Genomic DNA, 70,195 nt, shown 5'->3' on the forward strand with positions numbered 1-70,195 from the left:
GGGCCCCTGACCCAAGCAAGCTACCCAGGGGTCCACCTCTCTCCCTGGACTTGCAGTATACAACCCAGGTTGCCCCCTGGACCTCCAACTAGGGGCCCCTGACCCCAGCAAGCTACCCAGGGGTCCACTTCTCTTCCTGGACTTGCAGTATAGCACAAAGGGTGCCCCTGGCCCTCCACCAAGGGGCCCCAGATCCCAACAAGCTACCCAGGGATCCACCTCCCTCCCTGGACTTGCAGTATAGGCCCCAGGGTGCCCCCTGGCCCTCCATCTATGGGCCTCTGACCCCAGCAAGCTACCCAGGGGTCCACCGATGTCGCTGGACTTGCAGTGTAGGCCCCAGGGTGCCCCTTTGCCCTCCACATAGGGGCCTCTGACCCCAGCAAGCTACCCAGGGGTCCACTGATGTCCCTGGACTTGCAGTATAGGCCCCAGGGTGCCCCTTGACCCTCCATCTATGGGCCTCTGACCCCAGCAAGCTACCCAGGGGTCCACCGATGTCCCTGGACTTGCAGTGTAGGCCCCAGGGTGCCCCTTTGCCCTCCACATAGGGGCCTCTGACCCAGCAAGCTACCCAGGGGTCCACCTATCTCCCTGGACTTGTAGTGTAGGCCCCAGGTTGAACTCTGGCCCTCCACCTAGGAGCCTATGACCCCAGCAAGCTACCCAGGAGTCCACCTCTCTCCCTAGACTTGCAGTATAGGCCACAGGGTGCCCCCTTGCCCTCAACCTAGGGCCTTCTGACCCCAGCAAGCTACCCAGTGGTCCACCTCTCTCACTGGACTTGCAGTATAGGCCCCAGGGGATCCCCTGGCACTCCACCTAGATGCCTCTGACTCCAGCAAGCTACCCAGGGGTCCACCGATCTCCCTGGACTTGCAGTATAGGACCCAGGGTGCCCCCTGTTCTTCACCTAGGGGCCACTGAACCAAGCAAGCTACCAAGGGGTCCATCTCCCTCCTTGGACTTGCAGTTTAGGCCCCAGGGTGCCCCCTTGCCCTCCTCCTAGGGGTCTCTGACCCCAACAAGCTAGCAAGGGGTCCAGCTCTCTCCCTGGACTTGCAGTGTAGGCCCCAGGGTGCCCCCTGGCCCTCCACCTAGGGGTCTCTGACCCCAGCAAACTACCAAGGGGTCCACCGATGTCCCTGGACTCACAGTATAGGCCCCAGGGTGCCCCCTGGCCCTCCACCTAGGGGCTTCTGATCCCAGCAAGCTACCCAGGAGTCCACCTCACTCCCTGGACTTGCAGTATAGGCCCCAGGGGAACCCCTGGCCCTCCACCTAGGGGCCTCTGACCCCAGCAAGCTACCCAGAGGTCCACCGATGTCCCTGGACTTGCAGTATAGGCCCCAGGGTGCCCCTTGGCCCTCCACCTAGGGGCCTCTGATCCCAGCAAGCTACCCAGGGGTCCACCTCTCTTCCTGGACTTGCAATATAGGCCCCAGGGGAACCCCTGGCCCTCCACCTAGGGGCCTCTGACTCCAGCAAGCTACCCAGGGGTCCACCGATCTCCCTGGACTTGCAGTATAGGCCCCAGGGTGCCCCCTGGCCATTCACCTAGGGGCCTCTGACCCCAGCAAGCTACCCAGGGGTCCACCTCTCTTCCTGGACTTGCAGTATAGGCCCCAGTGTGCCCCTTGGCCCTCCACCTAGGGGCTCCTGACTTCAGCAAGCTACCCAGGGGTCAACCTCTCTTCCTGGACTTGCAGTATAGCAACAGGCTGCCACCTGGCCCTCCACCTAGGGGCCCCTGAAGCCAGCAAGCTACCCAGGGGTCCACCTCTCTAACTGGACTTGCAGTATAGGCCCCAGGGTGCCCCCTGGCCCTCCACCTAAGGGCCCCTGACCCCAGCAAGCTACACAGTGGTCCACCGATGTCCTTGGACTTGCAGTATAGGCCCCAGGGTGCCCCCTGGCCCTCCACCTAGGGGCCTCTGACCCCAACAAGCTACCCAGAAGTCCACCTCACTCCCTGGACTTGCAGTATAGGCCCCAGGGGACCTTCTGGCCCTCCACATAGGGGTCTCTGACCTCAGCAAGCTACCCAGGGGTCCACTGATCTCCCTGGACTTGCAGTATAGGCCTCAGGGTGCCCCCTGGCCCTCCACCTAAGGCCCCTGACCCAAGCAAGCTACCCAGTTTTCCACCGATGTCCCTGGACTTGCAGTATAGGCCCCAGGGTGCCCCCTGGTCCTCCACCTAGGGGCCCCTGACCCCAGCAAGCTACCCAGGGGTCCACATCTCTCCCTGGACTTGCAGTATAGGCCCCAGGGTGCCCCCTGGCCCTCCATCTAGGGGCCTCTGACCCCAGCAAGCTACCCAGGGGTCCACCGATGTCCCTGGACTTGCAGTATAGGCCCCAGGATGCCCCTTGGCCCTCCACCTAGGGGCCTCTGACCTCAGCAAGCTAACCAGGGGTCCATCTCCCTCCCTGGACATGCAGTGTTGGCCCCAGGGTGCCCCCTTTGCCCTCCACCTAGGCGCCTCTGACCCCAGCAAGCTACCCAGGGGTCAACCTCTCTCCTTGGACTTGCAGTATAGGCCCCAGGGTGCCCCCTGGCCATCCACCTGGGGGCGTCTGACCCAAGCAAGCTATCCTTGGGTCCACCTCACTCCCTTTACTTGCAGTGTAGGCCCCAGGGTGCCCCCTGGCCCTCCACCTTTGAGCCTATGACCCCAGCAAGCTACCCAGGAGTCCACATTACTCCCTGGACTTGCAGTATAGGCCCAAGGGTGCCCCCTGGCCCTCCCCCTAGGGGCCTCTGACCCAAGCAAGCTACCCAGGGGTCCACCTTTCTCCCTGGACTTGCAGTAGAGAACCCAGGTGTCCCCCTGGACCTCCAACTAGGGGCCCCTGACCCCAGCAAGCTACCCAGGGGTCCACTTCTCTTCCTGAACTTGCAGTATAGCCCAAAGGGTGCCCCTGGCCCTCCACCAAGGGGCCCCAGATCCCAACAAGCTACCCAGGGATCCACCTCCCTCCCTGGACTTGCAGTATAGGCCCCAGGGTGCCCCCTGGCCCTCCATCTTTGGGCCTCTGACCCCAGCAAGCTACCCAGGGGTCCACCGATGTCCCTGGACTTGCAGTGTAGGCCCCAGGGTGCCCCTTTGCCCTCCACATAGGGGCCTCTGACCCCAGCAAGCTACCCAGGGGTCCACCGATGTCCCTGGACTTGCAGTATAGGCCCCAGGGTGCCCCCTGGCCCTCCCCCTAGGGGCCCCTGACCCAAGCAAGCTACCCAGGGGTCCACCTCTCTCCCTGGACTTGCAGTATACAACCCAGGTTGCCCCCTGGACCTCCAACTAGGGGCCCCTGACCCCAGCAAGCTACCCAGGGGTCCACTTCTCTTCCTGGACTTGCAGTATAGCACAAAGGGTGCCCCTGGCCCTCCACCAAGGGGCCACAGATCCCAACAAGCTACCCAGGGATCCACCTCCCTCCCTGGACTTGCAGTATAGGCCCCAGGGTGCCCCCTGGCCCTCCATCTATGGGCCTCTGACCCCAGCAAGCTACCCAGGGGTCCACCGATGTCGCTGGACTTGCAGTGTAGGCCCCAGGGTGCCCCTTTGCCCTCCACATAGGGGCCTCTGACCCCAGCAAGCTACCCAGGGGTCCACTGATGTCCCTGGACTTGCAGTATAGGCCCCAGGGTGCCCCTTGACCCTCCATCTATGGGCCTCTGACCCCAGCAAGCTACCCAGGGGTCCACCGATGTCCCTGGACTTGCAGTGTAGGCCCCAGGGTGCCCCTTTGCCCTCCACATAGGGGCCTCTGACCCAGCAAGCTACCCAGGGGTCCACCTATCTCCCTTGACTTGTAGTGTAGGCCCCAGGTTGAACTCTGGCCCTCCACCTAGGAGCCTATGACCCCAGCAAGCTACCCAGGAGTCCACCTCTCTCCCTAGACTTGCAGTATAGGCCACAGGGTGCCCCCTTGCCCTCAACCTAGGGCCTTCTGACCCCAGCAAGCTACCCAGTGGTCCACCTCTCTCACTGGACTTGCAGTATAGGCCCCAGGGGATCCCCTGGCACTCCACCTAGATGCCTCTGACTCCAGCAAGCCACCCAGGGGTCCACCGATCTCCCTGGACTTGCAGTATAGGACCCAGGGTGCCCCCTGTTCTTCACCTAGGGGCCACTGAACCAAGCAAGCTACCAAGGGGTCCATCTCCCTCCTTGGACTTGCAGTTTAGGCCCCAGGGTGCCCCCTTGCCCTCCTCCTAGGGGTCTCTGACCCCAACAAGCTAGCAAGGGGTCCAGCTCTCTCCCTGGACTTGCAGTGTAGGCCCCAGGGTGCCCCCTGGCCCTCCACCTAGGGGTCTCTGACCCCAGCAAGCTACCTAGGGGTCCACCTCTCTCCCTGGACTTGCAGTGTAGGCCCCTGGGTGCCCCCTGGTCCTCCACCTATGAGCCTATGACCCCAGCAAGCTACCCAGGAGTCCACCTCTCTTCCTGGACTTGCAGTATAGGCCCCAAGGTGCCCCCTGGCCCTCCACCTAAGGGCCTCTGACCCAAGCAAGCCACCCAGGGGTCCACCTATGTCCCTGGACTTGCAGTGCAGGCCCCAGGGTGCCCCTGGCCATCCACCTAGATGCCCCTGACCCCAACAAGCTACCCAGGGGTCCAACTCTCTCCCTGGACTTGCAGTGTAGGCCCCAGGGTGCCCCCTGGGCCTCCATCTAGGGGCCTCTGACCCCAGCAAGCTACCTAGGGGTCCACCTCTCTCCCTGGACTTGCAGTGTAGGCCCCAGGTTGCCCCCTGGACCTCCAACTACGGGCCCCTGACCCCAGCAAGCTACCCAGGGGTCCACTTCTCTTCCTGGACTTGCAGTATAGCCCAAAGGGTGCCCCTGGCCCTCCACCAAGGGGCCGCAGATCCCAAAAAGCTACCCAGGGATCCACCTCCCTCCCTGGACTTGCAGTATAGGCCCCAGGGTGCCCCCTGGCCCTCCATCTATGGGCCTCTGACCCCAGCAAGCTACCCAGGGGTCCACCGATGTCCCTGGACTTGCAGTGTAGGCCCCAGGGTGCCCCTTTGCCCTCCACATAGGGGCCTCTGACCCCAGCAAGCTACCCAGGGGTCCACCGATGTCCCTGGACTTGCAGTATAGGCCCCAGGGTGCCCCTTGACCCTCCATCTATGGGCCTCTGACCCCAGCAAGCTACCCAGGGGTCCACCGATGTCCCTGGACTTGCAGTGTAGGCCCCAGGGTGCCCCCTGGCCCTCCACCTAGGAGCCTATGACACCAGCAAGCTACCCAGGGGTCCACCTCTCTTCCTGTACTTGCAGTATAGCTCACAGGGTGCCCCCTGGCCCTCCACCTAGGGGACCCTGACCCCAGCAAGCTACCCAGTTCTCCACCTCCCTCCCTGGGCTTGCAGTATAGGGTGCCCCCTGGCCCTTCACATAGGGGCCTCTGACCCCAGCAAGCTACCCAGGGGTCCACCTCTGTTCCTGGACTTGCAGTATAGGCCCCAGTGTGCCCCCTGGCCCTCCACCTAGGGGCTCCTGACTTCAGCAAGCTACCCAGGGGTCAACCTCTCTTCCTGGACTTGCAGTATAGCCCACAGGCTGCCACCTGGCCCTCCACCTAGGGGCCCCTGACCCCAGCAAGCTACCCAGGGGTCCACCTCTCTTCCTGGACTTGTAGTATAGGCCCCAGGGTTCCCCCTGGACCTCCACCTAGGAGCCCCTGACCCCAGCAAGCTACAGAGGGGTGCACCTCTCTTCCTGGACTTGCAGTATAGCCCACAGGGTGCCCCCTGGCCCTCCACCTAGGGGACCCTGACCCCAGCAAGCTACTCAGGGGTCCACCTCCCTCCCTGGGCTTGCAGTGTAGGCCTCAGGGTGCCCCCTGGCCTTTCACCTAGGGGCGCCTGACCCCAGCAAGCTACCCAGGGGTCCACCTCTCTTACTGGACTTGCAATATAGGCCCCAGGGTGCCCCCTGGCCACCCACCTAGGGGCCCCTGACCCCACCAAGCTACCCAGGGGTCCACCTCTATTCCTGGACTTGCAGTATAGCCCACAGGGTGACTCCTGGCCCTCCACCTAGGGGACAATGACCCCAGCAAGCTACCCAGGGGTCCACCTCCCTCCCTGGGCTTGCAGTATAGGCCCCAGGGTGCCCCCTGGCCCTCCACTTAGGGGCCTATGACCCCTGCAAGCTACCCAGGGGTCCATCTCTCTCCCTGGACTTGCAGTGTAGGCCCTAGGGTGCCCCTTGGAGCTCCACCTAGGAGCCTATGAGCCCAGCAAGCTACCCAGGAGTCCACCTCACTCACTGGACTTGCAGTATAGGCCCCAGGGAACCTTCTGGCCCTCCACATAGGGGTCTCTGACCCCAGCAAGCTACCCAGCGGTCCACCGATCTCCTTGGACTTGCAGTATAGGCCCCAGGGTGCCCACTGGCCCTTCACCTAGGGGCCTCTGACCCCAGCAAGCTACCCAGGGGTCCACCTCTCTTCCTGGACTTGCAGTATAGGCCCCAGTGTGCCCCCTGGCCCTCCACCTAGGGGCTCCTGACTTCAGCAAGCTACCCAGGGGTCAACCTCTCTTCCTGGACTTGCAGTATAGGCCCCAGTGTGCCCCCTCTCCCTCCACCTATGGGACCCTGACCACAGCAAGCTACCCAGGGGTCCACTTCTCTTCCTGGACTTGCAGTATAGGCCCCAGGGTGCCCCCTGGCCCTCCACCTAAGGGCCCCTGACCCCAGCAAGCTACCCAGTGGTCCACCGATGTCCCTGGACTTGCAGTATAGGCCCCAGGGTGCCCCCTGGCCCTCCACCTAGGGGCCTCTGACCCCAGCAAGCTACCCAGGGGTCCACCGATGTCCCTGGACTTGCAGTATAGGCCCGAGGGTGCCCCCTGGCCCTCCACCTAGGGGCCTCTGACCCCAGCAAGCTACCCAGGAGTCCACCTCACTCCCTGGACTTGCAGTATAGGCCCCAGGGTGCCCCCTGGCCCTCCACCTAAGGGCCCCTGACCCCAGCAAGCTACCCAGGGGTCAACCGATGTCCCTGGACTTGCAGTATAGGCCCCAGGGTGCCCCCTGGCCCTCCACCTAGGGGCCTCTGACCCCAGCAAGCTACCCAGGGGTCCACCTACCTCCCTGGACTTGCAGTATAAGCCCCAGGGTGCCCCCTGGCCTTCCACCTAGGGGCCTCTGACCCCAGCAAGCTACCCAGGGGTCCACCTCTCTCCCTGGACTTGCAGTGTAGGCCCCAGGGTGCCCCCTGGCCCTCCACCTAGGAGCCTATGACCCCAGCAAGTTACCCAGGGGTCCACCTCTCTTCCTGGACTTGCAGTATGGCCCACAGGGTGCCCCCTGGCCCTCCACCTAGGGGACTCTGACCCCAGCAAGCTACCCAGGGGTCCACCTCCGTCCCTGGGCTTGCAGTACAGGCCTCAGGGTGCCCCCTGGCCCTCCACCCAGGGGCCTCTGACCCCAGCAAGCTACCCAGGGGTAAACCGATGTCCCTGGACTTGCAGTATAGGCCCCAGGGTGCCCCCTGGCCCTCCACCTAAGGGCCCCTGACCCCAGCAAGCTACCCAGTGGTCCACTGATGTCCCTGGACTTGCAGTATAGGCCCAAGGGTGCCCCCTGGCCCTCCACCTAGGGGCCTCTGACCCCAGCAAGCTACCCAGGGGTCCACCGATGTCCCTGGACTTGCAGTATAGGCCCCAGGGTGCCCCCTGGCCCTCCACCAGGGGCCTCTGACCCCAGCAAGCTACCCAGGGGTCCACCTCTCTTCCTGGACTTGCAGTATAGGCCCCAGTGTGCGCCCTGGCCTTCCACCTAGGGGCTCCTGACTTCAGCAAGCTACCCAGGGGTCAACCTCTCTTCCTGGACTTGCAGTATAGCCCACAGGCAGCCACCTGGCCCTCCACCTAGGCGCCCTTGACACCAGCAAGCTACCCAGGGGTCCACCTCTCTTCCTGGACTTGCATTATAGGCCCCAGGGTGCCCCCTGGCCCTCCACCTAAGGGCCCCTGACCCCAGCAAGCTACACAGTGGTCCACCGATGTCCCTGGACTTGCAGTATAGGCCCCAGGGTGCCCCCTGGCCCTCCACCTAGAATCCTCTGACCCCAGCAAGCTACCCAGGGGTCCACCGATGTCCCTGGACTTGCAGTATAGGCCTCAGGGTGCCCCCTGGCCCTCCACCTAGGGGCCTCTGACCCCAGCAAGCTACCCCGGAGTCTACCTCACTCCCTGGACTTGCAGTATAGGCCCCAGGGGACCTTCTGGCCCTCCACATAGGGGTCTCTGTCCTCAGCAAGCTACCCAGGGGTCCACTGCTCTCCCTGGACTTGCAGTATAGGCCTCAGGGTGCCCCCTGGCCCTCCACCTAAGGGCCCCTGACCCCAGCAAGATACCCAGGGCTCCACCGATGTCCCTGGACTTGCAGTTTAGGCCCCAGGGTGCCCCCTGGACCTCCACCTAGGGGCCCCTGACCCCAGCAAGCTACCCAGGGGTCCACCTCCTTTCCTGGACTTGCAGTATAGCCCACAGGGTGTCCCCTGGCCCTCCACCTAGGGGACCCTGACCCCAGCAAGCTACCCAGGGGTCCACCTCCCTCCCTGGGCTTGCAGTATAGGCCTCAGGGTGCCCCTGGACTTTCACCTAGGGGCGCCTGACCCCAGCAAGCTACCCAGGGGTCCACCTCTCTTACTGGACTTGCAATATAGGCCCCAGGGTGCCCCCTGGCCATCCACCTAGGGGCCCCTGACCCCACCAAGCTACCCAGGGGTCCACCTCTATTCCTGGACTTGCAGTATAGCCCACAGGGTGACCCCTGGCCCTCCACCTAGTTGACCCTGACCCCAGCAAGCTACCCAGGGGTCCACCTCCCTCCCTGGGCTTGCAGTATAGGCCCCAGGGTGCCCCCTGGCCCTCCACTTAGGGGTCTCTGACCCCCACAAGCTACCCAGGGGTCCTCCTCTCTCCCTGGACTTGCAGTGTAGGCCCCAGGGTGCCCCTTGGCCCTCCACCTAGGAGCCTATGAGCCCAGCAAGCTACCCAGGAGTCCACCTCACTCCCTGGACTTGCAATATAGGCCCCAGGGAACCTTCTGGCCCTCCACATAGGGGTCTCTGACCCCAGCAAGCTACCCAGCGGTCCACCGATCTCCTTGGACTTGCAGTATAGGCCCCAGGGTGCCCCCTGGCCCTTCACTTAGGGGCCTCTGACCCCAGCAAGCTACCCAGGGGACCACCTCTCTTCCTGGTCTTGCAGTATAGGCCCCAGTGTGCCCCCTGGCCCTCCACCTAGGGGCTCCTGACTTCAGCAAGCTACCCAGGGGTCAACCTCTCTTCCTGGACTTGCAGTATAGCCAACAGGCTGCCACCTGGCCCTCCACCTAGGGGCCCCTGACCCCAGCAAGCTACCCAGGGGTCCACCTCTCTTCCTGGACTTGCAGTATAGGCCCCAGGCTGCCCACTGGCTCTCCACCTAGGGGCTCCAGACACCAGCAAGCTACCCAGGGGTCCACCGATGTCCCTGGACTTGCAGTATAGGCCCCAGGGTTCCCTCTGGCCTTCCACCTAGGGGCCTCTGACCTCAGCAAGCTACCCAGGGTACCACCTCTCTCTCTGGACTTGCAGTGTAGGCCCCAGGGTGCCCCCTGGCCCTCCACCTAGGAGCCTGTGACCCCAGCAAGCTACCCAGGGGTCCACCTCTCTTCCTGGACTTGCAGTATAGCCCACAGGGTGCCCCCTGGCCCTCCACCTAGGGGACCCTGACCCCAGCAAGCTACCCAGGGGTAAACCTCCCTCCCTGGACTTGCAGTATAGGCCTCAGGGTGCCCCCTGGCCTTTCACCTAGGGGCGCCTGACCCCAGCAAGCTACCCAGGGGTCCATCTCTCTTCCTGGACTTGCAAAATAGGCCTCAGGGTGCCCCCTGGCCATCCACCTAGGGGCCCCTGACCCCACCAAGCTACCCAGGGGTTCACCTCTCTTCCTGGACTTGCAGTATAGCCCACAGGGTGACCCCTGGCCCTCCACCTAGGGGACCCTGACCCCAGCAAGCTACCCAGGGGTCCACCTCCCTACTGGGCTTCCAGTATAGGCCCCAGGGTGCCCCCTGGCCCTCCACTTAGGGGCCTCTGACCCCCGCAAGCTACCCAGCGGTCCACCGATGTCCTTGGACTTGCAGTATAGGCCCCAGGGTGCCCCCTGGCCCTTCACCTAGGGGCCTCTGTCCCCAGCAAGCTACCCAGTGGTCAACCTCTCTTCCTGGACTTGCAGTATAGGCCCCAGGGTGCCCGCTGGCCCTCCACCTAAGGGCCCCTGACCCCAGCAAGCTACCCAGGGGTCCACCGATGTTCCTGTACTTGCAGTGTAGGCCCCAGGGTACCCCCTGGCCCTCCACCTAGGGGCCTCTGACCCCAGCAAGCTACCCAGGGGTCCACCGATGTCCCTGGACTTGCAGTATAGGCCCCAGGGTGCCCCCTGGCCCTCCACCTAGGGGCCTATTACCCCAGCAAGCTACCCAGGAGTCCACCTCACTCCCTGGACTTGCAGTATAGGCCCAAGGGTGCCCCCTGGCCCTCCACCTAAGGGCCCCTGACCCCAGCAAGCTACCCAGGGGTCCACCGATGTCCCTGGACTTGCAATATAGGCCCCAGGGTGCCCCAGGGTGCCCCCTGGCCCTCCACCTAGGAGCCTACGACCCCAGCAAGCTACCCAGAAGTCCACCTCACTCCCTGGACTTGCAGTATAGCCCACAGGGTGCCCCCTGGCCCTCCACCTAGGGGCCTCTGACCCCAGCAAGCTACCCAGGGGTCCACCGATGTCCCTGGACTTGCAGTATAGGCCCCAGGGTGCCCTTTATCCCTCCACCAAGGGGCCTTTGACTCCAGCAAGCTACCCAGGGGTCCACCTACCTCCCTGGACTTGCAGTATAGGCACCAGGGTGCCCCCTGGCCTTCCACCTAGGGGCCTCTGACCTCAGCAAGCTACCCAGGGGTCCACCTCTCTCCCTGGACTTGCAGTGTAGGCCCCAGGGTGCCCCCTGGCCCTCCACCTAGGAGCCTATGACCCCAGCAAGCTACCCAGGGGTCCACATCTCTTCCTGGACTTGCAGTATAGCCCACAGGGTGCCGCCTGGCCCTCCACTTAGGGGACCCTGTCCCCAGCAAGCTACCCAGGGGTCCACCTCCCTCCCTGGGCATGCAGTATAGGCCTCAAGGTGCCCCCTGGCCTTTCGCCTAGTTGCGCCTGACCCCAGCAAGCTACCCAGGGGTCCACCTCTCTCCCTGGGCTTGCAGTGTAGGCCCCAGGGTGCCCCCTGGCCCTCCACCTAGGAGCCTATGACACCAGCAAGCTACCCAGGGGTCCACCTCTCTTCCTGTACTTGCAGTATAGCTCACAGGGTGCCCCCTGGCCCTCCACCTAGGGGACCCTGACCCCAGCAAGCTACCCAGTTCTCCACCTCCCTCCCTGGGCTTGCAGTATAGGGTGCCCCCTGGCCCTTCACATAGGGGCCTCTGACCCCAGCAAGCTACCCAGGGGTCCACCTCTGTTCCTGGACTTGCAGTATAGGCCCCAGTGTGCCCCCTGGCCCTCCACCTAGGGGCTCCTGACTTCAGCAAGCTACCCAGGGGTCAACCTCTCTTCCTGGACTTGCAGTATAGCCCACAGGCTGCCACCTGGCCCTCCACCTAGGGGCCCCTGACCCCAGCAAGCTACCCAGGGGTCCACCTCTCTTCCTGGACTTGCAGTATAGGCCCCAGTGTGCGCCCTGGCCTTCCACCTAGGGGCTCCTGACTTCAGCAAGCTACCCAGGGGTCAACCTCTCTTCCTGGACTTGCAGTATAGCCCACAGGCAGCAACCTGGCCCTCCACCTAGGCGCCCCTGACGCCAGCAAGCTACCCAGGGGTCCACCTCTCTTCCTGGACTTGCAGTATAGGCCCCAGGGTGCCCCCTGGCCCTCCACCTAAGGGCCACTGACCCCAGCAACTACACAGTGGTCCACCGATGTCCCTGGACTTGCAGTATAGGCCCCAGGGTGCCCCCTGGCCCTCCACCTAGAATCCTCTGACCCCAGCAAGCTACCCAGGGGTTCACCGATGTCCCTGGACTTGCAGTATAGGCCTCAGGGGACCTTCTGGCCCTCCACATAGGGGTCTCTGACCTCAGCAAGCTACCCAGGGGTCCACTGCTCTCCCTGGACTTGCAGTATAGGCCTCAGGGTGCCCCCTGGCCCTCCACCTAAGGGCCCCTGACCCCAGCAAGCTACCCAGGGGTCCACCTCTCTTACTGGACTTGCAATATAGGCCCCAGGGTGCCCCCTGGCCATCCAACTAGGGGCCCCTGACCCCACCAAGCTACCCAGGGGTCCACCTCTATTCCTGGACTTGCAGTATAGCCCACAGGGTGACCCTTGGCCCTCCACCTAGGGGACCCTGACCCCAGCAAGCTACCCAGGGGTCCACCTCCCTCCCTGGGCTTGCAGTATAGGCCCCAGGGTGCCCCCTGGCCCTCCACTTAGGGGTCTCTGACCGCCACAAGCTACCCTGGGGTCCACCTCTCTCCCTGGACTTGCAGTGTAGGCCCCAGGGTGCCCCTTGGCCCTCCACCTAGGAGCCTATGAGCCCAGCAAGCTACCCAGGAGTCCACCTCACTCCCTGGACTTGCAATATAGGCCCCAGGGAACCTTCTGGCCCTCCACATAGGGGTCTCTGACCCTAGCAAGCTACCCAGCGGTGCACCGATCTCCTTGGACTTGCAGTATAGGCCCCAAGGTGCCCCCTGGCCCTTCACTTAGGGGCCTCTGACCCCAGCAAGCTACCCAGGGGACCACCTCTCTTCCTGGTCTTGCAGTATAGGCCCCAGTGTGCCCCCTGGCCCTCCACATAGGGGCTCCTGACTTCAGCAAGCTACCCAGGGGTCAACCTCTCTTCCTGGACTTGCAGTATAGCCAACAGGCTGCCACCTGGCCCTCCACCTAGGGGCCCCTGACCCCAGCAAACTACCCAGGGGTCCACCTCTCTTCCTGGACTTGCAGTATAGGCCCCAGGGTGCCCACTGGCTCTCCACCTAGGGGCTCCAGACACCAGCAAGCTACCCAGGGGTCCACCGATGTCCCTGGACTTGCAGTATAGGCCCCAGGGTGCCCCCTGGCCTTCCACCTAGGGGCCTCTGACCTCAGCAAGCTACCCAGGGTTCCACCTCTCTCCCTGGACTTGCAGTGTAGGCCCCAGGGTGCCCCCTGGCCCTTCACCTAGGAGCCTGTGACCCCAGCAAGCTACCCAGGGGTCCACCTCTCTTCCTGGACTTGCAGTATAGCCCACAGGGTGCCCCCTGGCCCTCCACCTAGGGGACCCTGACCTAAGCAAGCTACCCAGGGGTAAACCTCCCTCCCTGGACTTGCAGTATAGGCCTCAGGGTGCCCCCTGGCCTTTCACCTAGGGGCGCCTGACCCCAGCAAGCTACCCAGGGGTCCATCTCTCTTCCTGGACTTGCAAAATAGGCCCCAGGGTGCCCCCTGGCCATCCACCTAGGGGCCCCTGACCCCACCAAGCTACCCAGGGGTTCACCTCTCTTCCTGGACTTGCAGTATAGCCCACAGGGTGACCCCTGGCCCTCCACCCAGGGGACCCTGACCCCAGCAAGCTACCCAGGGGTCCACCTCCCTACTGGGCTTCCAGTATAGGCCCCAGGGTTCCCCCTGGGCCTCCACTTAGGGGCCTCTGACCCCCGCAAGCTACCCAGCGGTCCACCGATGTCCTTGGACTTGCAGTATAGGCCCCAGGGTGCCCCCTGGCCCTTCACCTAGGGGCCTCTGTCCCCAGCAAGCTACCCAGGGGTCCACCTCTCTTCCTGGACTTGCAGTAAAGGCCCCAGTGTGCCCCCTGGCCCTCCACCTAGGGGCTCCAGACTTCAGCAAGCTACCCAGTGGTCAACCTCTCTTCCTGGACTTGCAGTATAGGCCCCAGGGTGCCCCCTTGCCCTCCACCTAAGGGCCCCTGACCCCAGCAAGCTACCCAGTGGTCCACCGATGTTCCTGGACTTGCAGTATAGGCCCCAGGGTACCCCCTGGCCCTCCACCTAGGGGCCTCTGACCCCAGCAAGCTACCCAGGGGTCCACCGATGTCCCTGGACTTGCAGTATAGGCCCCAGGGTGCCCCCTGGCCCTCCACCTAGGAGCCTATTACCCCAGCAAGCTACCCAGGAGTCCACCTCACTCCCTGGACTTGCAGTATAGGCCCAAGGGTGCCCCCTGGCCCTCCACCTAAGGGCCCCTGACCCCAGCAAGCTACCCAGGGGTCCACCGATGTCCCTGGACTTGCAATATAGGCCCCAGGGTGCCCCCTGGCCCTCCACCTAGGAGCCTACGACCCCAGCAAGCTACCCAGAAGTCCACCTCACTCCCTGGATTTGCAGTATAGGCTCCAGGGGAACCCCTGGCCCTCCACCTAGGGGCCTCTGACCCCAGCAAGCTACCCAGGGGTCCACCGATGTCCCTGGACTTGCAGTATAGGCCCCAGGGTGCCCCCTGGCCCTCCACCAAGGGGCCTTTGACTTCAGCAAGCTACCCAGGGGTCCACCTACCTCCCTGGACTTGCAGTATAGGCACCAGGGTGCCCCCTGGCCCTCCATCTAGGGGACCCTGACCCCAGCAAGCTACCCAGGGGTAAACCTCCCTCCCTGGACTTGCAGTATAGGCCTCAGGGTGCCCCCTGGCCTTTCACCTAGGGGCGCCTGACCCCAGCAAGCTACCCAGGGGTCCATCTCTCTTCCTGGACTTGCAAAATAGGCCCCAGGGTGCCCCCTGGCCATCCACCTAGGGGCCCCTGACCCCACCAAGCTACCCAGGGGTTCACCTCTCTTCCTGGACTTGCAGTATAGCCCACAGGGTGACCCCTGGCCCTCCACCTAGGGGACCCTGACCCCAGCAAGCTACCCAGGGGTCCACCTCCCTACTGGGCTTTCAGTATAGGCCCCAGGGTGCCCCCTGGGCCTCCACTTAGGGGCCTCTGACCCCCGCAAGCTACCCAGCGGTCCACCGATGTCCTTGGACTTGCAGTATAGGCCCCAGGGTGCCCCCTGGCCCTTCACCTAGGGGCCTCTGTCCCCAGCAAGCTACCCAGGGGTCCACATCTCTTCCTGGACTTGCAGTATAGGCCCCAGTGTGCCCCCTGGCCCTCCACCTAGGGGCTCCAGACTTCAGCAAGCTACCCAGTGGTCAACCTCTCTTGTTGGACTTGCAGTATAGGCCCCAGGGTGCCCCCTGGCCCTCCACCTAAGGGCCCCTGACCCCAGCAAGCTACCCAGTGGTCCACCGATGTTCCTGGACTTGCAGTATAGGCCCCAGGGTACCCACTGGCCCTCCACCTAGGGGCCTCTGACCCCAGCAAGCTACCCAGGGGTCCACCGATGTCCCTGGACTTGCAGTATAGGCCCCAGGGTGCCCCCTGGCCCTCCACCTAGGGGCCTATTACCCCAGCAAGCTACCCAGAAGTCCACCTCACTCCCTGGACTTGCAGTATAGGCCCAAGTGTGCCCCCTGGCCCTCCACCTAAGGGCCCCTGACCCCAGCAAGCTACCCAGGGGTCCACCGATGTCCCTGGACTTGCAATATAGGCCCCAGGGTGCCCCCTGGCCCTCCACCTAGGAGCCTACGACCCCAGCAAGCTACCCAGAAGTCCACCTCACTCCCTGGACTTGCAGTATAGGCTCCAGGGGAACCCCTGGCCCTCCACCTAGGGGCCTCTGAACCCAGCAAGCTACCCAGGGGTCCACCGATGTCCCTGGACTTGCAGTATAGGCCCCAGGGTGCCCCTTGGCCCTCCACCAAGAGGCCTTTGACTCCAGCAAGCTACCCAGGGGTCCACCTACCTCCCTGGACTTGCAGTATAGGCACCAGGGTGCCCCCTGGCCTTCAACCTAGGGGCCTCTGACCTCAGCAAGCTACCCAGGGGTCCACCTCTCTCCCTGGACTTGCAGTGTAGGCCCCAGGGTGCCCCCTGGCCCTCCACCTAGGAGCCTATGACCCCAGCAAGCTACCCAGGGGTCCACCTCTCTTCCTGGACTTGCAGTATAGCCCACAGGGTGCCGCCCGGCCCTCCACCTAGGGGACCCTAACCCCAGCAAGCTACCCAGGGGTCCACCTCCCTCCTTGGGCATGCAGTATAGGCCTCAGGGTGCCCCCTGGCCTTTCGCCTAGTTGCGCCTGACCCCAGCAAGCTACCCAGGGGTCCACCTCTCTCCCTGGACTTGCATTGTAGGCCCCAGGGTGCCCCCTAGGAGCCTATGACACCAGCAAGCTACCCAGGGGTCCACCTCTCTTCCTGTACTTGCAGTATAGCTCACAGGGTGCCCCCTGGCCCTCCACCTAGGGGACCCTGACCCCAGCAAGCTACCCAGTTCTCCACCTCCCTCCCTGGGCTTGCAGTATAGGGTGCCCCCTGGCCCTTCACATAGGGGCCTCTGACCCCAGCAAGCTACCCAGGGGTCCACCTCTGTTCCTGGACTTGCAGTATAGGCCCCAGTGTGCCCCCTGGCCCTCCACCTAGGGGCTCCTGACTTCAGCAAGCTACCCAGGGGTCAACCTCTCTTCCTGGACTTGCAGTATAGCCCACAGGCTGCCACCTGGCCCTCCACCTAGGGGCCCCTGACCCCAGCAAGCTACCCAGGGGTCCACCTCTCTTCCTGGACTTGCAGTATAGGCCCCAGTGTGCCCCCTCTCCCTCCACCTAGGGGACCCTGACCCCAACAAGCTACCCAGGGGTCCACTTCTCTTCCTGGACTTACAGTACAGGCCCCAGAGTGCCCCCTGGCCCTCCACCTAAGGGCCCTTGACCCCAGCAAGCTACCCAGTTGTCCACCGATGTGCCTGGACTTGCAGTATAGGCCCCAGGGTGCCACCTGGCCCTCCACCTAGGGGCCTCTAACCCCAGCAAGCTACCCAGGAGTCCACCTCACTCCCTGGACTTGCAGTATAGGCCCCAGGGTGCCCCCTGGCCCTCCACCTAAGGGCCCCTGACCCCAGCAAGCTACCCAGGGGTCCACCGATGTCCCTGGACTTGCAGTAAAGGCCCCAGGGTGCCCCCTGGACCTCAAACTAGGGGCCCCAGACCCCAGCAAGCTACCCAGGGGTCCACATCTCTCCCTGGACTTGCAGTGTAGGCCCCAGGGTGAACCCCTGGCCCTCCACCTAGGAGCCTATGACCCCAGCAAGCTACCCAGAAGTCCACCTCACTCCCTGGACTTGGAGTATAGGCCCCAGGGAAACCCCTGGCCGTCCACCTAGGGGCCTCTGACCCCAGCAAGCTACCCAGGGGTCCACCGATGTCCCTGGACTTGCAATATAGGCCCCAGGGTGCCCCTTGGCCCTCCACCTAGGGGCCTCTGACCCCAGCAAGCTACCCCGGGGTCCACCTCTCTTTCTGGACTTGCAGTATAGCCCACAGGGTGCCCCCTGGCCATCCACCTAGGGGACCCTGACCCCACCAAGCTACCCAGGGGTCCACCTCCCCTCCTGGGCTTGCAGTATAGGCCTCAGGGTGCCCCCTGGCCCTTCACCTAGGGAAGCCTGACCCCAGCAAGCTACCCAGGGGTCCACCGATCTCCCTGGACTTGCAGTATAGGCCCCAGGGTGCCCCCTGGCCCTTCACCTAGGGGCCTCTGACCCCAGCAAGCTACCCAGGGGTCCACCTCTCTTCCTAGACTTGCAGTATAGGCCCCAGGGTGCCCCCTGGCTCTCCACCTAGTGGTTTCTGACTTCAGCAAGCTACCCAGGGGTCAACCTCTCTTCCTGGACTTGCAGTATAGCCCACAGGCTGCCACCTGGCCCTCCACCTAGGTGCCCCTAACCCCAGCAAGCTACCCAGGGGTCCACCTCTCTTCCTGGACTTGCAGTATAGGCCCCAGTGTGCCCCCTGGCCCTCCACCTAGGGGCTCCAGACTTCAGCAAGCTACCCAGTGGTCAACCTCTCTTCCTGGACTTGCAGTATAGGCCCCAGGGTGCCCCCTGGCCCTCCATCTAAGGGCCCCTGACCCCAGCAAGCTACCCAGTGGTCCATTGATGTTCCTGGACTTGCAGTATAGGCCCCAGGGTGCCCCCTGGCCCTTCACCTAGGGAAGCCTGACCCCAGCAAGCTACCCAGGGGTCCACCGATGTCCCTGGACATGCAGTTTAGGCCCCAGGGTGCCCCCTGGCCTTCCACCTAGGGGCCTCTGACCTCAGCAAGCTACCCAGGGTTCCACCTCTCTCCCTTGACTTGCAGTGTAGGCCCCAGGGTGCCCCCTGGCCCTCCACCTAGGAGCCTGTGACCCCAGCAAGCTACCCAGGGGTCCACCTCTCTTCCTGGACTTGCAGTATAGCCCACAGGGTGCCCCCTGGCCCTCCACCTAGGGGACCCTGACCCCAGCAAGCTACCCAGGGGTAAACCTCCCTCCCTGGACTTGCAGTATAGGCCTCAGGGTGCCCCCTGGCCTTTCAACTAGGGGCGCCTGACCCCAGCAAGCTACCCAGGGGTCCATCTCTCTTCCTGGACTTGCAAAATTGGCCCCAGGGTGCCCCCTGGCCATCCACCTAGGGGCCCCTGACGCCACCAAGCTACCCAGGGGTTCACCTCTCTTCCTGGACTTGCAGTATAGCCCACAGGGTGACCCCTGGCCCTCCACCTAAGGGACCCTTACCCCAGCAAGCTACCCAGGGGTCCACCTCCATCCCTGATCTTCCAGTATAGGCCCCAGGGTGCCCCCTGGCCCTCCACTTAGGGGCCTCTGACCCCCGCAAGCTACCCAGTGGTCCACCGATGTCCCTGGACTTGCAGTATAGGCCCCAGGGTGCCCCCTGGCCCTTCACCTAGGGGCCTCTGTCCCCAGCAAGCTACCCAGGGGTCAACCTCTCTTCCTGGACTTGCAGTATAGGCCCCAGTGTGCCCCCTGGCCCTCCACTTAGGGGCTCCAGACTTCAGCAAGCTACCCAGGGGTCAACCTCTCTTCCTGGACTTGCAGTATAGGCCCCAGGGTGCCCCCTGGCCCTCAGCCTAAGGGCCCCTGACACCAGCAAGCTACCCAGTGGTCCACCGATGTTCCTGGACTTGCAGTATAGGCCCCAGGGTACCCCCTGGCCCTCCACCTAGTGTTCTCTGACCCCAGCAAGCTACCCAGGGGTCCACCGATGTCCCTGGACTTGCAGTATAGGCCCCAGGGTGCCCCCTGGCCCTCAACCTAGGGGCCTATTACCCCAGCAAGCTACCCAGGAGTCCACCTCACTCCCTGGACTTGCAGTATAGGCCCAAGGGTGCCCCCTGGCCCTCCACCTAAGGGCCCCTGACCCCAGCAAGCTACCCAGGGGTCCACCGATGTCCCTGGACTTGCAGTATAGGCCCCAGGGTGCCCCCTGGCCCTCCACCTAGGAGCCTATGACCCCAGCAAGCTACCCAGAGGTCCACCTCACTCCCTGGACTTGCAGTATAGGCTCCAGGGGAACCCCTGGCCCTCCACCTAGGGGCCTCTGACCCCAGCAAGCTACCCAGGGGTCCACCGATGTCCCTGGACTTGCAGTATAGGCCCCAGGGTGCCCCTTGGCCCTCCACCAAGGGGCCTTTGACCCCAGCAAGCTACCCAGGGGTCCACCTACCTCCCTGGACTTGCAGTATAGCCCACAGGGTGCCGCCTGGCCCTCCACCTAGGGGACCCTGACCCCAGCAAGCCACCCAGGGGTCCACCTCCCTCCCTGGGCATGCAGTATAGGCCTCAGGGTGCCCCTTGGCCTTTCGCCTAGGGGCGCCTGATCCCAGCAAGCTACCCAGGGGTCCACCTCTCTCCCTGGACTTGCAGTGTAGGCCCCAGGGTGCCCCCTGGCCCTCCACCTAGGAGCCTATGACCCCAGCAAGCTACCCAGGGGTCCACCTCTCTTCCTGTACTTGCAGTGTAGCCCACAGGGTTCCCCCTGGCCCTCCACCTAGGGGACCCTGACCCCAGCAAGCTACCCAGTTGTCCACCTCCCTCCCTGGGCTTGCAGTATAGGGTGCCCCCTGGCCCTTCACATAGGGGCCTCTGACCCCAGCAAGCTACCCAGGGGTCCACCTCTGTTCCTGGACTTGCAGTACAGGCCCCAGGGTGCCCCCTGTCCCTCCACCTAATGGCCCCTGACCCCAGCAAGCTACCCAGTGGTCCACCAATGTCCCTGGACTTGCAGTATAGGCCCCAGGGTGCCCCCTTGCCCTCCTTCTAGGGGCCTCTGACCCGAGCAAGCTACCCAGAGGTCCACCGATGTCCCTGGACTTGCAGTATAGGCCCCAGGGTGCCCCCTGGCCCTCCACCTAGGTGCCTCTGACCCCAGCAAGCTACCCAGGAGTCCACCACACTCCCTGGACTTGCAATATAGGCCCCAGGGTGCCCCCTGGCCCTCAAACTAGGGGCCCCTGACCCCAGCAAGCTACCCAGGGGTCCACATCTCTCCCTGGACTTGCAGTATTGGCCCCAGGGTGCCCCCTGGCCCTCCACTTAGGGGCCTCTGACCCCCGCAAGCCACCCAGCGTTCCACCGATGTCATTGGACTTGCAGTATAGGCTCCAGGGTGCCCCCTGGCCCTTCACCTAGGGGCCTCTGACCCCAGCAAGCTACCCAGGGGTCCACCTCTCTTCCTGGACTTGCAGTATAGGCCCCAGTGTGCCCCCTGGCCCTCCACCAAGGGGCTCCAGACTTCAGCAAGCTACCCAGGGGTCAACCTCTCTTCCTGGACTTGCAGTATAGGCCCCAGGGTGCCCCCTGGCCCTCCACCTAAGGGCCCCTGACCCCAGCAAGCTACCCATTGGTCCATCGATGTCCCTGGACTTGCAGTATAGGCCCCAGGGTGCCCCCTGGCCCTCCACCTAGGGGCCTCTGACCCCAGCAAGCTACCCAGGGGTCCACCGATGTCCCTGGACTTGCAGTAGAGGCGCCAGGGTGCCCCCTGGCCCTCCACCTAGGTTCCTCTGACCCCAGCAAGCTACCCAGGGGTCCACCGATGTCCCTGGACTTGCAGTATAGGCCCCAAGGTGCCCCCTGGCCCTCCTTCTAGGGGCCTCTGACCCGAGCAAGCTACCCAGAGGTCCACCGATGTCCCTGGACTTGCAGTATAGGCCCCAGGGTGCCCCCTGGCCCTCCACCTAGGTGCCTCTGACCCCAGCAAGCTACCCAGGAGTCCACCTCACTCCCTGGACTTGCAATATAGGCCCCAGGGTGCCCCCTGGCCCTCAAACTAGGGGCCCCTGACCCCAGCAAGCTACCCAGGGGTCCACATCTCTCCCTGGACTTGCAGTATTGGCCCCAGGGTGCCCCCTGGCCCTCCACTTAGGGGCCTCTGACCCCCGCAAGCCACCCAGCGTTCCACCGATGTCATTGGACTTGCAGTATAGGCTCCAGGGTGCCCCCTGGCCCTTCACCTAGGGGCCTCTGACCCCAGCAAGCTACCCAGGGGTCCACCTCTCTTCCTGGACTTGCAGTATAGGCCCCAGTGTGCCCCCTGGCCCTCCACCAAGGGGCTCCAGACTTCAGCAAGCTACCCAGGGGTCCACCTCTCTTCCTGGACTTGCAGTATAGGCCCCAGTGTGCCCCCTGGCCCTCCACCAAGGGGCTCCAGACTTCAGCAAGCTACCCAGGGGTCAACCTCTCTTCCTGGACTTGCAGTATAGGCCCCAGGGTGCCCCCTGGCCCTCCACCTAGGGGCCTCTGACCCCAGCAAGCTACCCAGGGGTCCACCGATGTCCCTGGACTTGCAGTAGAGGCCCCAGGGTGCCCCCTGGCCCTCCACCTAGGTTCCTCTGACCCCAGCAAGCTACCCAGGGGTCCACCGATGTCCCTGGACTTGCAGTATAGGCCCCATGGTGCCCCCTGGCCCTCCACCTAGGGGCCTCTGACCCCAGCAAGCTACCCAGGGGTCCACTTCTCTTCCTGGACTTGCAGTATAGGCCCCAGTGTGCCCCCTGGCCCTCCACCTAGGGGACCCTGGCCCCAGCAAGCTACCCTGGGGTCCACCTCCCTCCCTGGGCTTGCAGTATAGGCCTCAGGGTGCTCCCTGGCCCTTCACCTATGGGCGCCTGACCCCAGCAAGCTACCCAGGGGTCCACCTCTCTTCCTGGACTTGCAGTATAGGCCCCAGGTTGCTCCCTGGCCCTCCACCTAAGGGCCCCTGACCCCAGCAAGCTACACAGTGGTCCACCGATGTCCCTGGACTTGTAGTATAGGCCCCAGAGTGCCCCCTGGCCCTCCACCCAGGGGCCTCTGACCCCAGCAAGCTACCCAGGGGACCACCGATGTCCCAGGACTTGCAGTATAGGCCCCAGGGTGCCCCCTGGCCCTCCACCTAGGGGCCTCTGACCCCAGCAAGCTACCCAGGAGTAAACCTCACTTCCTGGACTTGCAGTATAGGCCCTAGGGGACCTTCTGGTCCTCCACATAGGGGTCTCTGACCTCAGCAAGCTACCCAGGGGTCCACTGATCTCCCTGGACTTGCAGTTTAGGCATCAGGGTGCCCCCTGGCCCTCCACCTAAGGGCCCCTGACACCAGCAAGCTCCCCAGTTGTCCACCGATGTCCCTGGACTTGCAGTATAGGCCCCAGGGTGCCCCCTGGCCCTCCACCTAGGGGAAACTGACCCCAGCAAGCTACTCAGGGGTCCACCTCTCTTACTGGACTTGCAATATAGGCCCCAGGGTGCCCCCTGGCCATCCACCTAGGGGCCCCTGACCCCACCAAGCTACCCAGGGGTCCACCTCTATTCCTGGACTTGCAGTATAGCCCACAGGGTGACCCCTGGCCCTCCACCTAGGGGACAATGACCCCAGCAAGCTACCCAGGGGTCCACCTCCCTCCCTGGGCTTGCAGTATAGGCCCCAGGGTGCCCCCTGGCCCTCCACTTAGGGACCTATGATCCCTGCAAGCTACCCAGGGGTCCATCTCTCTCCCTGGACTTGCAGTGTAGGCCCCAGGGTGCCCCTTGGAGCTCCACCTAGGAGCCTATGAGCCCAGCAAGCTACCCAGGGGACCACCGATGTCCCAGGACTTGCAGTATAGGCCCTAGGGAACCTTCTGGCCCTCCATATAGGGGTCTCTGACCCCAGCAAGCTACCCAGCGGTCCACCGATCTCCTTGGACTTGCAGTATAGGCCCCAGGGTGCCCACTGGCCCTTCACCTAGGGGCCTCTGACCCCAGCAAGCTACCCAGGGGTCCACCTCTCTTCCTGGACTTGCAGTATAGGCCCCAGTGTGCCCCCTGGCCCTCCACCTAGGGGCTCCTGACTTCAGCAAGCTACCCAGGGGTCAACCTCTCTTCCTGGACTTGCAGTATAGGCCCCAGTGTGCCCCCTTTCCCTCCACCTATGGGACCCTGACCCCAGCAAGCTACCCAGGGGTCCACTTCTCTTCCTGGACTTGCAGTATACGCCCCAGGGGACCTTCTGGCCCTCCACATAGGGTTCTCTGACCTCAGCAAGCTACCCAGGGGTCCACTGCTCTCCCTGGACTTGAAGTATAGGCCTCAGGGTGCCCCATGGCCCTCCACCTAAGGGCCTCTGACCCCAGCAAGCTACCCAGGGGTCCACCGATGTCCCTGGACTTGCAGTATAGGCCCCAGGGTGCCCCCTGGACCTCCACCTAGGGGCGCCTGACCCCAGCAAGCTACCCAGGGGTCCACCTCTCTTACTGGACTTGCAATATAGGCCCCAGGGTGCCCCGTGGCCATCCACCTAGGGGCCCCTGACCCCACCAAGCTACCCAGGGGTCCACCTCTATTCCTGGACTTGCAGTATAGCCCACAGGGTGACCCCTGGCCCTCCACCTAGGGGACCCTGACCCCAGCAAGCTACCCAGGGGTCCACCTCTCTCCCTGGGCTTGCAGTATAGGCCCCAGGGTGCCCCCTGGCCCTCCACTTAGGGGTCTCTGACCCCCACAAGCTACCCAGGGGTCCACCTCTCTCCCTGGACTTGCAGTGTAGGCCCCAGGGTGCCCCTTGGCCCTCCACCTAGGAGCATAAGAGCCCAGCAAGCTACCCAGGAGTCCACCTCACTCCCTGGACTTGCAATATATTCCCCAGGGAACCTTCGGGCCCTCCAAATAGGGGTCTCTGACCCCAGCAAGCTACCCAGCGGTCCACCGATCTCCTTGGACTTGCAGTATAGGCCCCAGGGTGCCCCCTATTCCTTCATTTAGGGGCCTCTGACCCCAGCAAGCTACCCAGGGGACCACCTCTCTTCCTGGTCTTGCAGTATAGGCTCCAGTGTGCCCCCTGGCCCTCCACCTAGGGGCTCCTGACTTCAGCAAGCTACCCAGGGGTCAACCTCTCTTCCTGGACTTGTAGTATAGCCAACAGGCTGCCACCTGGCCCTCCACCTAGGGGCCCCTGACCCCAGCAAGCTACCCAGGGGTCCACCTCACTCCCTGGACTTGCAGTATAGGCCCCAGGGTGCCCCCTGGCCCTCCACCTAAGGGCCCCTGACCCCAGCAAGCTACCCAGGGGTCCACCGATGTCCCTGGACTTGCAGTATAGGCCCCAGGGTGCCCCCTGGCCCTCCACCTAGGGGCCTATTACCCCAGCAAGCTACCCAGGAGTCCACCTCACTCCCTGGACTTGCAGTATAGGCCCAAGGGTGCCCCCTGGCCCTCCACCTAAGGGCCCCTGACCCCAGCAAGCTACCCAGGGGTCCACCGATGTCCCTGGACTTGCAATATAGGCCCCAGGGTGCCCCCTGGCCCTCCACCTAGGAGCCTATGACCCCAGCAAGCTACCCAGAAGTCCACCTCACTCCCTGGACTTGCAGTATAGGCTCCAGGGGAACCCCTGGCCCTCCACCTAGGGGCCTCTGACCCCAGCAAGCTACCCAGGGGTCCACCGATGTCCCTGGACTTGCAGTATAGGCCCCAGGGTGCCCCTTGGCCCTCCACCAAGGGGCCTTTGACTCCAGCAAGCTACCCAGGGGTCCACCTACCTCCCTGGACTTGCAGTATAGGCACCAGGGTGCCCCCTGGCCTTCCACCTAGGGGCCTCTGACCTCAGCAAGCTACCCAGGGGTCCACCGATTTCCCTGGACTTGCAGTGTGGGCCCCAGGGTGCCCCCTGGCCCTCCACCTAGGAGCCTATGACCCCAGCAAGCTACCCAGGGGTCCACCTCTCTTCCTGGACTTGCAGTATAGCCCACAGGGTGCCGCCTGGCCCTCCACCTAGGGGACCCTGACCCCAGCAAGCTACCCAGGGGTCCACCTCCCTCCCTGGGCATGCAGTATAGGCCTCAGGGTGCCCCCTGGCCTTTCGCCTAGGGGCGCCTTACCCCAGCAAGCTACCCAGGGGTCCACCTCTCTCCCTGGACTTGCAGTGTAGGCCCCAGGGTGCCCCCTGGCCCTCCACCTAGGAGCCTATGACACCAGCAAGCTACCCAGGGGTCCACCTCTCTACCTGTACTTGCAGTATAGCCCACAGGGTGCCCCCTGGCCCTCCACCTAGGGGACCCTGACCCCAGCAAGCTACCCAGTTGTCCACCTCCCTCCCTGGGCTTGCAGTATAGGGTGCCCCCTGGCCCTTCACATAGGGGCCTCTGACCCCAGCAAGCTACCCAGGGGTCCACCTCTGTTCCTGGACTTGCAGTATAGGCCCCAGTGTGCCCCCTGGCCCTCCACCTAGGGGCTCCTGACTTCAGCAAGCTACCCAGGGGTCAACCTCTCTTCCTGGACTTGCAGTATAGCCCACAGGGTGCCGCCTGGCCCTCCACCCAGGGGACCCTGACCCCAGCAAGCTACCCAGGGGTAAACCTCCCTCCCTGGACTTGCAGTATAGGCCTCAGGGTGCCCCCTGGCCTTTCACCTAGGGGCGCTTGACCCCAGCAAGCTACCCAGGGGTCCATCTCTCTTCCTGGACTTGCAAAATAGGCCCCAGGGTGCCCCCTGGCCATCCACCTAGGGGCCCCTGACCCCACCAAGCTACCCAGGGGTTCACCTCTCTTCCTACACTTGCAGTATAGCCCACAGGGTGACCCCTGGCCCTCCACCTAGGGGACCCTGACCCCAGCAAGATACCCAGGGGTCCACCTCCCTACTGGGCTTCCAGTATAGGCCCCAGGGTGCCCCCTGGCCCTCCACTTAGGGGCCTCTGACCCCCGCAAGCTACCCAGTGGTCCACCGATGTCCTTGGACTTGCAGTATAGGCCCCAGGGTGCCCCCTGGCCCTTCACCTAGGGGCCTCTGTCCCCAGCAATCTACCCAGGGGTCCACCTCTCTTCCTGGACTTGCAGTATAGGCCCCAGTGTGCCCCTTGGCCCTCCACCTAGGGGCTCCAGACTTCAGCAAGCTACCCAGTGGTCAACCTCTCTTCCTGCACTTGCAGTATAGGCCCCAGGGTGCCCCCTGGCCCTCCACCTAAGGGCCCCTGACCCCAGCAAGCTACCCAGTGGTCCACCGATGTTCCTGGACTTGCAGTATAGGCCCCAGGGTACCCCCTGGCCCTCCACCTAGGGGCCTCTGACCCCAGCAAGCTACCCAGGGGTCCACCGATGTCCCTGGACTTGCAGTATAGGCCCCAGGGTGCCCCCTGGCCCTCCACCTAGGGGCCTATTACCCCAGCAAGCTACCCAGGAGTCCACCTCACTCCCTGGACTTGCAGTATAGGCCCAAGGGTGCCCCCTGGCCCTCCATCTAAGGGCCCCTGACCCCAGCAAGCTACCCAGGGGTCCACCGATGTCCCTGGACTTGCAGTATAGGCCCCAGGGGAATCCCTGGCCCTCCACCTAGGGGCCTCTGACCCCAGAAAGCTACCCAGGGGTCCACCGTTGTCTCTGGACTTGCAGTATAGGCCCCAGGGTGCCCCTTGGCCCTCCACCTAGGGGCCTCTGACTCCAGCAAGCTACCCAGGGGTACACCGATGTCCCTGGACTTGCAGTTTAGGCCCCAGGGTGCCCCCTGGCCCTCCACCTAAGGGCCCCTGACCCCAGCAAGCTACCCAGGGGTCCACCGATGTCCCTGGACTTGCAGTATAGGCCCCAGGGTGCCCCCTGGACCTTAACCTAGGGGCCCCTGACCCCAGCAAGCTACCCAGGGGTCCACATCTCTCCCTGGACTTGCATTGTAGGCCCCAGGGTGCCCCCTGGCCCTCCACCTAGGAGCCTATGACCCCATCAAGCTACCCAGAAGTCCACCTCACTCCCTGGACTTGCAGTATATACCCCAGGGGAACCCCTGGCCCTCCACCTAGGGGCCTCTGACCCCAGCAAGCTAACCAGTGGTACGCCTCTCTTCCTGGACTTGCAATATAGCCCACAGGGTGCCCCCTGGCCATCCACCTAGGGGACCCTGACCCCAGCAAGCTACCCAGGGGTCCACCTCTCTTCCTGGACTTGCAGTATAGCCCAGAGGGTGCCCCCTGGCCATCCACCTAGGGGACCCTGACCCCAGCAAGCTACCCTGGGGTCCACCTCCCTCCCTGGGCTTACAGTATAGGCCTCAGGGTGCCCCTTGGCCCTTCACCTAGGGATGCCTGACCCCAGCAAGCTACCCAGGGGTCCACCGATCCCCCTGGACTTGCAGTATAGGCCCCAGGGTGCCCCCTGGCCCTTCACCTAGGGGCCTCTGACCCCAGCAAGCTACCCAGGGGTCCACCTCTCTTCCTAGACTTGCAGTATAGGCCCCAGTGTGCCCCCTGGCCCTCCACCTAGTGGCTCCTGACTTCAGCAAGCTACCCAGTGGTCAACCTCTCTTCCTAGACTTGCAGTATAGGCCCCAGGGTGCCCCCTGGCCCTCCACCTAAGGGCCCCTGAAACCAGCAAGCTACCCAGTGGTCCACCGATGTTCCTGGACTTGCAGTATAGGCCCCAGGGTACCCCCTGGCCCTCCACCTAGGGGCCTCTGACCCCAGCAAGCTACCCAGGGGTCCACCGATGTCCCTGGACTTGCAGTATAGGCCCCAGGGTGCCCCCTGGCCCTCCACCTAGGGGCCTATTACCCCAGCAAGCTACCCAGGAGTCCACCTCACTCCCTGGACTTGCAGTATAGGCCCAAGGGTGCCCCCTGGCCCTCCACCTAAGGGCCCCTGACCCCAGCAAGCTACCCAGAGGTCCACCGATGTCCCTGGACTTGCAATATAGGCCCCAGGGTGCCCCCTGGCCCTCCACCTAGGAGACTATGACCCCAGCAAGCTACCCAGAAGTCCACCTCACTCCCTGGACTTGCAGTATAGGCTCCAGGGGAACCCCTGGCCCTCCACCTAGGGGCCTCTGACCTCAGCAAGCTACCCAGGGGTCCACCGATTTCCCTGGACTTGCAGTGTGGGCCCCAGGGTGCCCCCTGGCCCTCCACCTAGGAGCCTATGACCCCCGCAAGCTACCCAGGGGTCCACCTCTCTTCCTGGACTTGCAGTATAGCCCACAGGGTGCCGCCTGGCCCTCCACCTAGGGGACCCTGACCCCAGCAAGCTACCCAGGGGTCCACCTCCCTCCCTGGGCATGCAGTATAGGCCTCAGGGTGCCCCCTGGCCTTTCGCCTAGGGGCGCCTTACCCCAGCAAGCTACCCAGGGGTCCACCTCTCTCCCTGGACTTGCAGTGTAGGCCCCAGGGTGCCCCCTGGCCCTCCACCTAGGAGCCTATGACACCAGCAAGCTACCCAGGGGTCCACCTCTCTACCTGTACTTGCAGTATAGCCCACAGGGTGCCCCCTGGCCCTCCACCTAGGGGACCCTGACCCCAGCAAGCTACCCAGTTGTCCACCTCCCTCCCTGGGCTTGCAGTATAGGGTGCCCCCTGGCCCTTCACATAGGGGCCTCTGACCCCAGCAAGCTACCCAGGGGTCCACCTCTGTTCCTGGACTTGCAGTATAGGCCCCAGTGTGCCCCCTGGCCCTCCACCTAGGGGCTCCTGACTTCAGCAAGCTACCCAGGGGTCAACCTCTCTTCCTGGACTTGCAGTATAGCCCACAGGCTGCCACCTGGCCCTCCACCTAGGGGCCCCTGACCCCAGCAACCTACCCAGGGGTCCACCTCTCTTCCTGGACTTGCAGTATAGGCCCCAGTGTGCCCCCTCTCCCTCCACCTAGGGGACACTGACCCCAGTTAGCTACCCAGGGGTCCACTTCTCTTCCTGGACTTACAGTACAGGCCCCAGGGTGCCCCCTGGCCCTCCACCTAAGGGCCCCTGACCCCAGCAAGCTACCCAGTGGTCCATCGATGTGCCTGGACTTGCAGTAAAGGCCGCAGGGTGCCCCCTGGACCTCAAACTAGGGGCCCCAGACCCCAGCAAGCTACCCAGGGGTCCACATCTCTCCCTGGACTTGCAGTGTAGGCCCCAGGGTGCCCCCTGGCCCTCCACCTAGGAGCCTATGACCCCAGCAAGCTACCCAGACGTCCACCTCACTCCCTGGACTTGCAGTATAGGCCCCAGGGGAACCCCTGGCCGTCCACCTAGGGGACTCTGACCCCAGCAAGGAACCCCTGGCCCTCAACCTAGGGGCCTCTGACCCCAGCAAGCTACCCAGGGGTCCACCGATGTCCCTGGACTTGCAGTATAGGCCCCAGGGTGCCCTCTGGCCCTCCACCTAGGGGCCTCTGACCCCAGCAAGCTACCCAGGAGTCCACCTCACTCCCTGGACTTGCAGTATAGGCCCCAGTGTGCCCCCTGGCCCTCCACCTAGTGGCTCCTGACTTCAGCAATCTACCCAGGGGTCAACCTCTCTTCCTGGACTTGCAGTATAGCCCACAGGCTGCCACCTGGCCCTCCACCTAGGTGCCCCTAACTCCAGCAAGCTACCCAGGGGTCCACCTTTCTTCCTGGACTTGCAGTATAGGCCCAAGGGTGCCCCATGGCCCTCCACCTAAGGGCCCCTGACCCCAGCAAGCTACACAGTGGTCCACCGATTTCCCTGGACTTGCAGTATAGGCCCCAGGGTGCCCCCTGGCCCTCCACCTAGGGCCCTCTGACCCTAGCAAGCTACCCAGGGGTCCACTGATGTCCCTGGACTTGCAGTTTAGGCCCCAGGGTGCCCCCTGGTCCTCCACCTAGGGCCCCCTGACCCCAGCAAGCTACCCAGGGGTCCACATCTCTCCCTGGACTTGCAGTGTAGGCCCCAGGGTGCCCCCTGGCCCTCCACCTAGGAGCCTATGGCCCCAGCAAGCTACCCAGAAGTCCACCTCACTCCCTGGACTTGTAGTATAGGCCCCAGAGGAACCCCTGGCCCTCCACCTAGGGGCCTTTGACCCCAGCAAGCTACCCAGGGGTCCACCGATGTCCCTGTACTTGCAGTATAGGCCCCAGGGTGCCCCCTGGCCCTCCACCTAGGGGCCTCTGACCCCAGCAAGCTACCCAGGAGTCCACCTCACTCCCTGGACTTGAAGTATAGCCCCCAGGGAACCTTCTGGCCCTCCACCTAGGGGACCCTGACCCCAGCAAGCTACCCAGGGGTAAACCTCCCTCCCTGGACTTGCAGTATAGGCCTCAGGGTGCCCCCTGGCCTTTCACCTAGGGGCGCTTGACCCCAGCAAGCTACCCAAGGGTCCATCTCTCTTCCTGGACTTGCAAAATAGGCCCCAGGGTGCCCCCTGGCCATCCACCTAGGGGCCCCTGACCCCACCAAGCTACCCAGGGGTTCACCTCTCTTCCTGGACTTGCAGTATAGCCCACAGGGTGACCCCTGGCCCTCCACCTAGGGGACCCTGACCCCAGCAAGATACCCAGGGGTCCACCTCCCTACAGGGCTTCCAGTATAGGCCCCAGGGTGCCCCCTGGCCCTCCATTTAGGGGCCTCTGACCCCCGCAAGCTACCCAGTGGTCCACCGATGTCCTTGGACTTGCAGTATAGGCCCCAGGGTGCCCCCTGGCCCTTCACCTAGGGGCCTCTGTCCCCAGCAAGCTACCCAGGGGTCCACCTCTCTTCCTGGACTTGCAGTATAGGCCCCAGTGTGCCCCCTGGCCCTCCACCTAGGGGCTCCAGACTTCAGCAAGCTACCCAGTGGTCAACCTCTCTTCCTGGACTTGCAGTATAGGCCCCAGGGTGCCCCCTGGCCCTCCACCTAAGGGCCCCTGACCCCAGCAAGCTACCCAGGAGTCCACCGATGTTCCTGGACTTGCAGTATAGGCCCCAGGGTACCCCCTGGCCCTCCACCTAGGGGCCTCTGACCCCAGCAAGCTACCCAGGGGTCCACCGATGTCCCTGGACTTGCAGTATAGGCCCCAGGGTGCCCCCTGGCCCTCCACCTAGGGGCCTATTACCCCAGCAAGCTACCCAGGAGTCCACCTCACTCCCTGGACTTGCAATATAGGCCCAAGGGTGCCCCCTGGCCCTCCACCTAAGGGCCCCTGACCCCAGCAAGCTACCCAGGGGTCCACCGATGTCCCTGGACTTGCAATATAGGCCCCAGGGTGCCCCCTGGCCCTCCACCTAGGAGCCTATGACCCCAGCAAGCTACCCAGAAGTCCACCTCACTCCCTGGACTTGCAGTATAGGCTCCAGGGGAACCCCTGGCCCTCCACCTAGGGGCCTCTGACCCCAGCAAGCTACCCAGGGGTCCACCGATGTCCCTGGACTTGCAGTATAGGCCCCAGGGTGCCCCTTGGCCCTCCACCAAGGGGCCTTTGACTCCAGCAAGCTACCCAGGGGTCCACCTACCTCCCTGGACTTGCAGTATAGGCACCAGGGTGCCCCCTGGCCTTCCACCTAGGGGCCTCTGACCTCAGCAAGCTACCCAGGGGTGCACCGATTTCCCTGGACTTGCAGTGTAGGCCCCAGGGTGCCCCCTGGCCCTCCACCTAGGAGCCTCTGACCCCAGCAAGCTACCCCGGGGTCCACCTCTCTTCCTGGACTTGCAGTATAGGCCCCAGGGTGCCCCCTGGCCATCCACCTAGGGGACCCTGACCCCACCAAGCTACCCAGGGGTCCACCTTTCTTCCTGGACTTGCAGTATAGGCCCAAGGGTGCCCCATGGCCCTCCACCTAAGGGCCCCTGACCCCAGCAAGCTACCCAGGGGTCCACCGATCTCCCTGGACTTGCAATATAGGCCCCAGGGTGCCCCCTGGCCCTTCACCTAGGGGCCTCTGACCCCAGCAAGCTACCCAGGGGTCCACCGTTGTCCCTGGACTTGCAGTATAGGCCCCACGGTGCCCCTTGGCCCTCCACCTAGGGGCCTCTGACTCCAGCAAGCTACCCAGGGGTCCACCTACCTCCCTGGACTTGCAGTATAGGCCCCAGGGTGTCCCTTGGCCTTCCACCTAGGGGCCTCTGACCCCAGCAAGCTACCCAGGGGTCCACCTCTCTCCCTGGACTTGCAGTGTAGGCCCCAGGGTGCCCCCTGGCCCTCCACCTAGGAGCCTATGACCCCAGCATGCTACCCAGGAGTCCACCTCTCTTCCTGGACTTCCTGGACTTGCAGTATAGCCCACAGGCTGCCACCTGGCCCTCCACCTAGGTGCCCCTAACCCCAGCAAGCTACCCAGGGGTCCACCTTTCTTCCTGGACTTGCAGTATAGGCCCAAGGGTGCCCCCTGGCCCTCCACCTAGGAGCCTATGGCCCCAGCAAGCTACCCAGAAGTCCACCTCACTCCCTGGACTTGTAGTATAGGCCCCAGGGGAACCCCTGGCCCTCCACCTAGGGGCCTCTGACCCCAGCAAGCTACCCAGGGGTCCACCGATGTCCCTGGACTTGCAGTATAGGCCCCAGGGTGCCCTCTGGCCCTCCACCTAGGGGCCTCTGACCCCAGCAAGCTACCCAGGAGTCCACCTCACTCCCTGGACTTGCAGTATAGGCCCCAGTGTGCCCCCTGGCCCTCCACCTAGTGGCTCCTGACTTCAGCAATCTACCCAGGGGTCAACCTCTCTTCCTGGACTTGCAGTATAGCCCACAGGCTGCCACCTGGCCCTCCACCTAGGTGCCCCTAACCCCAGCAAGCTACCCAGGGGTCCACCTTTCTTCCTGGACTTGCAGTATAGGCCCAAGGGTGCCCCATGGCCCTCCACCTAAGGGCCCCTGACCCCAGCAAGCTACACAGTGGTCCACCGATTTCCCTGGACTTGCAGTATAGGCCCCAGGGTGCCCCCTGGCCTTCCACCTAGGGGCCTCTGACCTCAGCAAGCTACCCAGGGGTCCACCTCTCTCCCTGGACTTGCAGTGTAGGCCCCAGGGTGCCCCCTGGCCCTCCACCTAGGAGCCTGTGACCCCAGCAATCTACCCAGGGGTCCACCTTTCTTCCTGGACTTGCAGTATAGCCCACAGGGTGACCCCTGGCCCTCCACCTAGGGGACCCTGACACCAGCAAGCTACCCAGGGGTAAACCTCCCTCCCTGGACTTGCAGTATAGGCCTCAGGGTGCCCCCTGGCCTTTCACCTAGGGGCGCCTGACCCCAGCAAGCTACCCAGGGGTCCATCTCTCTTCCTGGACTTGCAAAATAGGCCCCAGGGTGCCCCCTGGCCATCCACCTAGGGGCCCCTGACCCCACCAAGCTACCCAGGGGTTCACCTCTCTTCCTGGACTTGCAGTATAGCCCACAGGGTGACCCCTGGCCCTCCACCTAGGGGACCCTGACCCCAGCAAGCTACCCAGGGGTCCACCTCCCTACTGGGATTCCAGTATAGGCCCCAGGGTGCCCCCTGGCCCTACACTTAGGGGCCTCTGACCCCCGCAAGCTACCCAGCGGTCCACCGATGTCCTTGGACTTGCAGTATAGGCCCCAGGGTGCCCCCTGGCCCTTCACCTAGGGGCCTCTGTCCCCAGCAAGCTACCCAGGGGTCCACCTCTCTTTCTGGACTTGCAGTATAGGCCCCAGTGTGCCCCCTGGCCCTCCACCTAGGGGCTCCAGACTTCAGCAAGCTACCCAGTGGTCAACCTCTCTTCCTGGACTTGCAGTATAGGCCCCAGGGTGCCCCCTGGCCCTCCACCTAAGGGCCCCTGACCCCAGCAAGCTACCCAGTGGTCCACCGATGTTCCTGGACTTGCAGTATAGGCCCCAGGGTACCCCCTGGCCCTCCACCTAGGGGCCTATTACCCCAGCAAGCTACCCAGGAGTCCACCTCACTCCCTGGACTTGCAGTATAGGCCCAAGGGTGCCCCCTGGCCCTCCACCTAAGGGCCCCTGACCCCAGCAAGCTACCCAGGGGTCCACCGATGTCCCTGGACTTGCAGTATAGGCCCCAGGGGAATCCCTGGCCCTCCACCTAGGGGCCTCTGACCCCAGCAAGCTACCCAGGGGTCCACCGTTGTCTCTGGACTTGCAGTATAGGCCCCAGGGTGCCCCTTGGCCCTCCACCTAGGGGCCTCTGACTCCAGCAAGCTACCCAGGGGTCAACCGATCTCCCTGGACTAGCAGTATAGGCCCCAGTGTGCCCACTGGCCCTTCACCTAGGGGCCTCTGACCCCAGCAAGCTACCCAGGGGTCCACCTCTCTTCCTGGACTTGCAGTATAGGCCCCAGTGTGCCCCCTGGCCCTCCACCTAGAGGCTCCTGACTTCAGCAAGCTACCCAGGGGTCAACCTCTCTTCCTGGACTTGCAGTATAGGCCCCAGTGTGCCCCCTCTCCCTCCACCTATGGGACCCTGACCCCAGCAAGCTACCCAGGGGTCCACTTCTCTTCCTGGACTTGCAGTATAGGCCCCAGGGTGCCCCCTGGCCCTCCACCTAGGAGCCTATGACCCCAGCATGCTACCCAGGAGTCCACCTCTCTTCCTGGACTTCCTGGACTTGCAGTATAGCCCACAGGGTGCCCCCTGGCCTTCCACCTAATGGACCCAGACCCCAGCAAACTACCCAGCGGTCCACCTCACTCCCTGGGCTTGCAGTATAGGCCTCAGGGTGCCCCCTGGCCTTTCACCTAGAGGCGCCTGACCCCAGCAAGATACCCAGGGGTCCACCTCTCTTCCTGGACTTGCAGTATAGGCCCCAGGGTGCCCCCTGGCCATCCACCTAGGGGCCCCTGACCCCACCAAGCTACCCAGGGGTCCACCTCTCTTCCTGGACTTGCAGTATAGCCCACAGGGTGACCCCTGGCCCTCCACCTAGGGGACCCTGACCCCAGCAAGCTACCCAGGGGTCAAACTCCCTCACTGGGCTTGCAGTATAGGCCCCAGGGTGCCCCCTGGCCCTCCATTTAGGGGCCTCTGACCCCCGCAAGCTATCCAGCGGTCCACCCATGTCCTTGGACTTGCAGTATAGGCCCCAGCGTGACCCCTGGCCCTTCACCTAGGGGCTCCAGACTTCAGCAAGCTACCCAGGGGTCAACCTCTCTTCCTGGACTTGCTGTATAGGCCCCAGTGTGCCCCCTGGCCCTCCACCTAGGGGCTCCAGACTTCAGCAAGCTACCCAGGGGTCAACCTCTCTTCCTGGACTTGCAGTATAGGCCCCAGGGTGCCCCCTGGCCCTCCACCTAGGGGCCTCTGACCCAAGCAAGCTACCCAGGGGTCCACCGATGTCTCTGGACTTGCAGTAGAGGCCTCAGGGTGCCCCCTGGCCTTTCACCTAGGGGCGCCTGACCCCAGCAAGATACCCAGGGGTCCACCTCTCTTCCTGGACTTGCAATATAGGCCCCAGGGTGCCCCCTGGCCATCCACCTAGGGGCCCCTGACCCCACCAAGCTACCCAGGGGTCCAACTCTCTTCCTGGACTTGCAGTATAGCCCACAGGGTGACCCCTGGCCCTCCACCTAGGGGACCCTAACCCCAGCAAGCTACCCAGGGGTCCACCTCCCTCCCTGGGCTTGCAGTATAGGCCCCAGGGTGCCCCCTGGCCCTCCACTTAGGGGCCTCTGACCCCCGCAAGCTACCCAGCGGTCCACCGATGTCATTGGACTTGCATTATAGGCCCCAGGGTGCCTCCTGGCCCTTCACCTAGGGGCCTCTGACCCCAGCAAGCTACCCAGGGGTCCACCTCTCTTCCTGGACTTGCAGTATAGGCCCCAGTGTGCCCCCTGGCCCTCCACCTAGGGGCTCCAGACTTCAGCAAGCTACCCAGGGGTCAACCTCTCTTCCTGGACTTGCAGTAAAGGCCCCAGGGTGCCCCCTGGCCCTCAACCTCAGGGCCCCTGACACCAGCAAGCTACCCATTGGTCCACCGATGTCCCTGGACTTGCAGTATAGGCCCCAGGGTGCCCCCTGGCCCTCCACCTAGGGGCCTCTGACCCCAACAAGCTACCCAGGGGTCCACCGATGTCCCTAGACTTGCAGTATAGGCCCCAGAGTGCCCCCTGGCCCACCACCTAGGTTCCTCTGACCCCAGCAAGCTACCCAGGGGTCCACCGATGTCCTTGGACTTGCAGTATAGGCCCCAGGGTGCCCCCTGGCCCTACACCTAGGGGCCTCTGACCCCAGCAAGCTACCCAGGAGTCCACCTCACTCCCTGGACTTGCAGTATAGGCCCCAGGGTGCCCCCTGGCCCTCCACCTAAGGGCCCCTGACCCCAGCAAGCTACCCAGGGGTCCACCGATGTCCCTGGACTTGCAGTATAGGCCCCAGGGTGCCCCCTGGACCTCAACCTAGGGGCCCCTGACCCCAGCAAGCTACCCAGGGGTCCACATCTCTCCCTGGACTTGCATTGTAGGCCCCAGGGTGCCCCCTGGCCTTCCACCTAGGAGCCTATGACCCCATCAAGCTACCCAGAAGTCCACCTCACTCCCTGGACTTGCAGTATATACCCCAGGGGAACCCCTGGCCCTCCACCTAGGGGCCTCTGACCCCAGCAAGCTAACCAGTGGTACGCCTCTCTTCCTGGACTTGCAGTATAGCCCACAGGCTGCCATCTGGCCCTCCACCTAGTGGCTCCTGACTTCAGCAATCTATCCAGGGGTCAACCTCTCTTCCTGGACTTGCAGTATAGCCCACAGGCTGCCATCTGGCCCTCCACCAGGGTGCCCCTAACCCCAGCAAGCTACCCAGGGGTCCACCTTTCTTCCTGGACTTGCAGTATAGGCCCAAGGGTGCCCCATGGCCCTCCACCTAAGGGCCCCTGACCCCAGCAAGCTACACAGTGGTCCACCGATTTCACTGGACTTGCAGTATAGGCCCCAGGGTGCCCCCTGGCCCTCCACCTAGGGCCCTCTGACCCCAGCAAGCTACCCAGGGGTCCACCTCACTCCCTGGACTTGCAGTATAGGCTCCAGGGGAACCCCTGGCCCTCCACCTAGGGGCCTCTGACCCCAGCAAGCTACCCAGGGGTCCACCGATGTCCCTGGACTTGCAGTATAGGCCCCAGGGTGCCCCTTGGCCGTCCACCAAGGGGCCTTTGACTCCAGCAAGCTACCCAGGGGTCCACCTACCTCCCTGGACTTGCAGTATAGGCACCAGGGTGCCCCCTGGCCTTCCACCTAGGGGCCTCTGACCTCAGCAAGCTACCCAGGGGTCCACCTCTCTTCCTGGACTTGCAGTATAGCCCACAGGGTGCCCCCTGGCCATCCACCTAGGGGACCCTGACCCCACCAAGCTACCCAGGGGTCCACCTCCCCTCCTGGGCTTGCAGTATAGGCCTCAGGGTGCCCCCTGGCCCTTCACCTAGGGAAGCCTGACCCCAGCAAGCTACCCAGGGGTCCACCGATCTCCCTGGACTTGCAGTATAGGCCCCAGGGTGCCCCCTGGCCCTTCACCTAGGGGCCTCTTACCCCAGCAAGCTACCCAGGGGTCCACCTCTCTTCCTAGACTTGCAGTATAGGCCCCAGTGTGCCCCCTGGCCCTCCACCTAGTGGCTCCTGACTTCAGCAATCTATCCAGGGGTCAACCTCTCTTCCTGGACTTGCAGTATAGCCCACAGGCTGCCATCTGGCCCTCCACCAGGGTGCCCCTAACCCCAGCAAGCTACCCAGGGGTCCACCTTTCTTCCTGGACTTGCAGTATAGGCCCAAGGGTGCCCTATGGCCCTCCACCTAAGGGCCCCTGAACGCAGCAAGCTACACAGTGGTCCACCGATTTCACTGGACTTGCAGTATAGGCCCCAGGGTGCCCCCTGGCCCTCCACCTAGGGCCCTCTGACCCCAGCAAGCTACCCAGGGGTCCACATCTCTCCCTGGACTTGCAGTGTAGGCCCCAGGGTGCCCCCTGGCCCTCCACCTAGGAGCCTATGGCCCCAGCAAGCTAACCAGAAGTCCACCTCACTCCCTGGACTTGTAGTATAGGCCCCAGGGGAACCCCTGGCCCTCCACCTAGGGGCCTCTGACCCCAGCAAGCTACCCAGGGGTCCACCGATGTCCCTGGACTTGCAGTATAGGCCCCAGGGTGCCCCCTGGCCCTCCACCTAGGGGCCTCTGACCCCAGCAAGCTACCCAGGATTCCACCTCACTCCCTGGACTTGAAGTATAGGCCCCAGGGAACCTTCTGGCCCTCCACATAGGAGTCTCTGACCTCAGCAAGCTACCCAGGGGTCCACTGATCTCCCTGGACTTGCAGTATAGGCCTCAGGGTGCCCCCTGGACCTCCACCTAGGGGCCCCTGACCCCAGCAAGCTACCCAGGGGTCCAAATCTCTCCCTGGACTTGCAGTGTGGGCCCCAGGGTGCCCCCTGGCCCTCCACCTAGGAGCCTCTGACCCCAGCAAGCTACCCAGAAGTCCACCTCACTCCCTGGATTTGCAGTAAAGGCCCCAGGGGAATCCCTGGCCCTCCACCTAGGGGCCTCTGACCCCAGCAAGCTACCCAGGGGTCCACCGTTGTCCCTGGACTTGCAGTATAGGCCCCACGGTGCCCCTTGGCCCTCCACCTAGGGGCCTTTGACCCCAGCAAGCTACCCAGGGGTCCACCTACCTCCCCGGACTTGCAGTATAGGCCCCAGGGTGTCCCTTGACTTCCACCTAGGGGCCTCTGACCCCAGCAAGCTACTCAGGGGTCCACCTCTCTCCCTGGACTTGCAGTGTAGGCCCCAGGGTGCCCCCTGGCCCTCCACCTAGGAGCCTATGACCCCAGCATGCTACCCAGGAGTCCACCTCTCTTTCTGGACTTCCTGGACTTGCAGTATAGCCCACAGGGTGCCCCCTGGCCTTCCACCTAGGGGACCCAGACCCCAGCAAGCTACCCAGGGGTCCACCTCCCTCCCTGGGCTTGCAGTATAGGTCTCAGGGTGCCCCCTGGCCTTTCACCTAGGGGCGCCTGACCCCAGCAAGATACCCAGGGGTCCACCTCTCTTCCTGGACTTCCTGGACTTGCAGTATAGCCCACAAGGTGCCCCCTGGCCTTCCACCTAGGGGACCCAGACCCCAGCAAGCTACCCAGCGGTCCACCTCCCTCCCTGGGCTTGCAGTATAGGCCTCAGGGTGCCCCCTGGCCTTTCACCTAGGGGCGCCTGACCCCAGCAAGATACCCAGGGGTCCACCTCTCTTCCTGGACTTGCACTATAGGCACCAGGGTGCCCCCTGGCCACCCACCTAGGGGCCCCTGACCCCATTGAGCTACCCAGGGGTCCACCTCTCTTCCTGGACTCTCAGTATAGCCCACAGGGTGACCCCTGGCTCTCCACCTAGGGGACCCTGACCCCAGCAAGCTACCCAGGGGTCAAACTCCCTCACTGGGCTTGCAGTATAGGCCCCAGGGTGCCCCTTGGCCCTCCATTTAGGGGCCTCTGACCCCCGCAAGCTATCCAGCGGTCCACCCATGTCCTTGGACTTGCAGTATAGGCCCCAGGGTGACCCCTGGCCCTTCACCTAGGGGCCTCTGACCCCAGCAAGCTACCCAGAGGTCCACCTCTCTTCCTGGACTTGCTGTATAGGCCCCTGTGTGCCCCCTGGCCCTTCACCTTGGGGCTCCAGACTTCAGCAAGCTACCCAGGGGTCAACCTCTCTTCCTGGACTTGCAGTATAGGCCCCAGGGTGCCCCCTGGCCCTCCACCTAGGGGCCTCTGACCCCAGCAAGCTACCCAGGGGTCCACCGATGTCCCTGGACTTGCAGTATAGGCCCGAGGGTACCCCCTGGCCCTCCACCTAGGGGACCCTGACCCCAGCAAGCTACCCAGGGGTCCACCTCCTCCCTGGGCTTGCAGTATAGGCCTCAGGGTGCCCCCTGGCCTTTCACCTACGGGCGCCTGACCCCAGCAAGATACCCAGGGGTCCACCTCTCTTCCTGGACTTGCAATATAGGCCCCAGGGTGCCCCCTGGCCATCCACCTAGGGGCCCCTGACCCCACCAAGCTACCCAGGGGTCCACCTCTCTTCCTGGACTTGCAGTATAGCCCACAGGGGGACCCCTGGCTCTCCACTTAGGGGACCCTGACCCCAGCAAGCTACCCAGGGGTCCAACTCCCTCCCTGGGCTTGCAGTATAGGCCCCAGGGTGCCCCCTGGTCCTCCACTTAGGGGCCTCTGACCCCCGCAAGCTACCCAGCAGTCCACCGATGTCATTGGACTTGCAGTATAGGCCCCAGGGTGCCCCCTGGCCCTTCACCTAGGGGCCTCTGACCCCAGCAAGCTACCCAGGGGTCCACCTCTCTTCCTGGACTTGCAGTATAGGCCCCAGTGTGCCCCCTGGCCCTCCACCTAGGGGCTCCAGACTTCAGCAAGCTACCCAGGGGTCAACCTCTCTTCCTGGACTTGCATTAAAGGCCCCAGGGTGCCCCCTGGCCCTCCACCTAAGGGCCCCTGACCCCAGCAAGCTACCCATTGGTCCACCGATGTCCCTGGACTTGCAGTATAGGCCCCAGGGTGCCCCCTGGCCCTCCACCTAGGGGCCTCTGACCCCAGCAAGCTACCCAGGGGTCCACCGATGTCCCTAGACTTGCAGTATAGGCCCCAGAGTGCCCCCTGGCCCTCCACCTAGGTTCCTCTGACCCCAGCAAGCTACCCAGGGATCCACCGATGTCCCTGGACTTGCAGTATAGGCCCCAGGGTGCCCCCTGGCCCTACACCTAGGGGCCTCTGACCCCAGCAAGCTACCCAGGAGTCCACCTCACTCCCTGGACTTGCAGTATAGGCCCCAGGGTGCCCCCTGGCACTCCACCTAAGGGCCCCTGACCCCAGCAAGCTACCCAGGGGTCCACCGATGTCCCTGGACTTGCAGTATAGGCCCCAGGGTGCCCCCTGGACCTCAACCTAGGGGCCCCTGACCCCAGCAAGCTACCCAGGGGTCCACATCTCTCCCTGGACTTGCATTGTAGGCCCCAGGGTGCCCCCTGGCCCTCCACCTAGGAGCCTATGACCCCATCAAGCTACCCAGAAGTCCACCTCACTCCCTGGACTTGCAGTATATACCCCAGGGGAACCCAGTATAGGCCTCAGGGTGCCCCCTGGCCTTTCACCTACGGGCGCCTGACCCCAGCAAGATACCCAGGGGTCCACCTCTCTTCCTGGACTTGCAATATAGGCCTCAGGGTGCCCCCTGGCCATCCACCTAGGGGCCCCTGACCCCACCAAGCTACCCAGGGGTCCACCTCTCTTCCTGGACTTGCAGTATAGCCCACAGGGTGACCCCTGGCTCTCCACTTAGGGGACCCTGACCCCAGCAAGCTACCCAGGGGTCCAACTCCCTCCCTGGGCTTGCAGTATAGGCCCCAGGGTGCCCCCTGGTCCTCCACTTAGGGGCCTCTGACCCCCGCAAGCTACCCAGCGGTCCACCGATGTCATTGGACTTGCAGTATAGGCCCCAGGGTGCCCCCTGGCCCTTCACCTAGGGGCCTCTGACCCCAGCAAGCTACCCAGGGGTCCACCTCTCTTCCTGGACTTGCAGTATAGGCCCCAGTGTGCCCCCTGGCCCTCCACCTAGGGGCTCCAGACTTCAGCAAGCTACCCAGGGGTCAAAAATCTCTTCCTGGACTTGCAGTAAAGGCCCCAGGGTGCCCCCTGGCCCTCCACCTAAGGGCCCCTGACCCCAGCAAGCTACCCATTGGTCCACCGATGTCCCTGGACTTGCAGTATAGGCCCCAGGGTGCCCCCTGGCCCTCCACCTAGGGGCCTCTGACCCCAGCAAGCTACCCAGGGGTCCACCGATGTCCCTAGACTTGCAGTATAGGCCCCAGAGTGCCCCCTGGCCCTCCACCTAGGTTCCTCTGACCCCAGCAAGCTACCCAGGGGTCCACCGATGTCCCTGTACTTGCAGTATAGGCCCCAGGGTGCCCCCTGGCCCTACACCTAGGGGCCTCTGACCCCAGCAAGCTACCCAGGAGTCCACCTCACTCCCTGGACTTGCAGTATAGGCCCCAGGGTGCCCCCTGGCACTCCACCTAAGGGCCCCTGACCCCAGCAAGCTACCCAGGGGTCCACCGATGTCCCTGGACTTGCAGTATAGGCCCCAGGGTGCCCCCTGGACCTCAACCTAGGGGCCCCTGACCCCAGCAAGCTACCCAGGGGTCCACATCTCTCCCTGGACTTGCATTGTAGGCCCCAGGGTGCCCCCTGGCCCTCCACCTAGGAGCCTATGACCCCATCAAGCTACCCAGAAGTCCACCTCACTCCCTGGACTTGCAGTATATACCCCAGGGGAACCCCTGACCCTCCACCTAGGGGCCTCTGACCCCAGCAAGCTAACCAGTGGTCCACCTCTCTTCCTGGACTTGCAATATAGCCCTCAGGGTGCCCCCTGGCCATCCACCTAGGGGACCCTGACCCCAGCAAGCTACCCAGGGGTCCACCTATCTTCCTGGACTTGCAGTATAGCCCACAGGGTGCCCCCTGGCCATCCACCTAGGGGACCCTGACCCCAGCAAGCTACCCAGGGGTCCACCTCCCTCCCTGGGCTTACAGTATAGGCCTCAGGGTGCCCCCTGGCCCTTCACCTAGGGAAGCCTGACCCCAGCAAGCTACTCAGGGGTCCACCAATCTCCCTGGACTTGCAGTATAGGCCCCAGGGTGCCCCCTGGCCCTTCACCTAGGGGCCTCTGACCCCAGCAAGCTACCCAGGGGTCCACCTCTCTTCCTAGACTTGCAGTATAGGCCCCAGTGTGCCCCCTGGCCCTCCACCTAGTGGCTCCTGACTTCAGCAAGCTACCCAGGGGTCAACCTCCCTCCCTGGGCTTGCAGTATAGGCCTCAGGGTGCCCCCTGGCCCTTCACCTAGGGAAGCCTGACCCCAGCAAGCTACCCAGGGGTCCACCGATCTCCCTGGACTTGCTGTATAGGCCCCAGGGTGCCCCCTGGCCTTTCACCTAGGGGCCTCTGACCCCAGCAAGCTACCCAGGGGTCCACCTCTCTTCCTAGACTTGCAGTATAGGCCCCAGTGTGCCCCCTGGCCCTCCACCTAGTGGCTCCTGACTTCAGCAAGCTACCCAGGGGTACACCTCTCTTCCTGGATTTGCAGTATAGCCCAAAGGCTGCCACCTGGCCCTCCACCTAGGGGCCCCTAACCCCAGCAAGCTACCCAGGGGTCCACCTCTATTCCTGGACTTGAAGTATAGTCCCCAGGGTGCCCCATGGCCCTCCACCTAAGGGCCCCTGACCCCAGCAAGCTACACAGTGGTCCACCGATTTCCCTGGACTTGCAGTGTAAGTCCCAGGGTGCCCCCTGGCCCTCCACCTAGGGGCCTCTGACCCCAGCAAGCTACCCAGGGGTCCACCGATGTCCCCGGACTTGCAGTATAGGCCCCAGGGTGCCCCTTGGAACTCCACCTAGGGGCCTCTGACCCCAGCAAGCTACCCAGGAGTCCACCTCATTCCCTGAACTTGCAGTATAGGCCCCAGAAGACCTTCTGGCCCTCCACATAGGGGCCTCTGACCTCAGCAAGCTACGCAGGGGTCCACTGATCTCCCTGGACTTGCAGTTTAGGCCTCAGGGTGCCCCCTGGCCCTCCACCTAAGGGCCCCTGACCCCAGCAAGCTACCCAGGGGTCCACCGATGTCCCTGGACTTGCAGTATAGGCCCCAGTGTGCCCCCTGGCCCTCCACCTAGTGGCTCCTGATTTCAGCAAGCTAACCAGGGGTCAACCTCTCTTCCTGGACTTGCAGTATAGCCCACAGGCTGCCACCTGGCCCTCTACCTAGGGGCCCCTAACCCCAGCAAGCTACCCAGGGGTCCACCTCTCTTCCTAGACTTGCAGTATAGGCCCCAGGGTGCCCCATGGCTCTCCACCTAAGGGCCCCTAACCCCAGCAAGCTACACAGTGGTCCACCGATTTCCCTGGACTTGCAGTATAGGCCCCAGGGTGCCCCTCACCCTCCACCTAGGGGCCTCTGACCCCAGCAAGCTACCCAGGAGTCCACCTCACTCCCTGAACTTGCAGTTTAGGCCCCAGGGGACCTTCTGGCCCTCCACATAGGGGCCTCTGACCCCACCAAGCTACCCAGGCTTCCACCTCTCTTCCTGGACTTGCAGTATAGCCCACAGGGTGCCCCCTGACCCTCCACCTAGGGTACCCTGACCCCAGCAAGCTACCCAGGGGTCCACCTCCCTCCCTGGGCTTGCAGTATAGGCCTCAGGGTGCCCCCTGACATTTCACCTAGGGGCGCCTAACCCCAGCAAGCTACCCAGCGGTCCACCTCTCTTTATGGACTTGCATAATAGGCCCGAGGGTGCCCCCTGGCCATCCACCTAGGGGCCCCTGACCCCACCAAGCTACCCAGGGGTTCACCTCTCTTCCTGGACTTGCAGTATAGCCCACAGGGTGACCCTTGGCCCTCCACATAGGAGCCTATGACCCCAGCAAGCTACCCAAAAGTCCACCTCACTCCCTGGACTTGTAGTATAGGCCCCAGGGAAACCCCTGGCCCTCCACCTAGGGGCCTCTGACCCCAGCAAGCTACCCAGGGGTCCACCGATGTCCCTGGACTTGCAGTATAGGCCCCAGTGTGCCCCTTGGCCCTCCACCTAGGGGCCTCTGACTCCAGCAAGCTACCCAGGGGTCCACCTACCTCCCTGGACTTGCAGTATAGGCCCCAGGGTGCCCCCTGGCCTTCCACCTAGGGGCCTCTGACCTCAGCAAGCTACCCAGGGGTCCACCTCTCTCCCTGGACTTGCAGTGTAGGCCCCAGGGTGCCCCCTGGCCCTCCACCTAGGAGCCTATGACCCCAGCAAGCTACCCAGGGGTCCACCTCTCTTCATGGACTTGCAGTATAGCCCACAGGGTGCCCGCTGGCCCTCCACCTAGAGGACCCTGACCCCAGCAAGCTACCCAGGGGTCCACCTCCCTCCCTGGGCTTGCAGTATAGGCCTCAGGATGCCCCCTGGCTTTTCACCTAGGGTCGCCTGACCCCAGCAAGCTACCCAGGGGTCCACCTCTCTTCATGGACTTGCAAAATAGGCCCCAGGGTGCCCCTTGGCCATCCACCTAGGGGCCCCTGACCCCACCAAGCTACCCAGGGGTTCACCTACCTCCCTGGACTTGCAGTATAGGCCCCAGTGTGCCCCCTGGCCCTCCACCTAGGGGCTCCAGACTTCAGCAAGCTAGCCAGGGGTCAACCTCTCTTCCTGTGCTTGCAGTATAGCCCATAGGGTGCCCCCTGGCCCTCCACCTAGGGGACCCTGACCCCAGCAAGCTACCCAGTTGTCCACCTCCCTCCCTGGGCTTGCAGTATAGGCCTCAGGGTGCCCCCTGGCCTTTCACCTAGGGGCGCCTGGCCCCAGCAAGCTACCCAGGGGTCCACCTCTCTTCCTGGACTTGCAGTATAGGCCCCATGGTGCCCCCTGGCCCTCCACCTAAGGGCCCATGACCCCAGCAAGCTACCCAGGGGTCTACATCTCTCTCTAGACTTGCAGTATAGGCCCCAGGGTGCCCCCTGGCCTTCCACCTAGGGACCTCTGATCCTAGCAATCTACCCAGGGGTCCACCGATGTCCCTGGACCTGCAGTATAGTCCCCAGGGTGCCCCTTGGCCCTCCACTTAAGGGCCCCTGACCCCAGCAAGCTACCCAGGGGTTCACCGATGACAATGGACTTGCAGTATAGGTCCCAGGGGTCCCCCTGGACCTCCTCCTAGGGGCCCCTGACCCCAGCAAGCTACCCAGGGGTCCACCGATGTCCCTGGACCTGCAGTATAGGCCCCAGGGTGCCCCTTGGCCCTCCACCTAGGGGCCTCTGACTCCAGCAAGCTACCCAGGGGTCCACCTACCTCCCTGGACTTGCAGTATAGGCCCCAGGGTGCCCCCTGGCCTTCCACCTAGGGGCCTCTGACCCCAGCAAGCTACCCAGGGGTCCAGCTCTCTCCCTGGACTTGCAGTGTAGGCCCCAGGGTGCCCCCTAGCCCTCCACCTAGGAGCCTATGACCCCAGCAAGCTACCCAGGGGTCCACCGATGTCCCTGGACTTGCAGTATAGGCCCCAGGGTGCCCCCTGGCCCTCCACCTAGGGGCCTCTGACCCCAGCAAGCTACCCAGGGGTCCACCTACCTCCCTGGACTTGCAGTATAGGCCCCAGGGTGCCCCCTGGCCTTCCACCTAGGGGCCTCTGACCCCAGCAAGCTACCCAGGGGTCCACCTCTCTTCATGGACTTGCAAAATAGGCCCCAGGGTGCCCCTTGGCCATCCACCTAGGGGCCCCTGACCCCACCAAGCTACCCAGGGGTTCACCTACCTCCCTGGACTTGCAGTATAGGCCCCAGTGTGCCCCCTGGCCCTCCACCTAGGGGCTCCAGACTTCAGCAAGCTAGCCAGGGGTCAACCTCTCTTCCTGTGCTTGCAGTATAGCCCATAGGGTGCCCCCTGGCCCTCCACCTAGGGGACCCTGACCCCAGCAAGCTACCCAGTTGTCCACCTCCCTCCCTGGGCTTGCAGTATAGGCCTCAGGGTGCCCCCTGGCCTTTCACCTAGGGGCGCCTGGCCCCAGCAAGCTACCCAGGGGTCCACCTCTCTTCCTGGACTTGCAGTATAGGCCCCATGGTGCCCCCTGGCCCTCCACCTAAGGGCCCATGACCCCAGCAAGCTACCCAGGGGTCTACATCTCTCTCTAGACTTGCAGTATAGACCCCAGGGTGCCCCCTGGCCCTCCACCTAGGGACCTCTGATCCTAGCAATCTACCCAGGGGTCCACCGATGTCCCTGGACCTGCAGTATAGTCCCCAGGGTGCCCCTTGGCCCTCCACTTAAGGGCCCCTGACCCCAGCAAGCTACCCAGGGGTTCACCGATGACAATGGACTTGCAGTATAGGTCCCAGGGGTCCCCCTGGACCTCCTCCTAGGGGCCCCTGACCCCAGCAAGCTACCCAGGGGTCCACCGATGTCCCTGGACCTGCAGTATAGGCCCCAGGGTGCCCCTTGGCCCTCCACCTAGGGGCCTCTGACTCCAGCAAGCTACCCAGGGGTCCACCTACCTCCCTGGACTTGCAGTATAGGCCCCAGGGTGCCCCCTGGCCTTCCACCTAGGGGCCTCTGACCCCAGCAAGCTACCCAGGGGTCCAGCTCTCTCCCTGGACTTGCAGTGTAGGCCCCAGGGTGCCCCCTAGCCCTCCACCTAGGAGCCTATGACCCCAGCAAGCTACCCAGGGGTCCACCGATGTCCCTGGACTTGCAGTATAGGCCCCAGGGTGCCCCCTGGCCCTCCACCTAGGGGCCTCTGACCCCAGCAAGCTACCCAGGGGTCCACCTACCTCCCTGGACTTGCAGTATAGGCCCCAGGGTGCCCCCTGGCCTTCCACCTAGGGGCCTCTGACCCCAGCAAGTTATCCAGCGGTCCACCTCTCTCCCCGGACTTGCAGTGTAGGCCCCAGGGTGCCCCCTGGCCCTCCACCTAGGAGCCTATGACCCCAGCAAGCTACCCAGGGGTCCACCGATGTCCCTGGACTTGCAGTATAGGCCCCAGGGTGCCCCCTGGCCCTCCACATAGAACCTCTGACCCCAGCAAGCTACCCAGGAGTCCATCTCACTACCTGGACTTGCAGTATAGGCCCCAGGGGACTTTCTGGCCCTCTACATAGGGGTCTCTGACCTCAGCAATCTACACAGGGGTCCACTGATCTCCCTGGGCTTGCAGTATAGGCCTCAGGGTGCCCCCTGGCCTTTCACCTAGGGGCGCCTGACTTCAGCAAGCTACCCAGGGGTCAACCTCTCTTCCTGGACTTGCAGTATAGCCCACAGGCTGCCACCTGGCCCTCCACCTAGGGGCCCCTGACCCCAGCAAGCTACCCAGGGGTCCACCTCTCTTCCTGGACTTGCAGTATAGGCCCCAGTGTGCCCCCTCTCCCTCCACCTAGGGGACCCTGACCCCAGCAAGCTACCCAGGGGTCCACTTCTTTTCCTGGACTTGCAGTATAGGCCCCAGGGTGCCCCCAGGCCCTCCACCTAAGGGCCCCTGACCCCAGCAAGCTACCCAGTGGTCCACCGATGGCCCTGGACTTGCAGTATAGGCACCAGGGTGCCCCCTGGCCCTCCACCTAGGGGCCTCTGACCCCAGCAAGCTACCCAGGAGTCCACCTTACTCCCTGGACTTGCAGTGTAGACCCCAGGGTGCCCCCTGGCCCTCCACCTAGGAGCCTATGACCCCAGCAAGCTACCCAGGAGTAAACCTCTCTTCCTGGACTTGCAGTATAGCCCACAGGGTGCCCCCTGGCCCTCCACCTAGGGTACCCTGACCCCAGCAAGCTACCCAGGGGTCCACCTCTCTTCCTGGACTTGCAGTATAGGCCCAGGGTGCCCCCTGGCCCTCCACCTAGGGGCCTCTGACCCCAGCAAGCTACCCAGGGGTCCACCGATGTCCCTGGACTTGCAGTATAGGCCCCAGGGTGCCCCCTGGCCCTCCACCTAGGGGCCTCTGACCCCAGCAAGCTACCCAGGAGTCCATCTCACTCCCTGGACTTGCAGTATAGGCCCCAGGGGACCTTCTGGCCCTCCACATAGGGGTCTCTGACCTCAGCAAGCTACACAGGGGCCCACTGATCTCCCTGGGCTTGCAGTATAGGCCTCAGGGTGCCCCCTGGCCTTTCACCTTGGGGCACCTTACTTCAGCAAGCTACCCCGGGGTCAACCTCTCTTCCTGGACTTGCAGTATAGCCCACAGGCTGCCACCTGGCCCTCCACCTAGGGGCCCCTGACCCCAGCAAGCTACCCAGGGGTCCACCTCTCTTCCTGGACTTGCAGTATAGGCCCCAGTGTGCCCCCTCTCCCTCCACCTAGGGGACCCTGACCCCAGCAAGCTACCCAGGGGTCCACTTCTCTTCCTGGACTTGCAGTATAGGCCCCAGGGTGCCCCCAGGCCCTCCACTTAAGGGCCCTGACCCCAGCAAGCTACCCAGTGGTCCACCGATGTCCCTGGACTTGTAGTATAGGCCCCAGGGTGCCCCCTGGCCCTCCACCTAGGGGCCTCTGACCCCAGCAAGCTACCCATGGGTGTACCGATGTCCCTGGACTTGCAGTATAGGCCCCAGGGTGCCCCCTGGCCCTACACCTAGGGGCCTCTGACCCCAGCAAGCTACCCAGGAGTCCACTTTACTCCTTGGACTTGCAGTATAGGCCCCAGGGTGCCCCCTGGCCCTCCACCTAAGGGCCCCTGACCCCAGCAAGCTACCCAGGGGTCCACCGATATCCCTGGATTTGCAGTATAGGCCCCAGGGTGCCCCCTGGACCTCAACCTAGGAGCCTATGACCCCAGCAAGCTACCCAGAAGTCCACCTCACTCCCTGGACTTGCAGTATAGGCTCCAGGGGAACCACTGGCCCTCCACCTAGGGGCCTCTGACCCCAGCAAGCTACCCAGGGGTCTACTGATGTCACTCGACTTGCAGTATAGGCCCCAGGGAACCACTTGACCCTCCACCTAGGGGCATCTGAAACCAGCAAGCTACCCAGTTGTCCACCTCTCTTCCTGGACTTGCAGTATAGCCCACAGGGTGCCCCCTGGCCATCCACCTAGGGGACCCTGACCCCAGAAAGCTACCCAGGGGTCCACCTCCCTCCCTGGGCTTGCAGTATAGGCCTCAGGGTGCCCCCTTCCCTTTCACCTAGGGGCGCCTGACCCCAGCAAGCTACCCAGGGGTCCACCTCTCTTCCTGGACTTGCAGTATAGCCCACAGGGTGACCCCTGGCCCTCCACCTAGGGGACCCTGACCCCAGCAAGCTACCCAGGGGTCCACCGATGTCCTTGGACTTGCAGTATAGGCCCTAGGGTGCCCCCTGCCCTTCACCTAGGGGCCTCTGACCCCAGCAAGCTACCCAGGGGTCCACCTCTCTTCCTGGACTTGCAGTATAGGCCCCAGTGTGCCCCCTGGCCCTCCACCTAGGGGATCCAGACTTCAGCAAGCTACCCAGGGGTCAACCTCTCTTCCTGGACTTGCAGTATAGGCCCCAGGGTGCCCCCTGGCCCTCCACCTAAGGGCCCCTGACACCAGCAAGCTACCCAGGGGTCCACCGATGTCCCTGGACTTGCAGTATAGGCCCCAGGGTGCCCCTTGGCCCTCCACCTAGGGGCCTCTGACCCCAGCAAGCTACCCAGGGGTCCACCTCTCTTCCTGGACTTGCAATATAGGCCCCAGGGGAACCCCTGGCCCTCCACCTAGGGGCCTCTGACCCCAGCAAGCTACCCAGGGGTCCACCGATTTCCCTGGATTTGCAGTATAGGCCCCAGGGTGCCCCCTGGCCATTCACCTAGGGGCCTCTGACCCCAGCAAGCTACCCAGGGGTCCACCTCTCTTCCTGGACTTGCAGTATAGGCCCCAGTGTGCCCCTTGGCCCTCCACCTAGTGGCTCCTGACTTCAGCAAGCTACCCAGGGGTCAACCTCTCTTCCTGGACTTGCAGTATAGCAACAGGCTGCCACCTGGCCCTCCACCTAGGGGCCCCTGACCCCAGCAAGCTACCCAGGAGTCCACCTCTCTCACTGGACTTGCAGTATAGGCCCCAGGGGATACCCTAGCACTCCACCTAGAGGCCTCTGACTCCAGCAAGCTACCCAGGGGTCCACCGATGTCCCTGGACTTGCAGTAGAGGCCTCAGGGTGCCCCCTGGCCTTTCACCTAGGGGCGCCTGACCCCAGCAAGATACCCAGGGGTCCACCTCTCTTCCTGGACTTGCAATATAGGCCCCAGGGTGCCCCCTGGCCATCCACCTAGGGGCCCCTGACCCCACCAAGCTACCCAGGGGTCCAACTCTCTTCCTGGACTTGCAGTATAGCCCACAGGGTGACCCCTGGCCCTCCACCTAGGGGACCCTAACCCCAGCAAGCTACCCAGGGGTCCACCTCCCTCCCTGGGCTTGCAGTATAGGCCCCAGGGTGCCCCCTGGCCCTCCACTTAGGGGCCTCTGACCCCCGCAAGCTACCCAGCGGTCCACCGATGTCATTGGACTTGCATTATAGGCCCCAGGGTGCCTCCTGGCACTTCACCTAGGGGCCTCTGACCCCAGCAAGCTACCCAGGGGTCCACCTCTCTTCCTGGACTTGCAGTATAGGCCCCAGTGTGCCCCCTGGCCCTCCACCTAGGGGCTCCAGACTTCAGCAAGCTACCCAGGGGTCAACCTCTCTTCCTGGACTTGCAGTAAAGGCCCCAGGGTGCCCCCTGGCCCTCCACCTCAGGGCCCCTGACCCCAGCAAGCTACCCATTGGTCCACCGATGTCCCTGGACTTGCAGTATAGGCCCCAGGGTGCCCCCTGGCCCTCCACCTAGGGGCCTCTGACCCCAACAAGCTACCCAGGGGTCCACCGATGTCCCTAGACTTGGAGTATAGGCCCCAGAGTGCCCCCTGGCCCTCCACCTAGGTTCCTCTGACCCCAGCAAGCTACCCAGGGGTCCACCGATGTCCCTGGACTTGCAGTATAGGCCCCAGGGTGCCCCCTGGACCTCAACCTAGGGGCCCCTGACCCCAGCAAGCTACCCAGGGGTCCACATCTCTCCCTGGACTTGCATTGTAGGCCCCAGGGTGCCCCCTGGCCTTCCACCTAGAAGCCTATGACCCCATCAAGCTACCCAGAAGTCCACCTCACTCCCTGGACTTGCAGTATATACCCCAGGGGAACTCCTGGCCCTCCACCTAGGGGCCTCTGACCCCAGCAAGCTAACCAGTGGTACGCCTCTCTTCCTGGACTTGCAATATAGCCCACAGGGTGCCCCCTGGCCATCCACCTAGGGGACCCTGACCCCAGCAAGCTACCCAGGGGTCCACCTCTCTTCCTGGACTTGCAGTATAGCCCACAGGGTGCCCCATGGCCATCCACCTAGGGGACCCTGACCCCAGCAAGCTACCCAGGGGTCCACCTCCCTCCCTGGGCTTACAGTATAGGCCTCAGGGTGCCCCCTGGCCCTTCACCTAGGGATGCCTGACCCCAGAAAGCTACCCAGGGGTCCACCGATCTCCCTGGACTTGCAGTATAGGCCCCAGGGTGCCCCCTGGCCCTTCACCTAGGGGCCTCTGACCCCAGCAAGCTACCCAGGGGTCCACCTCTCTTCCTAGACTTGCAGTATAGGCCCCAGTGTGCCCCCTGGCCCTCCACCTAGGGGCCTATTACTCCAGCAAGCTACCCAGGAGTCCACCTCACTCCCTGGACTTACAGTATAGGCCCAAGGGTGCCCCCTGGCCCTCCACCTAACGGCCCCTGACCCCAGCAAGCTACCCAGGGGTCCACCGATGTCCCTGGACTTGCAGTATAGGCCCCAGGGTGCCCCTTGGCCGTCCACCAAGGGGCCTTTGACTCCAGCAAGCTACCCAGGGGTCCACCTACCTCCCTGGACTTGCAGTATAGGCACCAGGGTGCCCCCTGGCCTTCCACCTAGGGGCCTCTGACCTCAGCAAGCTACCCAGGGGTCCACCTCTCTCCCTGGACTTGCAGTGTAGGCCCCAGGGTGCCCTCTGGCCCTCCACCTAGGAGCCTATGACCCCAGCAAGCTACCCAGGGGTCCACCTCTCTTCCTGGACTTGCAGTATAGCCCACAGGGTGCCGCCTGGCCCTCCACCTAGGGGACCCTGACCCCAGCAAGCTACCCAGGGGTCCACCTCCCTCCCTGGGCATGCAGTATAGGCTTCAGGGTGCCCCCTGGCCTTTCGCCTAGGGGCGCCTGACCCCAGCAAGCTACCCAGGGGTCCACCTCTCTCCCTGGACTTGCAGTGTAGGCCCCAGGGTGCCCCCTGGCCCTCCAACTAGGAGCCCATGACACCAGCAAGCTACCCAGGGGTCCACCTCTCTTCCTGTACTTGCAGTATAGCCCACAGGGTGCCCCCTGGCCCTCCACCTAGGGGACCCTGACCCCAGCAAGCTACCCAGTTGTCCACCTCCCTCCCTGGGCTTGCAGTAAAGGGTGCCCCCTGGCCCTTCACATAGGGGCCTCTGACCCCAGCAAGCTACCCAGGGGTCCACCTCTGTTCCTGGACTTGCAGTATAGGCCCCAGTGTGCCCCCTGGCCCTCCACCTAGGGGCTCCTGACTTCAGCAAACTACCCAGGGGTCAACCTCTCTTCCTGGACTTGCAGTATAGCCCACAGGCTGCCACCTGGCCCTCCACCTAGGGGCCCCTGACCCCAGCAAGCTACCCAGGGGTCCACCTCTCTTCCTGGACTTGCAGTATAGGCCCCAGTGTGCCCCCTCTCCCTCCACCTAGGGGACACTGACCCCAGTTAGCTACCCAGGGGTCCACTTCTCTTCCTGGACTTACAGTACAGGCCCCAGGGTGCCCCCTGGCCCTCCACCTAAGGGCCCCTGACCCCAGCAAGCTACACAGTTGTCCACCGATGTGCCTGGACTTGCAGTATAGGCCCCAGGGTGCCCCCTGGCCCTCCACCTAGGGGCCTCTTACCCCAGCAAGCTACCCAGGAGTCCACCTCACTCCCTGGACTTGCAGTATAGGCCCCAGGGTGCCCCCTGGCCCTCCACCTAAGGGCCCCTGACCCCAGCAAGCTACCCAGGGGTCCACCGATGTCCCTGGACTTGCAGTAAAGGCCCCAGGGTGCCCCCTGGACCTCAAACTAGGGGCCCCAGACCCCAGCAAGCTACCCAGGGGTCCACATCTCTCCCTGGACTTGCAGTGTAGGCCCCAGGGTGCCCCCTGGCCCTCCACCTAGGAGCCTATGACCCCACCAAGCTACCCAGACGTCCACCTCACTCCCTGGACTTGCAGTATAGGCCCCAGGGGAACCCCTGGCCGTCCACCTAGGGGCCTCTGACCCCAGCAAGCTACCCAGGGGTCCACCGATGTCCCTGGACTTGCAGTATAGGCCCCAGGGTGCCCCCTGGCCCTCCACCTAGGGGACCCTGACCCCACCAAGCTACCCAGGGGTCCACCTCCCCTCCTGGGCTTGCAGTATAGGCCTCAGGGTGCCCCCTGGCCCTTCACCTAGGGAAGCCTGACCCCAGCAAGCTACCCAGGGGTCCACCGATCTCCCTGGACTTGCAGTATAGGCCCCAGGGTGCCCCCTGGCCCTTCACCTAGGGGCCTCTGACCCCAGCAAGCTACCCAGGGGTCCACCTCTCTTCCTAGACTTGCAGTATAGGCCACAGTGTGCCCCCTGGCCCTCCACCTAGTGGCTCCTGACTTCAGCAATCTATCCAGGGGTCAACCTCTCTTCCTGGACTTGCAGTATAGCCCACAGGCTGCCATCTGGCCCTCCACCAGGGTGCCCCTAACCCCAGCAAGCTACCCAGGGGTCCACCTTTCTTCCTGGACTTGCAGTATAGGCCCAAGGGTGCCCCATGGCCCTCCACCTAAGGGCCCCTGACCCCAGCAAGCTACACAGTGGTCCACCGATTTCCCTGGACTTGCAGTATAGGCCCCAGGGTGCCCCCTGGCCCTCCAGCTAGGGCCCTCTGACCCCAGCAAGCTACCCAGGGGTCCACATCTCTCCCTGGACTTGCAGTGTAGGCCCCAGGGTGCCCCCTGGCCCTCCACCTAGGAGCCTATGGCCCCAGCAAGCTACCCAGAAGTCCACCTCACTCCCTGGACTTGTAGTATAGGCCCCAGGGGAACCCCTGGCCCTCCACCTAGGGGCCTCTGACCCCAGCAAGCTACCCAGGGGTCCACCGATGTCCCTGGACTTGCAGTATAGGCCCCAGGGTGCCCCCTGGCCCTCCACCTAGGGGCCTCTGACCCCAGCAAGCTACCCAGGATTCCACCTCACTCCCTGGACTTGAAGTATAGGCCCCAGGGAACCTTCTGGCCCTCCACATAGGAGTCTCTGACCTCAGCAAGCTACCCAGGGGTCCACTGATCTCCCTGGACTTGCAGTATAGGCCTCAGGGTGCCCCCTGGACCTCCACCTAGGGGCCCCTGACCCCAGCAAGCTACCCAGGGGTCCAAATCTCTCCCTGGACTTGCAGTGTAGGCCCCAGGGTGCCCCCTGGCCCTCCACCTAGGAGCCTCTGACCCCAGCAAGCTACCCAGAAGTCCACCTCACTCCCTGGACTTGCAGTATAGGCCCCAGGGGAATCCCTGGCCCTCCACCTAATGGCCTCTGACCCCAGCAAGCTACCCTGGGGTCCACCGTTGTCCCTGGACTTGCAGTATAGGCCCCACGGTGCCCCTTGGCCCTCCACCTAGGGGCCTCTGACCCCAGCAAGCTACCCAGGGGTCCACCTACCTCCCTGGACTTGCAGTATAGGCCCCAGGGTGTCCCTTGACTTCCACCTAGGGGCCTCTGACCCCAGCAAGCTACCCAGGGGTCCACCTCTCTCCCTGGACTTGCAGTGTAGGCCCCAGGGTGCCCCCTGGCCCTCCACCTAGGAGCCTATGACCCCAGCATGCTACCCAGGAGTCCACCTCTCTTTCTGGACTTCCTGAACTTGCAGTATAGCCCACAGGGTGCCCCCTGGCCTTCCACCTAGGGGACCCAGACCCCAGCAAGCTACCCAGGGGTCCACCTCCCTCCCTGGGCTTGCAGTATAGGCCTCAGGGTGCCCCCTGGCCTTTCACCTAGGGGCGCCTGACCCCAGCAAGATACCCAGGGGTCCACCTCTCTTCCTGGACTTCCTGGACTTGCAGTATAGCCCACAAGGTGCCCCCTGGCCTTCCACCTAGGGGACCCAGACCCCAGCAAGCTACCCAGCGGTCCACCTCCCTCCCTGGGCTTGCAGTATAGGCCTCAGGGTGCCCCCTGGCCTTTCACCTAGGGGCGCCTGACCCCAGCAAGATACCCAGGGGTCCACCTCTCTTCCTGGACTTGCAGTATAGCCCACAGGGTGACCCCTGGCCCTCCACCTAGGGGACCCTGACCCCAGCAAGCTACCCAGGGGTCAAACTCCCTCACTGGGCTTGCAGTATAGGCCCCAGGGTGCCCCCTGGCCCTCCATTTAGGGGCCTCTGACCCCCGCAAGCTATCCAGCGGTCCACCCATGTCCTTGGACTTGCAGTATAGGCCCCAGGGTGACCCCTGGCCCTTCACCTAGGGGCCTCTGACCCCAGCAAGCTACCCAGAGGTCCACCTCTCTTCCTGGACTTGCTGTATAGGCCCCTGTGTGCCCCCTGGCCCTCCACCTTGGGGCTCCAGACTTCAGCAAGCTACCCAGGGGTCAACCTCTCTTCCTGGACCTGCAGTATAGGCCCCAGGGTGCCCCCTGGCCCTCCACCTAGGGGCCTCTGACCCCAGCAAGCTACCCAGGGGTCCACCGATGTCCCTGGACTTGCAGTATAGGCCTGAGGGTACCCCCTGGCCCTCCACCTAGGGGATCCTGACCCCAGCAAGCTACCCAGGGGTCCACCTCCCTCCCTGGGCTTGCAGTATAGGCCTCAGGGTGCCCCCTGGCCTTTCACCTACGGGCGCCTGACCCCAGCAAGATACCCAGGGGTCCACCTCTCTTCCTGGACTTGCAATATAGGCCCCAGGGTGCCCCCTGGCCATCCACCTAGGGGCCCCTGACCCCACCAAGCTACCCAGGGGTCCACCTCTCTTCCTGGACTTGCAGTATAGCCCACAGGGTGACCCCTGGCTCTCCACTTAGGGGACCCTGACCCCAGCAAGCTACCCAGGGGTCCAACTCCCTCCCTGGGCTTGCAGTATAGGCCCTAGGGTGCCCCCTGGTCCTCCACTTAGGGGCCTCTGACCCCCGCAAGCTACCCAGCGGTCCACCGATGTCATTGGACTTGCAGTATAGGCCCCAGGGTGCCCCCTGGCCCTTCACCTAGGGGCCTCTGACCCCAGCAAGCTACCCAGGGGTCCACCTCTCTTCCTGGACTTGCAGTATAGGCCCCAGTGTGCCCCCTGGCCCTCCACCTAGGGGCTCCAGACTTCAGCAAGCTACCCAGGGGTCAACCTCTCTTCCTGGACTTGCAGTAAAGGCCCCAGGGTGCCCCCTGGCCCTCCACCTAAGGGCCCCTGACCCCAGCAAGCTACCCATTGGTCCACCGATGTCCCTGGACTTGCAGTATAGGCCCCAGGGTGCCCCCTGGCCCTCCACCTAGGGGCCTCTGACCCCAGCAAGCTACCCAGGGGTCCACCGATGTCCCTAGACTTGCAGTATAGGCCTCAGAGTGCCCCCTGGCCCTCCACCTAGGTTCCTCTGACCCCAGCAAGCTACCCAGGGGTCCACCGATGTCCCTGGACTTGCAGTATAGGCCCCAGGGTGCCCCCTGGCCCTACACCTAGGGGCCTCTGACCCCAGCAAGCTACCCAGGAGTCCACCTCCCTCCCTGGGCTTGCAGTATAGGCCTCAGGGTGCCCCCTGGCCTTTCACCTACGGGCGCCTGACCCCAGCAAGATACCCAGGGGTCCACCTCTCTTCCTGGACTTGCAATATAGGCCCCAGGGTGCCCCCTGGCCATCCACCTAGGGGCCCCTGACCCCACCAAGCTACCCAGGGGTCCACCTCTCTTCCTGGACTTGCAGTATAGCCCACAGGGTGACCCCTGGCTCTCCACTTAGGGGACCCTGACCCCAGCAAGCTACCCAGGGGTCCAACTCCCTCCCTGGGCTTGCAGTATAGGCCCTAGGGTGCCCCCTGGTCCTCCACTTAGGGGCCTCTGACCCCCGCAAGCTACCCAGCGGTCCACCGATGTCATTGGACTTGCAGTATAGGCCCCAGGGTGCCCCCTGGCCCTTCACCTAGGGGCCTCTGACCCCAGCAAGCTACCCAGGGGTCCACCTCTCTTCCTGGACTTGCAGTATAGGCCCCAGTGTGCCCCCTGGCCCTCCACCTAGGGGCTCCAGACTTCAGCAAGCTACCCAGGGGTCAACCTCTCTTCCTGGACTTGCAGTAAAGGCCCCAGGGTGCCCCCTGGCCCTCCACCTAAGGGCCCCTGACCCCAGCAAGCTACCCATTGGTCCACCGATGTCCCTGGACTTGCAGTATAGGCCCCAGGGTGCCCCCTGGCCCTCCACCTAGGGGCCTCTGACCCCAGCAAGCTACCCAGGGGTCCACCGATGTCCCTAGACTTGCAGTATAGGCCTCAGAGTGCCCCCTGGCCCTCCACCTAGGTTCCTCTGACCCCAGCAAGCTACCCAGGGGTCCACCGATGTCCCTGGACTTGCAGTATAGGCCCCAGGGTGCCCCCTGGCCCTACACCTAGGGGCCTCTGACCCCAGCAAGCTACCCAGGAGTCCACCTCACTCCCTGGACTTGCAGTATAGGCCCCAGGGTGCCCCCTGGCACTCCACCTAAGGGCCCCTGACCCCAGCAAGCTACCCAGGGGTCCACCGATGTCCCTGGACTTGCAGTATAGGCCCCAGGGTGCCCCCTGGACCTCAACCTAGGGGCCCCTGACCCCAGCAAGCTACCCAGGGGTCCACATCTCTCCCTGGACTTGCATTGTAGGCCCCAGGGTGCCCCCTGGCCCTCCACCTAGGAGCCTATGACCCCATCAATCTACCCAGAAGTCCACCTCACTCCCTGGACTTGCAGTATATACCCCAGGGAACCCCTGACCCTCCACCTAGGGGCCTCTGACCCCAGCAAGCTAACCAGTGGTCCACCTCTCTTCCTGGACTTGCAATATAGCCCACAGGGTGCCCCCTGGCCATCCACCTAGGGGACCCTGACCCCAGCAAGCTACCCAGGGGTCCACCTCTCTTCCTGGACTTGCAGTATAGCCCACAGGGTGCCCCCTGGCCATCCACCTAGGGGACCCTGACCCCAGCAAGCTACCCAGGGGTCCACCTCCCTCCCTGGGCTTACAGTATAGGCCTCAGGGTGCCCCCTGGCCCTTCACCTAGGGATGCCTGACCCCAGCAAGCTACCCAGGGGTCCACCTCTCTTCCTAGACTTGCAGTATAGGCCCCAGTGTGCCCCCTGGCCCTCCACCTAGTGGCTCCTGACTTCAGCAAGCTACCCAGGGGTCAACCTCCCTCCCTGGGCTTGCAGTATAGGCCTCAGGGTGCCCCCTGGCCCTTCACCTAGGGAAGCCTGAAACCAGCAAGCTACCCAGGGGTCCACCGATCTTCCTGGACTTGCTGTATAGGCCCCAGGGTGCCCCCTGGCCCTTCACCTAGGGGCCTCTGACCCCAGCAAGCTACCCAGGGGTCCACCTCTCTTCCTAGACTTGCAGTATAGGCCCCAGTGTGCCCCCTGGCCCTCCACCTAGTGGCTCCTGACTTCAGCAAGCTACCCAGGGGTACACCTCTCTTCCTGGACTTGCAGTATAGCCCACAGGCTGCCACCTGGCCCTCCACCTAGGGGCCCCTAACCCCAGCAAGCTACCCAGGGGTCCACCTCTATTCCTGGACTTGAAGTATAGTCCCCAGGGTGCCCCATGACCCTCCACCTAAGGGCCCCTGACCCCAGCAAGCTACACAGTGGTCCACCGATTTCCTTGGACTTGCAGTATAGGTCCCAGGGTGCCCCCTGGCCCTCCACCTAGGGGCCTCTGACCCCAGCAAGCTACCCAGGGGTCCACCGATGTCCCTGGACTTGCAGTATAGGCCCCAGGGTGCCCCCTGGAACTCCACCTAGGGGCCTCTGACCCCAGCAAGCTACCCAGGAGTCCACCTCATTCCCTGAACTTGCAGTATAGGCCCCAGGGGACCTTCTGGCCCTCCACATAGGGGCCTCTGACCTCAGCAAGCTACCCAGGGGTCCACTGATCTCCCTGGACTTGCAGTTTAGGCCTCAGGGTGCCCCCTGGCCCTCCACCTAAGGGCCCCTGACCCCAGCAAGCTACCCAGGGGTCAACCTCTCTTCCTGGACTTGCAGTATAGGCCCCAGTGTGCCCCCTGGCCCTCCACCTAGGGGATCCAGACTTCAGCAAGCTACCCATGGGTCAACCTCTCTTCCTGGACTTGCAGTATAGCCCACAGGCTGCCACCTGGCCCTCCACCTAGGGGCCCCTAACCCCAGCAAGCTACCCAGGGGTCCACCTCTCTTCCTAGACTTGCAGTATAGGCCCCAGGGTGCCCCATGGCTCTCCACCTAAGGGCCCCTAACCCCAGCAAGCTACACAGTGGTCCACCGATTTCCCTGGACTTGCAGTGTAGGCCCCAGGGTGCCCCTCACCCTCCACCTAGGGGCCTCTGACCCCAGCAAGCTACCCAGGAGTCCACCTCACTCCCTGAACTTGCAGTTTAGGCCCCAGGGGACCTTCTGGCCCTCCACATAGGGGCCTCTGACCTCAGCAAGCTACCCAGGGGTCCACTGATCTCTCTGGACTTGCAGTTTAGGCCTCAGGGTGCCCCCTGGCCCTCCACCTAAGGGCCCCTGACCCCAGCAAGCTACTCAGGGGTCCACCGATGTCCCTGGACTTGCAGTATAGGCCCCAGGGTGCCCCCTGGTCCTTCACCTAGGGGCCCCTGACCCCAGCAAGCTACCCAGGGTTCCACATCTCTCCCTGGACTTGCAGTGTAGGCCCCAGGGTGACCCCTGGCCCTCCACCTAGGAGCCTATGACCCCAGCAAGCTACCCAGGCTTCCACCTCTCTTCCTGGACTTGCAGTATAGCCCACAGGGGTCCCCCTGACCCTCCACCTAGGGGACCCTGACCCCAGCAAGCTACCCAGGGGTCCACCTCCCTCCCTGGGCTTGCAGTATAGGCCTCAGGGTGCCCCCTGACATTTCACCTAGGGGCGCCTGACCCCAGCAAGCTACCCAGCGGTCCACCTCTCTTTATGGACTTGCATAATAGGCCCGAGGGTGCCCCCTGGCCATCCACCTAGGGGCCCCTAACCCCACCAAGCTACCCAGGGGTTCACCTCTCTTCCTGGACTTGCAGTATAGCCCACAGGGTGACCCCTGGCCCTCCACCTAGGAGCCTATGACCACAGCAAGCTACCCAAAAGTCCACCTCACTCCCTGGACTTGTAGTATAGGCCCCAGGGAAACCCCTGGCTCTCCACCTAGGGGCCTCTGACCCCAGCAAGCTACCCAGGGGTCCACCGATGTCCCTGGACTTGCAGTATAGGCCCCAGTGTGCCCCTTGGCCCTCCACCTAGGGGCCTCTGACTCCAGCAAGCTACCCAGGGGTCCACCTACCTCCCTGGACTTGCAGTATAGGCCCCAGGGTGCCCCCTGGCCTTCCACCTAGGGGCCTCTGACCTCAGCAAGCTACCCAGGGGTCCACCTCTCTCCCTGGACTTGCAGTGTAGGCCCCAGGGTGCCCCCTGGCCCTCCACCTAGGAGCCTATGACCCCAGCAAGCTACCCAGGGGTCCACCTCTCTTCATGGACTTGCAGTATAGCCCACAGGGTGCCCGCTGGCCCTCCACCTAGGGGACCCTGACCCCAGCAAGCTACCCAGGGGTCCACCTCCCTCCCTGGGCTTGCAGTATAGGCCTCAGGGTGCCCCCTGGCTTTTCACCTAGGGTTGCCTGACCCCAGCAAGCTACCCAGGGGTCCACCTCTCTTCATGGACTTGCAAAATAGGCCCCAGGGTGCCCCTTGGCCATCCACCTAGGGGCCCCTGACCCCACCAAGCTACCCAGGGGTTCACCTACCTCCCTGGACTTGCAGTATAGCCCACAGGGTGCCCCCTGGCCCTTCACCTAGGGAAGCCTGACCCCAGCAAGCTACCCAGGGGTCCACCGATCTCCCTGGACTTGCAGTATATACCCCAGGGTGCCCCCTGGCCCTTCACTTAGGGGCCTCTGACCCCAGCAAGCTACCCAGGGGTCCACCTCTCTTCCTAGACTTGCAGTATAGGCCCCAGTGTGCCCCCTGGCCCTCCACCTAGGGGCTCCAGACTTCAGCAAGCTAGCCAGGGGTTAACCTCTCTTCCTGGACTTGCAGTATAGCCCATAGGGTGCCCCCTGGCCCTCCACCTAGGGGACCCTGACCCCAGCAAGCTACCCAGTTGTCCACCTCCCTCCCTGGGCTTGCAGTATAGGCCTCAGGGTGCCCCCTGGCCTTTCACCTAGGGGCGCCTGGCCCCAGCAAGCTACCCAGGGGTCCACCTCTCTTCCTGGACTTGCAGTATAGGCCCCAGGGTGCCCCCTGGCCCTCCACCTAAGGGCCCATGACCCCAGCAAGCTATCCAGGGGTCCACATCTCTCTCTAGACTTGCAGTATAGGCCCCAGGGTGCCCCCTGGCCCTCCACCTAGGGACCTCTGATCCTAGCAATCTACCCAGGGGTCCACCGATGTCCCTGGACCTGCAGTATAGTCCCCAGGGTGCCCCTTGGCCCTCCACTTAAGGGCCCCTGACCCCAGCAAGCTACCCAGGGGTCCACCGATGACAATGGACTTGCAGTATAGGTCCCAGGGGTCCCCCTGGACCTCCACCTAGGGGCCCCTGACCCCAGCAAGCTACCCAGGGGTCCACCGATGTCCCTGGACCTGCAGTATAGGCCCCAGGGTGCCCCTTGGCCCTCCACCTAGGGGCCTCTGACTCCAGCAAGCTACCCAGGGGTCCAACTACCTCCCTGGACTTGCAGTATAGGCCCCAGGGTGCCCCCTGGCCTTCCACCTAGGGGCCTCTGACCCCAGCAAGCTACCCAGGGGTCCAGCTCTCTCCCTGGACTTGCAGTGTAGGCCCCAGGGTGCCCCCTAGCCCTCCACCTAGGAGCCTATGACCCCAACAAGCTACCCAGGGGTCCACCGATGTCCCTGGACTTGCAGTATAGGCCCCAGGGTGCCCCCTGGCCCTCCACCTAGGGGCCTCTGACCCCAGCAAGCTACCCAGGGGTCCACCTACCTCCCTGGACTTGCAGTATAGGCCCCAGGGTGCCCCCTGGCCTTCCACCTAGGGGCCTCTGACCCCAGCAAGTTATCCAGCGGTCCACCTCTCTCCCCGGACTTGCAGTGTAGGCCCCAGGGTGCCCCCTGGCCCTCCACCTAGGAGCCTATGACCCCAGCAAGCTACCCAGGGGTCCACCGATGTCCCTGGACTTGCAGTATAGGCCCCAGGGTGCCCCCTGGCCCTCCACATAGAACCTCTGACCCCAGCAAGCTACCCAGGAGTCCATCTCACTACCTGGACTTGCAGTATAGGCCCCAGGGGACCTTCTGGCCCTCCACATAGGGGTCTCTGACCTCAGCAATCTACACAGGGGTCCACTGATCTCCCTGGGCTTGCAGTATAGGCCTCAGGGTGCCCCCTGGCCTTTCACCTAGGGGCGCCTGACTTCAGCAAGCTACCCAGGGGTCAACCTCTCTTCCTGGACTTGCAGTATAGCCCACAGGCTGCCACCTGGCCCTCCACCTAGGGGCCCCTGACCCCAGCAAGCTACCCAGGGGTCCACCTCTCTTCCTGGACTTGCAGTATAGGCCCCAGTGTGCCCCCTCTCCCTCCACCTAGGGGACCCTGACCCCAGCAAGCTACCCAGGGGTCCACTTCTTTTCCTGGACTTGCAGTATAGGCCCCAGGGTGCCCCCAGGCCCTCCACCTAAGGGCCCCTGACCCCAGCAAGCTACCCAGTGGTCCACCGATGTCCCTGGACTTGCAGTATAGGCACCAGGGTGCCCCCTGGCCCTCCACCTAGGGGCCTCTGACCCCAGCAAGCTACCTAGGAGTCCACCTCACTCCCTGGACTTGCAGTGTAGGCCCCAGGGTGCCCCCTGGCCCTCCACCTAGGAGCCTATGACCCCAGCAAGCTACCCAGGAGTAAACCTCTCTTCCTGGACTTGCAGTATAGCCCACAGGGTGCCCCCTGGCCCTCCACCTAGGGTACCCTGACCCCAGCAAGCTACCCAGGGGTCCACCTCTCTTCCTGGACTTGCAGTATAGGCCCAGGGTGCCCCCTGGCCCTCCACCTAGGGGCCTCTGACCCCAGCAAGCTACCCAGGGGTCCACCGATGTCCCTGGACTTGCAGTATAGGCCCCAGGGTGCCCCCTGGCCCTCCACCTAGGGGCCTCTGACCCCAGCAAGCTACCCAGGAGTCCATCTCACTCCCTGGACTTGCAGTATAGGCCCCAGGGGACCTTCTGGCCCTCCACATAGGGGTCTCTGACCTCAGCAAGCTACACAGGGGCCCACTGATCTCCCTGGGCTTGCAGTATAGGCCTCAGGGTGCCCCCTGGCCTTTCACCTTGGGGCGCCTTACTTCAGCAAGCTACCCCGGGGTCAACCTCTCTTCCTGGACTTGCAGTATAGCCCACAGGCTGCCACCTGGCCCTCCACCTAGGGGCCCCTGACCCCAGCAAGCTACCCAGGGGTCCACCTCTCTTCCTGGACTTGCAGTATAGGCCCCAGTGTGCCCCCTCTCCCTCCACCTAGGGGACCCTGACCCCAGCAAGCTACCCAGGGGTCCACTTCTCTTCCTGGACTTGCAGTATAGGCCCCAGGGTGCCCCCAGGCCCTCCACCTAAGGGCCCTGACCCCAGCAAGCTACCCAGTGGTCCACCGATGTCCCTGGACTTGCAGTATAGGCCCCAGGGTGCCCCCTGGCCCTCCACCTAGGGGCCTCTGACCCCAGCAAGCTACCCATGGGTGTACCGATGTCCCTGGACTTGCAGTATAGGCCCCAGGGTGCCCCCTGGCCCTACACCTAGGGGCCTCTGACCCCAGCAAGCTACCCAGGAGTCCACTTCACTCCTTGGACTTGCAGTATAGGCCCCAGGGTGCCCCCTGGCCCTCCACCTAAGGGCCCCTGACCCCAGCAAGCTACCCAGGGGTCCACCGATATCCCTGGATTTGCAGTATAGGCCCCAGGGTGCCCCCTGGACCTCAACCTAGGAGCCTATGACCCCAGCAAGCTACCCAGAAGTCCACCTCACTCCCTGGACTTGCAGTATAGGCTCCAGGGGAACCACTGGCCCTCCACCTAGGGGCCTCTGACCCCAGCAAGCTACCCAGGGGTCTACTGATGTCCCTCGACTTGCAGTATAGGCCCCAGGGAACCACTTGACCCTCCACCTAGGGGCATCTGACCCCAGCAAGCTACCCAGTTGTTCACCTCTCTTCCTGGACTTGCAGTATAGCCCACAGGGTGCCCCCTGGCCATCCACCTAGGGGACCCTGACCCCAGAAAGCTACCCAGGGGTCCACCTCCCTCCCTGGGCTTGCAGTATAGGCCTCAGGGTGCCCCCTGGCCTTTCACCTAGGGGCGCCTGACCCCAGCAAGCTACCCAGGGATCCACCTCCCTCCCTGGGCTTCCAGTATAGGCCCCAGGGTGCCCCCTGGCCCTCCACTTAGGGGCCTCTGACCCCCGCAAGCTACCCAGCGGTCCACAGATGTCCTTGGACTTGCAGTATAGGCCCTAGGGTGCCCCCTGCCCTTCACCTAGGGGCCTCTGACCCCAGCAAGCTACCCAGGGGTCCACCTCTCTTCCTGGACTTGCAGTATAGGCCCCAGTGTGCCCCCTGGCCCTCCACCTAGGGGATCCAGACTTCAGCAAGCTACCCAGGGGTCAACCTCTCTTCCTGGACTTGCAGTATAGGCCCCAGGGTGCCCCCTGGCCCTCCACCTAAGGGCCCCTGACACCAGCAAGCTACCCAGTGGTTTACCGATGTTCCTGGACTTGCAGTATAGACCCCAGGGTACCCCCTGGCCCTCCACCTAGGGGCCTCTGACCCCAGCAAGCTACCAAGGGGTCCACCTCACTCCCTGGACTCACAGTATAGACCCCAGGGTGCCCCCTGGCCCTCCACCTAGGGGCCTCTGATCCCAGCAAGCTACCCAGGAGTCCACCTCACTCCCTGGACTTGCAGTATAGGCCCCAGGGGAACCCCTGGCCCTCCACCTAGGGGCCTCTGACCCCAGCAAGCTACCAAGGGGTCCACCGATGTCCCTGGACTTGCAGTATAGGCCCCAGGGTGCCCCTTGGCCCTCCACCTAGGGGCCTCTGACCCCAGCAAGCTACCCAGGGGTCCACCTCTCTTCCTGGACTTGCAATATAGGCCCCAGGGGAACCCCTGGCCCTCCACCTAGGGGCCTCTGACCCCAGCAAGCTACCCAGGGGTCCACCGATTTCCCTGGATTTGCAGTATAGGCCCCAGGGTGCCCCCTGGCCATTCACCTAGGGGCCTTTGACCCCAGCAAGCTACCCAGGGGTCCACCTCTCTTCCTGGACTTGCAGTATAGGCCCCAGTGTGCCCCTTGGCCCTCCACCTAGTGGCTCCTGACTTCAGCAAGCTACCCAGGGGTCAACCTCTCTTCCTGGACTTGCAGTATAGCAACAGGCTGCCACCTGGCCCTCCACCTAGGGGCCCCTGACCCCAGCAAGCTACCCAGGAGTCCACCTCTCTCACTGGACTTGCAGTATAGGCCCCAGGGGATACCCTAGCACTCCACCTAGAGGCCTCTGACTCCAGCAAGCTACCCAGTGGTCCACGGATGTCCCTGGACTTGCAGTATAGGCCCCAGGGTGCCCCCTGGCCCTCCACCTAGGGGCCTCTGACCCCAGCAAGCTACCCAGGGGTCCACCGATGTCCCTGGACTTGCAGTAAAGGCCCCAGGGTGCCCCCTGGCCCTCCACCTAGGGGCCTCTGACCCCAGCAAGCTACCCAGGAGTCCACCTCTCTCCCTGGACTTGCAGTTTAGGCCCCAGGGTGCCCCCTGGCCCTCCACCTAAGGGTCCCTGACCCCAACAAGCTACCCAGGGGTCCACCGATGTCCCTGGACTTGCAGTATAAGCCCCAGGGTGCCCCCTCGAACTCAACCTAGGGGCCCCTGACCCCAGCAAGCTACCCAGGGGTCCACATCTCTCCCTGGACTTGCAGTGTAGGCCCCAGGGTGCCCCCTGGCCCTCCACCTAGGAGCCTATGACCCCATCAAGCTACCCAGAAGTCCACCTCACTCCCTGGACTTGCAGTATAGGCCCCAGGGGAACTCCTGGCCCTCCACATAGGGGCCTCTGACCCCAGCAAGCTACCCAGGGGTCCACCGATGTCCCTGGACTTGCAGTATAGGCCCCAGGGTTCCCCCTGGCCCTTCACCGAGGGGCCTCTGACCCCAGCAAGCTACCCAGATGTCCACCTCTCTTCCTGGACTTGCAGTATAGGCCCCAGTATGCCACCTGGCCCTCCACCTAGGGGACCCTGACCCCAGCAAGCTACCAAGGGGTCCACCTCCCTCCCTGGGCTTGCAGTATAGGCCTCAGGGTGCTCCCTGGCCCTTCACCTAGGGGCGCCAGACCCCAGCAAGCTACCCAGGGGTCCACCTCTCTTCCTGGACTTGCAGTATAGGAACCAGGGTGCCCCCTGGCCCTCCACCTAAGGGCCCCTGACTCCAGTGAGCTACACAGTGGTCCACCGATGTCCCTGGACTTGTAGTATAGGCCCCAGGGTGCCCCCTGGCCCTAAACCTAGGGGCCTCTGACCCCAGCAAGCTACCCAGGGGTCCACCGATGTCCCTGGACTTGCAGTATAGGCCCCAGGGTGCCCCCTGGCCCTCCACCTAGGGGCCTCTGAACCCAGCAAGCTACCCAGGAGTCCACCTCACTCCCTGGACTTGCAGTATAGGCCCCAGGGGACCTTCTGGCCCTCCACATAGGGGTCTTTAACCTCCGCAAGCTACCCAGGGGTCCACTGATCTCCCTGGACTTGCAGTATAGGCCTCAGGGTGCACCCTGGCCCTCCACCTGGGGGCCTCTGACCCCAGCAAGCTACCCAGGAGTCCACCTCACTCCCTGGACTTGCAGTATAGGCCCCAGGGGACCTTCTGGCCCTCCACATAGGGGTATCTGACCTCAGCAAGCTACCCAGGGGTCCACCGATTTCCCTGGATTTGCAGTATAGGCCCCAGGGTGCCCCCTGGCCATTCACCTAGGGGCCTTTGACCCCAGCAAGCTACCCAGGGGTCCACCTCTCTTCCTGGACTTGCAGTATAGGCCCCAGTGTGCCTCTTGGCCCTCCACCTAGTGGCTCCTGACTTCAGCAAGCTACCCAGGGGTCAACCTCTCTTCCTGGACTTGCAGTATAGCAACAGGCTGCCACCTGGCCCTCCACCTAGGGGCCCCTGACCCCAGCAAGCTACCCAGGAGTCCACCTCTCTCACTGGACTTGCAGTATAGGCCCCAGGGGATACCCTAGCACTCCACCTAGAGGCCTCTGACTCCAGCAAGCTACCCAGGGGTCCACCCAGAAGTCAACCTCACTCCCTGGACTTGCAGTATAGGCCCCAGGGGACATTCTGGCCCTCCACATAGGGGTCTCTGACCTCAGCAAGCTACCCAAGGGACCACTGATCTCCCTGGACTTGCAGTATAGGCCTCAGGGTGCCCCCTGGCCCTCCACCTAAGACCCCTGACCCAAGCAAGCTACCCAGTTTTCCACCGATGTCCCTGGACTTGCAGTATAGGCCCCAGGGTGCTCCCTGGTCCTCCACCTAGGGGCCCCTGACCCCAGCAAGCTACCCAGGGGTCCACATCTCTCCCTGGACTTGCAGTGTAGGCCCCAGGGTGCCCCCTGGCCCTCCTCCTAGGAGCCTATGACCCCAGCAAGCTACCCAGAAGTCCACCTCACTCCCTGGACTTGCAGTATAGGCCCCAGGGGAACCCCTGGCCTTCCACCTAGGGGCCTCTGACCCCAGAAAGCTACCCAGGGGTCCACCAATGTCCCTGGACTTGCAGTATAGGCCCCAGGGTGCCCCTTGGCCCTCCACCTAGGGGCCTCTGACTCCAGCAAGCTACCCAGGGGTCCACCTACCTCCCTGGACTTGCAGTATAGGCCCCAGGGTGACCCTGGCCTTCCACCTAGGGGCCTCTGACCCCAGCAAGCTACCCAGGGGTCCACCTCTCTCCCTAGACTTGCAGTGTAGGCCCCAGGGTGCCCCCTGGCCCTCCACCTAGGAGCCTATGACCCCAGCAAGCTACCCAGGGGTCCACCTCTCTTCCTGGACTTGCAGTATAGCCCAGAGGGTGCCCACTGGCCCTCCACCTAGGGGACCCTGACCCCAGCAAGTTACCCAGGGGTCCACCTCCCTCCCTGTTCTTGCAGTATAGGCCCCAGGGTGCCCCCTGGCCATTCACCTAGGGGCCTCTGACCCCAGCAAGCTACGCAGGGGTCAACCTCTCTTCCTTGACTAGCAGTATAGGCCCCAGGGGAACCCCTGGCCCTCCACCTAGGGGCCTCTGACTCCAGCAAGCTACCCAGGGGTCCACCTACCTCCCTGGACTTGCAGTATAGGCCCCAGGGTGCCCCTGGCCTTCCACCTAGGGGCCTCTGACCCCAGCAAGCTACCCAGGGGTCCACCTCTCTCCCTGGACTTGCAGTGTAGCCCACAGGGTGCCCCCTGGCCCTCCACCTAGGGGACCCTGACCCCAGCAAGCTACCCAGGGGTCCACCTCCCTCCCGGTTCTTGCAGTATAGGCCTCAGGGTGCCCCCTGGCATTTCCCCTAGGGGCGCCTGACCCCAGCAAGCTACCCAGGGGTCCACCTCTCTTCCTGGACATGCAACATAGGCCCCAGGGTGCCCCCTGGCCATCAAACTAGGGGCCCCTGACCCCACCAAGCTACCCAGGGGTCCACCTCTCTTCCTGGACTTGCAGTATAGCCCACAGGGTGACCCCTGGCCCTCCACCTAGGGGACCCTGACCCCAGCAAGCTACCCAGGGGTCCACCTCCCTCCCTGGGCTTGCAGTATAGGCCCCAGGGTGCCCCCTGGCCTTCCACTTAGGGGCCTCTGACCCCCGCAAGCTACCCAGCGGTCCACTGATCTCCTTGGACTTGTAGTATAGGCCCCAGGGTGCCCCCTGGCACTTCACCTAGGGGCCTCTGACCCCAGCAAGCTACCCAGGGGTCCACCTCTCTTCCTGGACTTGCAGTATAGGCCCCAGTGTGCCCCCTGGCCCTCCACCTAGGGGCTCCAGACTTCAGCAAGCTACCCAGGGGTCAACCTCTCTTCCTGGTTTTGCAGTATAGACCCCAGGGTGCCCCCTGGCCCTCCACCTAAGGGCCCCTTACCCCAGCAAGCTACCCAGTGGTCCACGGATGTCCCTGGACTTGCAGTATAGGCCCCAGGGTGCCCCCTGGCCCTCCACCTAGGGGCCTCTGACCCCAGCAAGCTACCCAGGGGTCCACCGATGTCCCTGGACTTGCAGTATAGGCCCCAGGGTGCCCCCTGGCCCTCCACCTAGGGGCCTCTGACCCCAGCAAGCTACCCAGGAGTCCACCTCTCTCCCTGGACTTGCAGTTTAGGCCCCAGGGTGCCCCCTGGCCCTCCACCTAAGGGTCCCTGACCCCAACAAGCTACCCAGGGGTCCACCGATGTCCCTGGA

This window comes from Danio rerio, chromosome 3 (assembly GCF_049306965.1).
Source record: "Danio rerio strain Tuebingen ecotype United States chromosome 3, GRCz12tu, whole genome shotgun sequence".
Taxonomy (NCBI): Eukaryota; Metazoa; Chordata; class Actinopteri; order Cypriniformes; family Danionidae; genus Danio; species Danio rerio.